This window comes from Hyperoodon ampullatus (assembly GCF_949752795.1).
Source record: "Hyperoodon ampullatus genome assembly, chromosome: 14".
Lineage (NCBI taxonomy): Eukaryota > Metazoa > Chordata > Mammalia > Artiodactyla > Ziphiidae > Hyperoodon > Hyperoodon ampullatus.
The window spans coordinates 76899634-76962603 of record NC_136927.1 but is presented as its reverse complement, the minus strand read 5'-3'; the positions used below and the strand labels follow the sequence as shown (position 1 = coordinate 76962603).

Genomic DNA, 62970 nt, shown 5'->3' with positions numbered 1-62970 from the left:
TAGGGAGATCCAGTTTGAACTTCGGAACTCTGGCACTGTAAGATAATAAGTTTGTATTGTTTTAAGCAACCAACTTGTGATTTGTTACAGCTGCAAGAGGAAACGAATACATGATAAAGAAATGAAACATATAATATGTTAGGTGGTGATAAGTGCTGTGGGGAAAAATAAAGCCAGATGGAGGATAAGGAATGTAGGGATGGCTTGCAATTTTTTTTTTTTTTTTTTGCGGTACGCGGGCCTCTCACTGTTGTGGCCTCTCCCGTTGCGGAGCACAGGCTCCGGACGCACAGGCTCAGCGGCCATGGCTCACGGGCCCAGCCGCTCCACGGCATGTGGGACCTTCCCGGACTGGGGCACAAACCCGTGTCCCCTGCATTGGCAGGCGGGCTCTCAACCACTGCGCCACCAGGGAAGCCCGACTTGCAATTTTAAGCACGGTGAACAGGCAGGTTCACCCTGCTTAAAATGTGATCTTCCCTGAGAAGGTCACGTTTAACAGAGGCCTGAAAGAGGTGAGGACATGAACCATATGGATAATGGGGGAACGTGTACCAGGTGGAGGGACCCACAAGTGCCAAGGCCCTGAGGTGAGAGCATGCCTGGTACATTGCAGGCACAGCAGGGCAGCCACTGTGATGGGAGGATGGAGGGAGGGGGGCTCAGGGAGATCGTGGGGTGTCAGGTGAGTTCTGGTGAGATGGGCCTGGCACATGTTGTTGGCCTCTCAACAAGACCTCTAAGGGCAGTGCTAGGCTGAAGGTCCCAGCCTCAGCAGTGGAACATGCTCCTCCAGACAGGAGTTGAACCAAGATCTGCCCCTTGCCCGGCTCTGCCCAGGCCTGCTGAAATGGTTTCCAAGTCACTGAAGTGAGGAAGGAATATACTCCCCTCCAGCCCCATCCCACCCCAGGTCTTGCTTCCTAGGCCAGCCTGTTGCTTGGAATTATTCTCTGGATCTCACAGCCTGGTACAGCCTGGTCTAGGCAGGTTGGGCAGAGATACTGTGACCTCTCTCTCACCCCAGAACCGCCAGGCCTGGGAGGTGAAGGTTGCGTTGCCTCCCTTGGGATTGTGGTGAGCGGGCCCGCCTATACCCTAGGCTTGGGCAGCTGGGCTGCAGCTGGAGGATAAAGGTCGCCATTTCCCCTCTACTTCCTGTGCTCTGTGACCTGGGGCTGGTGGCTCACCCTCTCTGGGCCTCAATCTCCACATCTGAGGCACATTGGATTAATCAGCGGTCTCAAATTGACAGCCTGCAGTCACATCCTTCCCGCAGAAGTGTTTAAATGTTTTAGATTAGCTGCCAGCACTTAAGAGTTGGGAAACTTCTCGTAAACTCTATTTCTGGCTTCTCTCGAGAAATGAGAAGATCTGGCAGCTGGTGACTGGAGCTGACTAGGGGCTATCACCGTCTGCGGCCAGCCCACTCCATCATTTCTCACTTGTGTCTTGGGATGCTGGAATGTCTGAGTTCACAACCCTGGACCCTATGGACCTTCCAGCTCATTGCTTGAGCATTTAGTATTTGTAGGACCTAAGAGATAAGCTTTACACTGCCCATTTTACAGATGAGGGAAGGGAGGCTCGTGGGGGTGCAGTGGGGGAATGTAGTTTACTAGGCTCACAGAGTCAGCACTGGGGCTGCCTCTGAGCCGCAAGTGACTGATCAACTGACAACTGATCCCAAAGGTCTTTGCCCAAAATGTATTGAATCCTGACATGGGCCTGGGCCATGGCCCTGAACTGGACAGACCAGGTCCTGCCTTCATGGGCTGATGTAGTTCCTGGAGTCACAGTGAGCAACAAGGAAAACCTGGGCTTTCGGGAGAGACGTAGATGAACAGGGTGGTGACAGGCCAGGGACATGGGAGGGAGGACGTGAAGTTGTAGCTGTTTCCCACAGAGCGAGGGTTTGAAGCCAGAGCCCCAAAGTCCCCCTTCCTCCTCTCGTGTCCATCGTGGACACTTTGCTGAGACCTGTCCTACTCTATGAGCTGACTTTCCACTAAGATGATGGTGACATGTGGCTCTGGAGTCCCAGCACTGCTGCTTACCTGCTGTGTGACCTTGGACAAGGGACTTGCCTCAGTTTCCAAGTCTGTAAAATGGAGACAACATGGGTGTCTACCACCCAAGGGCATTGGTGGTGACATGAAATGAATGATGAATTATAGTCACCTGGGGCATAGCTGGGGCTCAGTCACCAGGGAAGCCCTGCTTTTCTCTCTTAATAATACATCTTGGAGATTTTTCAGGTCGGCATATGCAAACCTCCCCAACCTTTTAAACAGCAGGACACATGTACATTGTTTCCAGTTTGGGATTATGACAAACATTGCTTCAAGAAATGTTTTTGGGGCGTCAAGCCGGGGAGCCTATTGGAAAAAGCAGAATCTCACGCCCCGCCCCAGACCTACTGAGTCAGATCCGCTTTTTTTTTTTTTAACGTCTTCACTGGAGTATAATTGCTTTACAATGTTGTGTTAGTTTCTGCTGTACAACAAAGTGAATCAGCTGTATGTATACATATATCCCCATATCCCCTCCCTCTTGAGCCTCCCTCCCACCCTCCCCATGACACCCCCCTAGGTCATCACAAAGCATGGAGCTGATCTCTCTGTGCTATGCAGCAGCTTCCCACTAGCCGTCCATTTTACACTTGGTGGTGTATATATGTCAGTGCTACTCTCTCACTTCATCCCACCTTCCCCTTCCCCCACTGTGTCCTCAAGTCCGTTCTCTATGTCTGCGTCTTTATGCCTGCCCTGCCCCTAGGTTCATCAGTACCGTTTTTTTAGATTCCATGCATGTGCGTTAGCATATGGTATTTGTTTTTCTCTTTCTGATTTATTTAAACTGACAGCGTGAGGGCCCTTATCGGTCTCCACCGCCTGGAAGAAGAACCCATTGGTGGGGCCTGTCATCTCCGATGGAGAGCAGAGCCCACTGTGGCTTAAACTGTCAGGACCTTGACTATGACTACTCAGCTCACCCAGAGGCCCCTGCAACATAAATCCACCTTCTTCAAGTGCTCACAGTCAGGCCTTTGACAGCAACCATCTGTATAAACAAAGTATTTTGGGGTCTAGAAAAGTGGTTCTTCTCTGGGCATAATTTTTTGACTTAATTGTCCCCTCATCTCCAACTCCCATGCTTAAAAAGACCAAGACTGGGCAAAGGAAACATATCATTTTCTTCTACATCTCTTAAGAAAACAAAAACACGTTTGAATCCCACGCCTCCCTGAGGGAGAAGACTGTTGGCACCGGGTCCCGCTCTGGAAGGCTTTGGATGTCAAGCTGAGGAACGGACGTTTATTTCTGGTCTCCAATCTCCTGGCCTCTAGCCTCGACTCTTTCCCTTTCCCTGGATTCTGTCTCCCCATATCTCCTGGACCCATCTCTAAGGGTCTATCTGCCCATGCAGGAAGGAAAAGAGAGCTCACAGTATAAATATTTAGCCTGAAGCTCTGAGACAGAGTTTTGGGAGGCTCCTGGCAGCAAGGTTCCAGGCCCCAGTGACCTCACAGCTTCTCCCAACGGCATCATCTTGGTCCTTTCTGCCCTTTCAACGCCCATCTCCCTCAGCCCCCCCCCGCCCCACGCCGTCCAGGGCAGTCAGTGGTGACACCTAGAGGGTGCCCGGTGGTGATGGGTGAATCTGGCTCCCCCATAATCTCCGTCACCACTCCCAAAGCCACCCCCAATAAACATACAATCTAAGTTAATGCAACTCACATCCCTAGCAGGCTGCCCCTTTGGACCAGACCGCCACACCCCAGCCCCTCCCACATATACAACCTGGGTGTGCCACTGCAAAGGGTTGACCTCCTTCACAGCAGAGGTCAACCCCCAGGGCTCTGAGGCAGAATTCGAATCCTGCTGCTTCTTAGCTGAGTGACTGTGGGCAAGATGCTTTGGCTCTGAGCCTTTGTCTCCTCCTTATACAACGAGGATAACGCCCTGGGACTTAACTGGGGGTGATTCTGCCGCCTGGGAAACATTTGGCAAAGTCTGGAGACATTTTTGGTCGTCACCACTGGCCAAGGGTGCTATGGGCATCTAGTGGGTAGAAGCCAGGGATGTTGCTAGAACATCCCACAGTGCAAACCTGGTGCCACCCAACAGAGCTCCCCAGTACGAATGTCAGCAGTGCGGAGGTTGAGAAAGCCCTGGATAAAGCGATCCTCACGTCATAGGGCTGTTGTGAAGATGAGGTACCCGAAGCAGCTCACACAGGGTCTGGCACATGCTAAGCACTGAGTGTGTGGCTTCGAATGTAGTTATTATTACTCTCCTCTGTTTACTCTCCCCTCTTCTCTCCAGCCCCAGACCATCTCCTAGCAGGATGCTGGGCGGCACCATTCACAGTGCAGTGTAGCTGAAGGCACCCCCTGGTGCTATGCAAAGAGGACCCTGTCCGAGCTGTTTCCACATCCCAACCACAGGCACATCCTGCAGCCACCCTCTCACTGGTCTCCCTGCCTCCACGCTTGCTCCCTTCTGTTCCCTCCTCCACATGGCCACCACGGTGAATCCTTAGTCACCACATCACTTAGTGTTTTTGAGCACTAAGAAGGTTCTAGACCTGTGTTGAGCACTTTTTTGTACATTATCTTACTTGGTCCTTAGAAGAACCCTGAGAGGCAAAGACTAAGATTGTCTCCATTTCAGAGAAGGGGAAACTGAGGCTCAGAAAGGTGCAGTAACTGGCCTAAAGTCACACAGCAAGTGAGTGGCAGAGCTGGGATTTGAAACCAGGTCTGGCAGAGTCCAGATCTTGAAACTGGAATGTTACCCAGCATCTTTGGACTCATAAGAACAGTGGATGTGCTTCAGAATCACCTCGGAGAAGGGTCTGTTAAAATGAACAGCCCATTATGGGGGACCCCAGGAGTCTGTGTTTTGACAGCCTCCTCCTTGTCCCCACTGGAGGTGATTCTGATGCTGATGGTCTGTGGACCACACTTGGAAAAAGACTCTCAGGGCTTCCCTGGTGGCACAGTGGTTAAGAATCCGCCTGCCAGTGCAGGGGACATGGGTTCGATCCCTGGGCTGGGAAGATCCCACATGCCGGGGAGCAACTAAGCCCGTGTGCCACAACTACAGAGCCTGCGCTCTAGAGCCCACGAGCCACAACTACTGAGTCCACGTGCTGCAACTACTGAAGCCCGCATGCCTAGAGCCCGTGCTCCGCAACAAGAGAAGCCACCGCAGTGAGAAGCCCGCGCACCGCAATGAAGAGTAGCCCCCGCTCGCCGCAACTAGAGAAAGCCCACATGCAGCAACGAAGACCCAATGCAGCCCAAAATAAATAAATAAATAAATAAATTTATTTAAAAAAAAAAAGACTCTCAGATCTAGTTGCTCCTCTTCCTAAAACCATCAGTGGTTCCCCTTTCTCCTCAGAATTGAGTCCAAAGTCCTGGGCATGTAATGTAGCCCCCTCTCTCTCCTCTACCCTAGTTTCTGACTCTTAAGTCCTGTCTCTCACCCCTGGTCATTTGCACATGCCTGCAGTTCTCCCCCTCCCTTTGCCTGGTTGGTTCCTGCAGGTGCTGCCTGGATCCTGCATCTTAGCCTCATGGGGCAGCATCACTTTGGACAAGGTCTTCACTCTTTTTGGTCTCAGTTTCTCCACTTGAGCCACAAGGATTTGAGTAGATGCTGGCTCTGTGAACAGAGACGGCCAGAGCAGACTCTAAAGCCAGGCATCTGGGCCGTCCCTCTTGGTTGTGGGTCAGCGGCCTGTTTTTCTGGCAGGTGCTAAGCTCCAAGTCACGCTGCTGAAAAGTTTCAGGGAAGTCCGGACCGAGCACCTTGGCTACAGCTTTGGCCAAATCAGTGTTTCCCCACCTTATCTACAACCGGCTTGCTCATAATATTTAGACAGTCGGCTTCAAGTTGAGAAATCTGGTGACTCAGAGAGAAAGCAGCTGCAGCCGTCCCCTGACCCCCAAACCCTCTACCCCCGACAAGGACACACCCTTCCAGACAGAGAAATGTACTTTCCCCAACAGCAGCGCTCATGGAGGCATGAGGAAACCAAGGCCCAGAGAGGAAAAACAACTTCCTTAAAGCCATGCTGCCAGCCAGTTGCACGTGTGCATTAAGTATTTACTGAGCGCCTACAGTGTGTAAGTCCCTGTGGCAGGTGCTGCGAAGACAGTGGTGAACAGGACAAAGGTGGGAACTGTCCTTATGGGGATTTTAATCATGGTGGAAGCATCTTGATCTTCAGGAAGGTTAAGACACTTGCCCAAGCTCACACAGCTGGTGCAGTGGGCCTCCAAGATATCAGGTCATAATCCCTGGAACCTGTGAATGTTGTGGTAAAGTCTTTGCATTTGTGATTAAATTAAGGATTTTGAGATGAGGAGATTATTCTGGATTATCCAGGAGGGCTGTAAGTGCCACTACATGTGTCATTATAAGAGCAAGGTGGAGGAAGAGTAGATGAACATGCAGAGGAGAGGGTGACATGAAGACAGGCAGAGGTTGCAGTGATGTGGCAACAAGCAAAGGCATGCCAGCAGCCACCAGAGGGAGCTCTGCCCAGCCAACTCCTTGCAATGGGGTTTTGACCCCGTGAAACCGACGTTGACCTTCTGGTATCCAGAACTGTGAGAGAATGAGTTTCTGTTGTTGTAAGTCACCAAGCCACAGGAAACTAATACAGCTAGTAAATGGCCAAGGCAGGAGTTAAACCTTGGCAACCTTTCAATTTTCATCTTTACAAACACACTTGACCTCTGTTCCGTTGGCTTCTGTCAGTCCCAGTCCTGCCAGAATATATATAAGATTACTCGGAAGCAAACTCTTGCTTTTTCCCATTTTCTGTTTGTTGGAAAGCAGGCTTAAAGGCAGGAACTAGAGCAGCCGCCTTGAACGCAGAGATTGAAGCTGCATGGGACGAATGGCTGCGCCAACTCACCAGCCCTGGATCAGTGATCTCTAAATTGTCACACCAGAGACAGAAATAAACTTCTATGTCGTTAGAAATAAAGAAAGAGAGAAAGAAAGAAAGGAAGGAAGAAAGGAAGGAGGGAGGAGAGAGGAAAGCAAGAAAAAGAGAGAAAGGGAAAGGACCTCATTAACTGAGTTCCTTCCAGAAATGCCTGTGAACTCACAGACTGCCTTTAACTTTTATGGGGAATAAAATGAGCAGCACCTAGGGCTTCCCTGGTGGCGCCGTGGTTGAGAGTCCGCCTGCCGATGCAGGGGACACGGGTTCGTGCCCCGGTCCGGGAAGATCCCACGTGCCGTGGAGTGGCTGGGCCAGTGAGCCTGCGCGTCCGGAGCCTGTGCTCCGCAATGGGAGAGGCCACAACAGTGAGAGGCCCGCATACCACAAAAAAAAAAAAAAAAAAAAAAAAGAGCAGCATCTACCTTAAGAACCATTTTTTTTCTATTAGATTCCTTATGTAAGGAGCCCTCACTGCCATCTTGGAGTCAAGGCTAGAAAAACATTTGTCTTTAGACAACCTTGTATATAGGTGCTTTTTCTCTTTCTTTCCTTCTCCTCCCCACTTCCTCCTTCATTAAATATCAGGTGAACAGACTGAAGCAACTCAATACATTTCCCTTTTCACCTTGGCTGCCAGGAAACTCAACTAAAATCAGTATTCAGCTGCCACGACTGATTCATCTCAGGTGCAGGGTCACATTTGTGTCCATGCTCCACTGAATCTGGGTTCATCACTTAATGTTTGTACTTATTCTGGGAGACTTGGTAGATTAGGCCAAGGCTCAAATTCATCTCTCTCTCACTTACCAGTTGAGGAGACTCTCTGAGCTTCAGTTTCCTTACTTGCAAAATGGGGATGATAGTTGAAGAGCAATAAATAATAGATTCCCCAAGATTCATCCTGCCTTTCTGATAATAGAACCCATGTCTCATTTTAAAAAGCAGTCCTCCTCCACTCAATCCACATGGTTCTGGTGGACCAACTCCTGTATCTGTCAGTTTTGGGTACATAAATTGTCCGAAAACTCAGTGTCTTAAAATAATGAGTATTTATTGTTGCCCACAAGTGAATAGATCCACAGGGCAGTTTGGGTCTCAGCTGGTCTCATGCATCTGGGGTCAGCTTCGGATTGGGTAGGCAGCTCTGCTGACTTTGGCTGGGCCTGCTCACATTTTGGGAGGTCAGCTGGCTGTCTGCTGTTCTAGGACAGCCTCTGTGGGGACTGGGCTCTCTTTCATGTGGTTTCTCATCCTCCAGCATAGTCCGGCTTGTTCTCACGGTGGTTCCAAGAGAGAGTAGAAACTGCAAGTCCTCTCGAGGCCAAGGCTGGGAACAGGTACAGCAGCGCTTCCCTGCATTCCATCGGTCAGAGCAAGTCTCAAAGCCAGAACATGTGGCTCATGTTGCACACTTGAGTCCAGGGAGGCCGTTAATTACTCAACATTGTAGTGAAACTTTTCCAGTCTCCAGCTCCACCTCCAGAAGTTGGCAGGAGATCCGGGCCTGGCCCATGTGAGCATCCCATACGGCTTCAGGGATTAGTAAAGGGATTTGCATCTGACTTAAATAAGGCCAACCTGAATCAGTCTCAGACTTTCACTAAGACTACTTGACAAAGAGACTCTCCTCCCACTGGGATTGCTGAGCTGGCAGGATATAAGGGCTGCTAAAAGCCATCATGATACAACACAGGGACAGGCTGTCTATGGGTGAAGCCAACACAGAGGAAAGAGAACTGAAAGATGGAGCGAAACAAGTCTGAACATCCTTGGAGTTCCTGGATCCTGCTGTACCTGAAGCTGTCCATCCCACCCCACCCCATCCCCAACTCCCTGAAGCCAGGATTCCAACCCTGGACTTTCCCTGTTTAAGCCAATAAATTACCTTTTTTTTTTTTTTTTGCCTCAAGCCAATTTGAGTTGAGTTCCTATTGTTTGCAAAGAAAAATGTAGACAAATGAACACACTTTGTGGGTAAGGTAGAGAAAGTTTTTCCTTTAGAGATCAAGTGATTGGGTCACTTGGAGCATACAAGCTTCTGAATCTTGTCCCATGCCTGGGAATGGGAACAGTGTTGATAGGAGCAGAGAAAAGCCAGGCTTCAGAGTCGGACATCGTGGAGTCTCATGTGCTTCCATTGCTTGCAAGCTCCCCAGCACTGGTTCAGGGAGTCTCAATTCCTCCTGCCCAGGAGTGGTTATGAGGATTCCCAGAGCTCGGGCATCTGCATCTGCTAGTACAGAGGGGACACTCATTAAATGTCACTTCCGAACCTGACCTTTCTCCTTGGATAAGGTATGGGCGGATGCCATCTTGGAGAGGAGCAAGGAGGGAGGGGAACTGAACAGCCACACTGTCCCTGAAACACCCGAGTGAAGCTGGTCTTCCCTGAACAGTTTAAATGATTAGCCTGGTTTAAGGTTTTGTATCTTTTACCACGTGAAGCTCATGAAAAGATCAGACCGAGGACCGAGGACAGTAGCAGAGTTTTTTTGTGGTATTTACTATATACCAGACACTGATTACATGTGTCCCCCCAAGGGAAACTGTGGCCCAGAGAGGTTAAATGACTTGCCTGATGCCACACAGTAAGTGGCAGAGCTGGAATTTGAACCCAGGTCCTCTGGCTCCAGAATATCCCTCACTCCTAATCATGGCACTCGATTTTTCTTTGCATATCCGAATTCAAAGTGAGGAAGTTTGCAACCCTAGTGCAGCCCTAGTAGTATCTATTTAAACAGAGCTTTAATTTTTGTGTGCAGAAAGGGGCATTTCAGGACTTACAAACTAGCCATCCTTGGGCTGCCTCCAACCTGGACATATTTTATTTGGTCCATGTAGTGCTTTACATATTGGAAAAAACAGGCTTTTTTCTCTGGCTTCTCCTAAAAACCCTAGGGCTGGAGTTGAGGGGCAGGGCCGCATTTGAAGGGGGGGGTCTGTTCACCGTAGGAGGAGCCAGAAGAGGAGACCTCGACTCCTGAATGCAGCTCAGTCTGAGGTGGTTTCCTGAACCACGGAGGCCTCATCTGGGTCAGGGTGCATCCCCAGGAGCCAGCCATTCATCCCTGCCAGCAGCACAGTGTCCTCTTGTCCCCCTGCCAGCCTGGAACCCAGGAGGGGAAAGGCAGCTGGGGCCTCTGGTTGGATCCCAGAATCCACTATCCCTGGGCTCTGTGGCCTTGCTGATCCCTGTCCCTCTCTCGGCTTCCCTTTCCTCATCTGTAAAATGGGCATATGGCCATCCCTGTCCAACTTTTAACCTTCCCACCCCACTTTCTGGTCTCCCTTTGGGGACTACCACCCTGTTTGACTGTCCATCCAGATCAGTGGGTGGGCATATGACCCAAATTCAGTGAATCTGACTTTCTCTTGGGAGAACCAGAAACTCAAGGGGAACTAAGGCTAAGAAGAGAAATAGTTGGTGCCCTGAAGACCCCATCCTTTGGCTCCTACTCTCTGCGCTTCTCAAGTCCCTGGAGCTGATCTGTTATTATCCTTTCCAAATATTTTTAGAAAATACAACCTGCCACATTAACTTTATCACATCCTGAATTCCTGAATGGATTTGGATCTATGTCTGGGCTTTCAGTTTTGTTCATCAACCTCTTTTCTCATTTCTGTCATCCATATCCCTCACTGTATTTTCTGCAAGGTCTGTTCTCCTTCATGTTCTTTCCAAGTGTGTCTTCACTTGTGCAATTTCTCCTTTCTATTTCTTTCATGAGCTCTGCCAGCTCATGTTCATTACCTCCTTTTGCCTGCCACGTTCTTCCTGAGTTCTTTCATTATGTGTGCTTTTTTTCTTTTCCTTCATAGAGGTAATTGCTAGTTCAATTTCTTTATTCATGCCAAAATTATTTGGATATAAATTTCTTCCTCTCTGTGTTAACATTTTTCATCTGTTGGTAGATTTTTATGCTCTTTTCTGCATAGTTTATTATAATATCTTTTTTTTTTTTTTTTTTTTTTTTTTGCGGTATGCAGGCCTCTCACTGCTGTGGCCTCTCCCATTGCGGAGCACAGGTTCCAGACGTGCAGGCTCAGCGGCCATGGCTTACGGGCCTAGCCACTCCGCGGCATGTGGGATCTTCCCAGACCGGGGCACGAACCCTCATCCCCTGCATCGGCAGGCGTACTCTCAACCACTGCGCCACCAGGGAAGCCCTATAATATCTTTGTATCAAGGCTTTTACACTTTTTAAAAATATTTATTTATTTATTTATTTATTTGGTTGCGTGGGGTCTTAGTTGAGGCAGGCGGGCTCCTTAGTTGTGGCATGGGAACTCTTAGTTGCGGCAAGCATGTGGGATCTAGTTCCCTGACCAGGGATCAAACCCCGGGCCCCCTGCATGGGGAGTGCGGTGCCTTATCCACTGCGCCACCAGGGAAGTCCCTACACTTATTTTAAAAAACCTGTCATTGGAAGGGCTTGATTTTCCTGTGTCAGCTATTTGCTGATTCTTCTTGTGGGTTCTGGGAAGAAAGAGGGTATTTTCTTAGACTTCGTAACTAAAAGGTTCTCTCCTCTCTGCCAAAAAGACAGACTGTTCCCTGCAAATATGTCTTCTTTCTCATTCTTTGTTACACCATCTCTGTTTCTCAGAATCAAACCAGATCCAAGAGGGCTTCTGCTACTCACCCCAGATCCTACATTTATTTTTATAAATAAGGAATGCAGCTTTTCACCTCAGGGCAAGCACTCATCCCCACAAAGTACATTTTTGCTGATGTTTTCTGAGATTTGCTGCCACTGAACCCCCTCACCACCTCCTGTATGACTTCTGCCCTATTTCAAAGCTGCTTTTGGAAAATTTCACACATACTCTGAAGTCTATGGGTTATAACTCTCTCCTGGTTTTGCTAGAAATGCAGTTTGTGGGTTTTTTGTTTTTCATTCTCTTTGATGCCTTGGTATAATTTCTAGAAGGAGGAAGGGAAAATATTAACTTCTGCAGCCATTTTCCTACCCCCATTCTCTTATTGGGTCCTTTCAGTTCCTCTGAGACATAAGCAGAGCAGTTTTGAGTGTTGTCCCCATTTCTGCACGAGACAACAGAGGTTCTGAGGCTCTCGCGGTGCTGTAGGTAGCAGGAGGACCAGCACTTGAGGTCTGTCTGTGTATCGGATCAACGTGGGTCTTTTTTCTCCTTATCTTCTGGGTCAGGCTGGCGCTCAGGCGGGACAGCAGGGAGTTGAGGAGATTGAGGTCTGGCTGCCTCATTTTTTCCAATCCAAAGGGCCAAAGCAGCTGGCTGGAAGCCGTGGGGGCCACCTACACCCCTGTCCTGGGGATATCAAAGGAGGGGGGGGCTTGCCACAGCTGCTGTGCCCCAGCACCGTCCACTCAGACAGATAGCCTGGAACACGGGCAGGACCACTCCGGAACATTACCTCCAGCCTGAGATGAGGCCCACATGGAGTTAGCCTGGGAGAGTGGAACAGCAGCCTGCCCAGCTCAGCCCTGCTTGCATCTGGGTAGCTGCCCCACTCCCTCCCACCCCCCCAGCCTTTGGGCTTTCTGCCGACCACATGCCTTACATAATCCTGGCTCTCCCTGGGGAAGGATGCTGGAGGATGGCTTTATTACAGCTGAAATCCTTGTTTCTGAGAGACCCTCAAGTCTCCTAACCCACAGATATGCCCCCATCATTTAGACAATTCAGCCCCAAGTCCTGGAAGTCAGAAACGAGGTCATTTCCTCTATCCCTCTGCCTCTAATCCAGACGTGGTTTTTCTACTCTTGTTTGAAAATGACCAAAATGGGGGAGGTTTGCCTTCTTTGCTTCCTCCTCTAAAATTCTTGACAGAGAGGCTAGCACAATGCTGGGAAATAAGTGTTCAGCAAGCGTGTGCTGAAAGAATTTCACTTCTTTAATAAAATCCCTTTTATTAAGTGCCTACGGTACGCACTAGACCCATGATCTTCTCGAGTCCTTCCAACCGCCATGGGAGGGAGGCCCTGTCATTTTCCCCTTGTACAGATGCAAAAACCAAGTCCCAAAGCATGGGAAGTAGCCTATTCTGTATCTAACTGGTACAAAGAACATCTAACCAAGTTGACTCCAAATGTTGAGAGATAAAGCCTAGATCAGTCAGCTTTTGCTGCGTAACAAAAGCCTCAAAACCTCCATGACTTTTAATAGCAAATTCTCATTTTTTCTCACTCACGGGTCTGCAGGTCCGCTGGGGAGTCTTGCTTCAGGCTGCGGGCTGAGCTCAGCCTTGCTCCATGTGTCGTGGCCAATGGCAGAAACCAGGAAGGTCACATGGAGATACAGGATTCCTCTCGTATCCTTACTCAGAATGAGTATTCTCTGGCCATAGTGGGAGGCTCTGCAGACGTACAGCAAAGGGTATGATTGTCTAATTCCAACACAGGGCAAGTGTCAGAATTATAAACCATGTTCTTTTTTTTTTTTAACATCTTTATTGGAGTATAATTGTTTTACAATGTTGTGTTAGTTTCTGCTGTATAACAAAGTGAATCAACTATATGTATACATATATCCCCATATCCCCTCCCTCTTGTGTCTCTTTCCCACCCTCCCTAGCCACCCCTCTACGTGATCACAAAGCACCGAGTTGATCTCCCTGTGTAGAGACCATGTTCTAATCTACCACAGCGTGGTCCTGGGGTAGTTAATTAATCGTGTGACTTGGTGATGACTCTCCTCAGGGCCCAAGATGGCTGCCACAGCACTGAACCCATCTCCAGCCCACTCACATGCTACAGAAGTGTGTTGGTAGTGTGACCAACCTTCGTGGTAGTCCAGGACTGAGGAATTTCCTGTGACATGGGACTTTCAGGACTAAAACCAGGAAAGTCTGGGCAAGTTAGAATGAGGTGTTCACCCTGTGTGTGTAGCAGACTGTTTCTGAATATGTGGGCACAACTGGGGGTGCCATGTGTGTGTGTATGTGTGTTGCTATTCCATAGCCGAACACAGGAAACAAATAAACACTCAGTATTACCCGGCTCCCACTGTAATGGTCATTTGGCCACTCCTAATTCCACAGGGAATTTCACTTGGCTGATTTTCTACACAGGCCCCCAAACTGCCCTCATGTCAGCCTGGCCTTCACTGCCTCTGGCTTCCCCCTGAAACTCCACTATACTTCCTTAATTCTACAGAGTGATTTAGATCAACCTCCCAACTCCAGATCTGTTTTGCACACCCCAAAATGGCTAAGCCACTGGCCTCTGGCACAACTAAACTCCAGGGCCAAAGTCAGGTGGCAGATGTGTGTTATTGGCCCATTCAGTGTTTTAAAATAATGTGAGCCATTATTTCTGGCTTCTCTTGAATCAGAAGACCTGGCCACACTGGGCTGTATTTCTGCATGGCCACAGTTGGCTGAACTGAGTAGAGGCAGCTTCCTTTTGGATGGGGTGGTGCTCTCCAGTTTTCCACTGTCGCCACTCCTCCCTATTGCCTCCCTGATATGACAAGCTCGCTTCATTCACTTACCTTACTTGCTTGGAGACTTGAGTTTGCCACCCTCTCTTTGGCAGCACGAAAACAATAGCAGCTTTGCACCTTTGGTCTCTCCTTCCCCTCCACTCTCAACCTGGCCCAGCTTCTGTAAGTGGAAGAATTTCTTCTTGCACGGATATGGTTCATGCTTATAGAAGCATATATAGTCAGCTTTTTTGTTGCTGTTTTTTTGGTTGTTGTTTTAGGTGGCAGATGTACTTCCTCACTTCAGCAGCTGTGAAAATGTGCCTCTCAAGTCTTCTGTGTGGAGCCTAGTTGACAGATGGACCATGGATTCATCCTCATAGTTGAGTGGAGGCCATGCTTCCCAGGGGCTTCTCCCAGTTAATCACAGAGGGAGGCAGGGATCCCAAGGCAGGCCCATTTCCTGGAGACATAGGGCTCCTCTAGAGGCTCAAGGACTTCCTGTCAGCCTTACTGAACATTTTTAGAACTGCCCTCCGGTCTACAACCAACCAATCTTCCTCCCTTCTTTCCCTCCCTCCCCTTTCTTCCAGCCTCCTCTGGCTTCCCCCTCACTTTCCTCCCTGGCCTTTTCCCCAGTAAATTTCTTGTATGTCTCATCTCATCTTGGCTGTCTCAGAGGACCTGAACTAACACACCTTCCCATAACAGATTTGGATAAACCAAAAGGAAGAGAAAGAGAAGGCTTCCAGGCAGGTAAACTGCATGAGTAAAGCTATGGGGGTGGGAAAGCCCCTGGTGTGTTCACACCACAGGAAAAATTGCCTGTCCTCAGGAGGCATCAAACTTCCAGGCTCTAGTCTATGAAAGGAAGTGTTGTGTGACTTTAGGTAACTTACCGAGTCTCTCTGGGCCTTGGTTTCACCATCTGCACATTGGGAATAATAATAGTACCCATTTTATAAGGCCTTTGTAGAGATTCAATGAGTAAATATGAGAATGTGTTTCGAATGGCCCAAATTACCAACTAAAGTTAGAGCTATAATTACAGAAGTATTTAAAACTGCCTGTCTCTGATGGGGCTGGTTTTCAGCTTTGAAGAAGGCAACACACATATTTTCCTTTCCTGACACATTTGGTCTGTGGCCTTTAGGATGCAGACATGAACCAGACCTGGTTCCTGGAAGAGAGGAAGCAGGGGCATGGGGTTGGAAGGGCTGTCCTTTCCCAGGCGAAGCCCCCCATTTTCTGAAGGAGTTGGGGTTGACGTTATCCTTATGACCTTACAGCAGCCAGATAAGAGAGTGGAGGTCAGGCGGGCCCAGAGACTTGCCCAGATGTCTTGGCTGTAGTGGACAGCGGACATCTGGACATACCGAGACTCCTACAGGGGAAAGTCCGATGCTTGTCACTGGGTGGCGGCCCCTGGTAGAGCTGGATGGAAGGAGGGGTTTCCTGAGGTCCACCTGACATGTGGGCTTCACTTCTCAGATGAAGGCTTAAATGCTGGGTTTGAAATCCCGCTGGGTGCCTCCCTGCCATCACCACTACCAGCAACACGTCCACTGCACAGATAAGGTAGTTGAGGCTCAGAGAGGTGAAGTGACTTGCTTAGGTTTCATACAGCAAGCGAGTGGGCAATGTTGGGATTTGAACCTGGCTCTCAAGCCCTTCACCATGGGCTGAGGGTCACTCTTGGGGTGTCTTCCCTCCTCTTCATTCTTGAGGACATACCAGCCCTATCCTCTGCAGGGCCCTGTTAGTCCTCACGGGTCAGGGGAATTTGGAATATCTGCTACTTTTCAGAGCCTGCCTGTTCCTGCAAGATGCCATAACCAGAAAGTTGAATGCCCTATTAGCCCAATAAGCACAGAAAGACTGAGCTGTAAAAAAAAAGAAAACAAAAAGCAAAACTAATGAGATGAAGTGACATTTTTGAATGCTCCTCATGGGCAAGGTGCTTTGGATGCATGATTACGTCACGTTGTCCTTAGCACAGCCATAATTGGAAGTCATCTTAGTTAGGAAAGTTTTTGGCGGCAAGTGAGAGAAAATCTGACCCACGGTGTCTTCAGCAACAAAGGCATTTGCTTATCTCATTAAACGATAAGTCTGGGGGTAAGTGGTTCCAGGGATGGTTCTTCTGCAGCTCTGGTTTGGGGTTCTGCCATTTTCCTGGCCTTCCCTCATAATATCCCCACCATCACATCCTTACACAATGGCCCCCAAAGAAAAGGAGGAGAATAGGGAGGGAAAAAATTCCCAGAAGCCCCCAACAAATGTCCAGATGGTGCTCACGTGGCCACCACTGGACCAATCCCTAGCAAAGAGGGATGTCCCTGGCTGGCTCAGACCAATGCTGGTTCATTTTGTGGGAAGGGGGTGGGGCCATCTTCCTAAACACCTGCTTGATTCATGAACAAAATCAGATTCTCATAGCAAGGGAGAAGCCAGGGGCCCCAAAACCTTCTTCCCTCTTTGGTGTGTGAGCAGCTGGCCTCCTTCCCTAGGGGGGATTTTGCCCCTGGGCTGAAGGGGAAAAAGGGACATTTTATTTGGGGGGGAGTTGGACTGAGGTGATGCTAGTTTGCACTCAAGCCAGGGGTGTGGGATTGGAGAGCTAACATTTATTGAGCACCTACTGTGTGCCAGGCCCCATACTGGGTGATTTCATTCTCTCATCATTTAATTCAGTCCTCACAACTGTCCTGTGAGGAAGGAACTGTTCTCCCCATTTCTCAGATAAGAAAACTGAGACCAAGCCTTGATCACACATATGGTGAGAGGCTGGATTGGAATTAAGTGCTAATGGCAGTTGACCCCCACTAAAGCTCACTGTGCGTCCAGCACTCTGACAAGTGTGTCACCTGGATTAGGTCATTTACTCTTCACTTCATCCTCATTTCACCAATGAGGCACCTAGGCTCAGGGAGGTGGAGCAGACTGCCTGAGGTCACACGGTTTAGTATTGGCCAAGCCGGACTGTGAACCCCACTACCAGAAGGCTGCCCCGTGGGGCTCCCCAAATGTGGAGAAAATCCTCCAGGCCTGTTCTGTAGCCTTTTTGGGATTGTCAGCTTTGCTGGTGGGTAAGCCGGATAAATAAACAAGAGGTTCAAGAAACTCCTTTTGCCTCTTGACTTTCTCAGTCTGCTGAGGCCACATGAGGGTCATCCAACTGCCCTGACAGCCGACATTAAACAGACAAATAAATGAAGCTCTAATATGATAGCAGGAAATGTTAAGTACTGTCAAGGAGAAAAAAAACAAACCCAAAACAGTTCAAGGCAACAGACAGGGCTGATGTGACTGCCTTAGAGCAGGCAGTCAGGGAGGGCTTCTTTGAGCAGCTGACAACTGAGCAGAGACAGAGGGATGAGGGATGTGATGATAAAAGCCAGCTGTGCAAGTATATGAGAGAAGAGTGTTCCAATCAGAGGGAATAGCAAGTGCAAAGGCCCTGAGGTGGGCGTGAGTTTGGAACACTTGGGGCAGGGTGAGAGGTGAGTGTGGCTGGAGCAGAGTGGGTGAGGCAGAGAGTGGGAGGACACGAGGGCAGGGAGGTAGAGGTGGGAGGGGGCAGATCATGTCCTCACAGGACCTTGTAAGGACTTGGGCTGTGCTCTGAGTGAGGTGGAGCCATGGAGGCTTCTGAGCAGGATTCAGTGGAGGACCTGACTTAGGTTCTAGCAGGATTCTTCAGACAACCGCGGGGAGAATGGACTGCAGAGAGATGAGGGCAGAAGCCAGGAGACCAGGGAGGAGTAACAGCTCAGCCTGGGGGCTATTGGTAAGATGAAATGAAACCTGTCGCAATTCACCCAGCAGTGAGCAACAGCCCCAGGATTAGAATCAGACATTCTGGGTCCCAGCTCCACACTCTGCACCCTGCCTCACAAAACTCACACGTGCCCAGCACTCCTAGTTTGCACTACCCTCTACTGACAAGCTCTCATCAATGCTTCACGGCAACCCCCCAAGGTAAAGTACAACTCTGACCTCTCTGTCCCCAGATAAGGAAGCGGCTTAAGAGAGGGTAAGTTCCCTGGCCAAGGTTTCCCAGGTGTAAGTGGGGTGGGGTGTGTGTAGGGAGTGGAGAGGGTGGAGTGAGGTCCAGACGCTTCCAGCTGGGAGCCCAGGTTCTCGCCAGTGCCCAGGGGTGGTCTCTTGCAGAGCCACGGGCACCAGAGGCCAACACCCTAAGCATCAGGTAATGTGACAATGTCCACCATATTCTGAGCCCCTGCTGTGCTCCGGGTACACGTGGATGATGTACACTTATTGTCCCTTACAGCAGTTGCAGATGAGGGACTCAGAGCGCGGTGCTCTGAGCTCTTGTGCCCTCTCCACTGTAGTTATTGAAGGTAAAATAGGGGGCGGTACAACGCCACTCCGCCCAGACCAACAGAGTAGAAAACTAATGGTCTCTAGCCCATCCGGGGTGGGGTGGGGATGGGATGCGTGAGGGGCGGGGGGCGGCTAGAGTGGTGGAGACAGTTTGGGTGGAAAGTGGAGGAAAGGCCCTTCCAGTCCCCTCCCACCCCCAACCCCTGCTCTGCCACCGCTTGACCTCTCATCCTCACACTTTCTCTATCCCCATCACCCCTCCGCCCCCCCATATTCCCTTCTTTCCTCTTCCCCAAATCCCCCATTCCTCCCCCACACCCCCGCGTAACCCCCGCTCCCTGCACATCCTCTCCCTTTCCCCTGCACCATCCCTCCCGTCCCCCGCACCCACATTTTCCACGCACACCCCTCCCACCCTTTCCTGGGCCAGGGGGTCGGAGCCCGTCCCGCAGAAGCTGAGCCGAAAGGAGTCTCCAAGAGCGACCCCACCCACCCCTCTGGACCTGGCAGGGATCGCAGGCCCTGCCCCCGCCCGTAAGCGGGTGGGCGGGGGAGGGGGGAGAGGGAGGGGCGTGGGGGCGGGGTCGGCTCCGGGACTGGGCCCCCGTGGCCCCCGTGGCCCCCAAGCCAGCCGGCCGCCTCCGGCGCTCCGCAGCCGTAGCCTGGTCGCCGGGCCTGCCATGTCCTGGGCCGTGGTCTTCGGGCTTCTGGCCGCGCTGCTGCTGCTGCTACTGCTGACCCGCCGGCGCACGCGGTGAGTGCCCCCCGCCCGACCGGCCCCCGGCTCCCCCCACCCCGACCCGCCAGCGCCGCCCCCGGCCAGACAAAGGGTCGTCTCCGCTCAGGCCCGCGCCCCGGCTGCAGCGAGGGGGTCGCCGAGCCAGCGGCAGGCCCACGTCGGAGCCCCCGCTCCAGTCCTCCGGGCAGGAGAGGGTCCTCTTCCCACCGTCCCCTACACCCACCGGGCGAGCCTGGAGGTGGGAGTCTAGGTGTCCGGCCGAAGGGGCTTCCGCGCCCCTCCCCCGCCCCGGCGAGGGGGCCAGGCCCAGAGGGCTCAGAGTTGGGGAGACGCGCGCGGGAAGGTGCAGGGACAGGAGTCCCAGAGCGCTGCGCACCCACCGCACACACTCGCTCGGCCGGGGCGCGAGAAGCCCGGGCCTGGCCCAGAGAGCGGTGCCCGGGACCTGCGAGGGGGTTTCAGGTGAGAACCGAGAGTCACGGGTGCAGAGTGGGTGCGTGGACATGCTCGGTGTGACTCCCGGTGGAAGAAGCCCCCTCCCGCTCTTCAGCCTCTGCCTGGATCGTGCACCAACTCGGTGTCAACCCCCAGGCTTGCTCTCACCCCCATTACACAGACGGCAGAGTTGAGGCTGGGGAAGGCAGAGGCCCTGAACGATGCCCTCTTACCGGCCCTGGAACCACCTTCCACAGGATTCCCCGATCCGGATGCAGGGGCTGAGTAGGCTCGGTATTTCCCTCTGCCAGAGAAACTCAGGCCCACAAAGGGGTCTCCCTTCTGCTGAGGTCTACTCGGGCAGAGTAGAACCAGAACCAAATGCCTCAGCTTCCTAGTCCCCAAGGTTCTCCTGCTCCATTGAGAATCTGCGATTTAGGAGAAAAGTAAAACTCATCCATCTCAAATCAAGGAGATGGAAGTATAGATCTTTTTCTTTTTATAAAATATTTTTAAAATTAATTTGAATTGCACAAGGAATACATTCGACTTAAGCATTTATCCCATTATAAATAAGACTGAAGCCCTTCTAACCACTCTTCCGACAATTCAGGACCTCTACTGTTGATTAATTTGAGAGGAACCTCCCAGATCTTTTAAAAAGATTTTTTATTTTAGACTTTTTATTTTAGACTGGTTTTATATTTACAGAAAAGTTGTACAAAGAGTTCCCAAATACCCCGCACAGTTTCTGCTATTGTTAACCTCTTACATTATCATGGTACAGTCATTAAAACTAAAAAAACCAACACTGGTCTGTTATGATTAACCAAACTCCTTGAATTTCATCAGTTTTTCCATTAACGTCTTCTTTCTGTGCTAGGATCTCATCCAGGGTACTGCCTTTGGTTGTCATATCTCCTCAGCCTCTCAGCTGTTTTAAAAATTATTCTTATACGCATAGACATTAGCTCATAGATAACACAGGGCGGTGGAAGTGTGTGTGTGTGTGTGTGTGTGTTTAAATCAGAGTGTCTGAAAATTCCAGAAATTTTCTGGAAACCTTTTATTTTTAAACAATGTGTTAGTTGAATTTCCACACAGTGAGTTCACGATATTTTTGTTCATCCTCTGGACACCTTTCCAGATGAAACGTAACACCATACATTCAATCATTTGCCTGGAAAAATGAAAACGAAAAAGGCTACAGATAAGTTTCCTTATAGAGAAATAAATTTTTTTTCCTAAGTTGTCAGGCTTTTTGGAAACTCTGTACAGAGTTGTTTTCAGACTGTACCTTTGCTGTTTTCACTCCAGATTTTCGTTTTGACATCCGTCCATGTTGCTATGTGGAGATCTAATTCATTCTTTCGATTTTTTTATGTAGTATTCCATAGTATGAATAGGTGCAGGTTTCTCTTTTCCCTTTTATTCCTGTCCCTATTGAGGGACTCAAGTTGTTTCCAGTGTTTTTGCTATTTCAGACAATGTGCTGGGCTCATCCTGTGGGGCCTCCTGGTGTGTGCTTTTCTCTGGGGCAGATGAGGGCAGCCACAGAATACATGGATTCTGGGAGGCTGGGTACCTGGGTGCTTAGCATATGGAAACTCCCAGCCTCCAGGAATAAGAACAAGCTGCGTAACTGCTCTCTGCCTCAGTTTCCCAATCTTTATGCTTTTTTTTTTTTTGGCCACACCATATGGCATGCAGGATCTTAGTTCCCCAACCAGGGATCAAACCTGCGCCCCCTGCAGTGGAAGCGCAGTCTTAACCACTGGACCGCCAGAAAAGTCCAGTTTCCCAGTCTTTAAAATGGGAATGATGATGGAATTACCTGGCAGCCTAGTGTTTAGGATTCTGTGCTTCCACTGCAGGGGGCACAGGTTTGATCCCTGGTGAGGGAACTAAGATCCTACAGGCCGCACGGCACTGCCAAAAAAAACCCAAGAAAACAAAACAAAACAGGGAATGGTGACGATAATAGTAGGTGAGAGTGGAATTGCTGGATTAGAAGGAATGCCAAACATTATTTTAGCTAATTCTTGCTATCAATCCAGAGAGCTAATTTGTCTTTGAGGGTGAGTTGTTGATTTTTATACCTGTGGACAGCTTAGAAGTTTCACCAGGTGGGTACTGGGGAGAAGTGTGGGTATGGGGGCTACTGACAGTTGTGTGGGTGGTAGTGTGGACCCTGGGGGGGAAGAGTTGCGTGGACCCTTGGGAGACCCCACAGGGGCCGGAATTTAGGCCCCCAATCTCATTTTCTCCTAACTTGGAGATGGAGGCACTCTTGTTATCCCCATTTTACAGAGGAGAAAACTGAGGCCCAGAGAGGCCAAGCAACTTGCCCAGGGTCATGTGGACTAAAAATTTGGGCTTCAGGAATTTTTAATTTTCAGAAAAAATGAATTTTCATTCTTCCCACACATTTTATTTGTGATCTGAATGCTCAAAAGTCTTAAACCACATGATATTAAGATAGTAAGAGATGCAGCTATGACCAGAAGATTCTTCAGGAACCACAAATAATCAAGTGTTGGAAAAAGAGGTAGACGAGACTGATGCCGTGTTGATGGAGATCCAAAGTTTGGGTCAAAACACGCGAGGGGGGCTTCCCTGGTGGCGCAGTGGTTGAGAGTCTGCCTGCCAATGCAGGGGACATGGGTTCGTGCCCCGGTCCGGGAGGATCCCACATGCCGCGGAGCGGCTGGGCCCGTGAGCCATGGCCGCTGAGCCTGCGCGTCCGGAGTCTGTGCTCAGCAACGGGAGAGGCCACAACAGTGAGAGGCCCGCATACTACAAAAAAAAAAAAGAAAAAAACCCAAAAAACATGCAAGGCCCTGCACCTCCCACGGCTCATTCCCTTCTCCTGATCAGCCCCCGAGGTGATGTCCATCACCCCACCTGACAGCTGAGGCTTAGAAAGGCTAAGTGACCTCCTTAAGGCCACACAGAAGTTATACTCTACATCTAGCTGGTTCCAAAATTCATGCTTTTCTCAATTAAAGGGTAAAAAAAGCACGACTTCAGTCAGTCAGTTACTCTTGTCTTTACGTCTGGCCTTTTTAAAAAATTAAAACATTTTTAACTATGAAAAGTTTCAACTATACAGAAGAAATTAAAAGAACAGTATAAGAACCCCTTGTACCCATCACCTTGATTTGACAGCTGTTAACTTATTTTTTTAAATTACAGATATCATGATATCTCAACATTAAGTATTTCAGGGTGCCTGTTAAAAAACAATTGTGATGCTACTATTCTGCCTGAGAATATAAAAGATAATTCTTTTTTTAAAAATAAATTTCTGCTATCTTTTTTTTGGGGGGGGTGGGCACACTGCATGGCTTGTGGAATTTTAGTTCCCCAACCAGGGATGGAACCAGGCCCGTGGCAGTGAGAGCGCGGAGTCCTAACCACTGCACCACCGGGGAACTCCCTAAAAGATAATTCTTAATATCATCTAGTTCCCAGTCCAAATTCAAATTTCTACCAGTATGGCAAAGAATTTTAAAACCCGGCTCAGTAACCGTGAGTATTTTCTCCTGGGAAAGGTGGTGAGCAGGGAGTTAGGAGGCCTTGGGTTGGGACTTAGGAGTCTGACTGCTGTGCCCACTGGGGCTAATTATCTGCCGTGTGAGTATCAGAAACATCCTTCCTGCTTTCCGGGCCTTAGTTTCTCCATCTGGGCTCTGAGCTAGCTCATGTGGCTGGTCTCATGCTCCAGCCACTACACCAGGCTGAATGTGTCTGTCTTCCTCTTTGGGCTTGTGTGGCTGCTCCAGGGAGCATTGGAAGAAGTCTCCTGGGTGGGAGACCCTTTTTTGGGTGGCACAGTGGCATCAGATGAGGGTTCCTAGAGGCACAAGGGTCATTCTGGACTCTTGCAGGATACAGAATTACTAGGCAAAAATAAATCTGTCTCATTCTAACATGCGCTAACCGGAGGTCAACAAATGGTAGTCCATGACTGGATTCAGCCCCAGGTGGGTCTGATGTGGACCACACAGTACAAGGCGGGGAAACTGGGGGAGTACACACACAAACCTCCAGATTTCCAGCTTCTCCTGAAAAATTGGAAGATCTAGCAACACTTGGCCTGGGACTCAGTTGTAGAACCTGCTCTAAACCTTGCCACAGTCTCCACCACTCCCTATTGCCTCTCCAACATGCAGCTGTTCTACTTATCACTATACCTGCTCTACTGTTTCTTTTATGATGCTGAGGAACAATTCTATGAATCTGTGTCTATTACAAAAACAGGAAAACAGAACCTAGAGCAAGGCGGCCACGTGCTTTTTCTACACCATGGGAGGCAATGGGAGGGAAGAGCAGAAGAGGGTTAGGGAGACCCTTGATTAGTGGCCGACAGTCTGCGGATGAGCCCTGGGGAGAGAAAGGGTTCAACAGTTTAAACAGGCTCAGGTTGTTCCAACCCAGCTGGGCAACAGCCAGCCCCTCTGTTCCTCCATTAAATCCTCCTTGAGGCCCTGAATTGAGTTGAAACTACTGGACAGAGAAGTTGGGCAATCTACCAACACTGCACAGCTAAATGAGCAGTGTCTGCTCTGAGCAAGCCAGAATGCAGACTGTGTGTCAGGCTCTTGACCTGCATTAGCTCCCTTAACCTTCTTATGAGTCTGGGAGGGAGGTGCTGCTCATTGAACACCAACTGTGTGCATGATTCGTTCATCTGAGACATATTTATTAAGCGTCTACTATGTCCCAGGCACTGTTCTAAGTTCTGGGTCTATAAGAAGTGTCTGCCTTCATGGAACTTCTGTCCAGAGAGGGTGTGATACTTCAAGGGACACAAAGGTGGTTGATATCCATGCATGACTTTCTCCCTGATTTTCTCAAAGGTTTGAGTAGGAGAGAGAGACAGGACAGATGATGGGATTGGCGGTGGGCTCTGTGAGCAAAGAATGGGCAGGTTTTTGAGGAACCCACATGATGGGAATCAGAGCTCCAGGGGAGAATCAGAAAAGATGCTTTGGTCTCTGAACCAGGAAGGGAAGGCAGCGATCAGCCGTGCGGGCAGCAGCTGGGGATGAGAGGGCCACGCCCTGCATCCCTGCCCCCCAGGGCCTGGCAGTGCTTCAGAACAGTGAGAGTGTCCATGAAGGAGGCTAGAGACCGCAGACCCCAAAATAGAGCCTCCTTCACCCCCGCTGGCCTCTGGCTGAGTCACCCTGGAATGTGACCTGGGCCTGAGTTGGATTCAGGGCCCGGGGGCTGAAGGAGCCTCTGGCACATCAGGAATCAGACGCTTGGGCTCCCAGCTTCCTGCCTTTGTCCGCACCTCCTTGGAACTTTGCAGGGGAAAGATGAATGCTGCCAGAAATAACACCAGGCTTGCTGGGGAGCTCCGGTGGCAGCCAGAGTCAAAGGCGGGGAAAGGAAGCCCCATCCACACCCCAAAAGATGTCTTAGGGGAAAGTCTCAGGCCCTGCATTTGGGAAGGTCGCTGAAACCTCTCTGTGTCTCAGTTTCCTCACCTGCAAAGTGGCTGTGCAGATGTCCACTTGGGGTGACTTGGGGCCAGGGTAGCATCAAGAGTGTGGGCTCTGCAGCCAGGCCTGCCTGGATTAGAAACCCAGACGCTCCATGGTGGGCCCTCGGGCAAGTGGCTCAGCCCCTTCTGTGCCTCAGTTTCATCTGCTGTAAAATGGGCTTGATAGAAATACAATGCTTCCTTCCTCAAAGGATAACACAGTGAGGGCTCATCAAGTATCAGCCATTATTACCAAGCAAGGAAACCTTTGCACCTGGCATATAGCCGTTGCTCGAGAAATGGCACCCGGGAGTCATATTGGTCCTGCTTCTCAGACCCACCCCAGCTGCTCCCCAGTTGCCAGGTGCCAGGCACTGCTCTATAGCCCCCTTCAACTTCATCACAGCCCAGTGTAGTCTGTAGTGTCGTCACTCCTCTTTTACAGGTGAGGAAACAGGCGTAGGGAAGCAAAGTCACACGGTCGGCAAGAAGCGTGGCTGGGATTTGAAGCCAGGAAGTGTGGTGCTAAAGTCAGGCTCATAACAACCATCCTGCCCTCCTGCCTCTTGTGCAAAAATCGCCGCTCCTGTGTCTTGTCTCTGGGCTCAGACCTGGACTGGAAGAGGGCTGGTGCACACTGGGCTCCTCCAGCCCTGTGCTGTGCCAGCCTTTAAATGGAGCCTTCAGGAGAAGGTGGCTCACAGAGAGGCGAGGGGAGAGGAAGGGTCTTGGCACGTCCCCAGCACCCCCTTAGAATCCCCGAGCTGCACCTTTGCGAGTCTCCTCAATGATGGGCTCAGAGGCAGGGTGGGAGTGGGGCGAGAGGAGGAAGGGGGTGGGGGGAGGCGCTTCCTAATGCCCTCAACCCTCACCTCTGGTTCTGCTTCCATATTTCCCAAACTCTGGCCCTCAAATCTAGCCAGTCTCTCTGTCCACCACCTGTTCCCCGCTTTGGGTTATGTTGGGGGACAGTCAGACTGAGGAGGCAGGAGGCCGTGGTGGAAGAAGGTAGACAGGGAGGGGAAGGATGAAGGGAAGGTGGTCCCCCCTGGGGATGGCACAAAACCCCCGCCCTGGAAGTGGACGAGTCGGATGCTAGCCCTGGCTCCTGGCGGCTCACAGCCTCCACTCCCACCGTTACTGCTTTAGTCTCCTGACACATCTCCCTCCCGCCTCTCGCTCTTGCAACCTTTATTTATTTTTTTGGCCGCACCGCACAGCCTGCGGCATCTTAGTTGCCCGACCAGGGATTGAACCTGTGCCTCCTGCAGTGGAAGTGCAGAGTCCTAACCACTGGACCGCCAATGAATTCCCTCTTGCAACCTTTTAAAAGCACAATCACATCACTTCCTAAATCCTACTTCAAACCCTCCAGAGGGTCCCCACCACACTTGTAATAAAAGCCAGACTCTGTCCTCAGCCACTGGCCCTCTTGGTCCCCAGGTCATTTCCAGTCTTTCACCCCCACATCCTCCACTCCCACCACAGCGGCTCCTGCTGTCTTGAGAGCATCACCAAGTGCACTCTTATCCCAGGGCCTTTGCACTTGCTGTTCCCGCTGCGTGTAAGGTTCTTCTTCCCGCTCTTCCTTCCCGTCTCTGCTCACATGGTACCTCCTTGGAGAGGCCCTCCCTGACCACCTTCTCTAAACTAGTGCCTCCCCACTATCTCGTATCACCCTTCTTTCTTTTTTCTTTAATGAGATGTATTCCCCATACTATAAAGCTCACCCTTTTAAAATATACAATTTAGTGATTTTTAGTATAGCCACAGGGCTGTGCACCCATCACCACTATCTAACTCTGGAATATATTCATCACTCCAAAAAGAAACCTGGTACCCGTGAGCGGTCACTCTCCATTCCACCTTCCCCTCAGACCCTGGAAACCACGAATCTACTTTCTGTCCCCATTGATTTGCCTTTTCTGGACATTCATAGAAATAGAATCATACCCAGTGTGGCCTTTGGTGTCTGGCTTATTTACTCAGCATGACGGTTTTGAGGTGCTTCCAAGTTGTAGCATGAATCAGTACTTCACTCCTTTTCATGACTGAATAACGTTCCACAGTATGAATACACCCCATTGTGTTTATACATTCATCTGTCGGTGGACATTTGGGTTGGTTCCACTTTGGGGCTATTATGATTAACGATACTATGAACAATAGTGTATACGTTTATGTATGAACTTATGTTTTCAATTCTTTGGGGGTATATTGCTGGGTCATATAGTCACTCTTTTAATCTTTCAAGAAACTGCGAGACTCGTTTCCAAAGCAGCTGCACCATTATACATTCGCACCAGAAATACATGAGGATTCCCATTTCTCCACAGTCTTCCCAGCACTTTATTTCCTTTTTTTTTTTTTTTTTTTTAACATTATGGCTGTCTTAGTGGATTTGAAGTGGTCCTGCTTGTCGTTTTGATTTTCATTTCCCCAATGATGTTGAGAATCTTTTCATGTGCTTCCTGGCCATTTGTATATCTTCCTTGGAGAACTGTCCATTCAGATTCTTCTGTGCATTGTTAAATTGGGTTATTTGTCTCTTCACTGTCACGTTTTATCTCCTTTATCTTCTTCATCACACTTCTCGCTCTCTGAAATGATATTGCTTCTTTGTTTTGGTCTGTCTCCCCTTATTAATTAGTATGGAAGCCCCGTGAGGTCAGGGCCCTCCACCTTATCTTCCCTGTTCACTCCTGTATCTCCAGCACCCAGGACGATGCCTGCTTCATAGTTAATATTTGGTGAAGGTGTGAATGTAATATCGTGAGGCCCATTTTGTGATCGTAACATAGCTCTCTTTAGCTAACAGCCCCTCCCTCAGAGGGAGGATGAGATGAGACATTCATATATCAAATGCTTGGCCAAGGGCAGGGCCCAGTGCAAGTGCAATGTCAGTTTGAGTGTATTAGTTATCTCTTGCTGTGTAACAAATTACCATATAGTTGGGAGCTTAAAACAACACCCATTTATTACCTCACACTTCAGTAGATCACAGGTCCAGTACAGTGTGTCTGTGTTCTCTGTCCAGAGTCTTACAAGGCAGAAATTAAGGTGTTGGCCAGGCTGCCTTCCTATCAGGAACCTCCAGGGGAGAATCTGGCTGAATTCAGCTCCTTGCGGTTGTGGGACTGAGGTCCCCATTTCCTTGCTTGCTGTCCGCCAAGGTCCACTCATAGCCCCTAGAGGCCCCATGCATTCCTTGCCATGTGGCCCCTTCCATCTTCAAAGCCAGCAGCCAAGAATCTCCCTTTTGCCAAATCTCAGTCTCTTTTGCCAGGAAGATCCCTGCCCCTTGTAAGCCCTGTCCTCACCTGATTAGGTCAGGTCCACTAAGAAGAATCATCCTTTCTCAAAGTCAACTGTACCATCTACCTCACTCAGTTGTAGGTCATTGTAGTCATCTTAGAATTCCATCCACCGTAGTGAGCTGTAGATATGTTATTATATCCTCAGAGGAGTCCCTCTGCTCTCACAGATGAGATGTTGACCTTGAATATCACACACAACCTTCCTACCCCCTGGCTGAGCTACCTGTACCCCTGGGGCATCCCCACAGGCCGTGGGCATGGCCTCTGGCCTCCAGAGATACCTCAGATTCTGAGCTGGAGAGGGGCAGTCAGGGGTCAGCGAGAGGGCAGTTCTTCTACCACCTTCTGCCATCCAGCCATGCTCTCCAGCCTTACCCTTTCTCGGTGGGCATGAGAGGAAGTGTGAGATGACCAGGACCCTGGTCCATGCTGGCTCAAACAGAGAACTCTGTATCCTAATACTACTGGGTTCTGGAAGGTTCTCCTACCTGCAGAGAGATGACCACCTTAACTGGACCCCCCAGTATGTACCAACATCAACTGGTACCCCAGCTTCTGCTCTCAGCCCCCTGTGGTCTATTCCCTGCTCAGCAGCCAAAAGCCTCTTGTAAAAACCAAAGCCAAATCCTGTCCCTCCTCTGCTTCAAACTCCGATGGCTCCCACCTCACTCAGAGCAAAAGCTGAAGTCCTCAGAGCTGCCTACAAGGCCCTGCGTGGTCTGGCCCCTGGTACTGTTCCGGCCTCACCTTCTACTGTACACGTCTTGTTCCCACATCCAGCCACCCTGGCCTCCTCACTGTTCTTTGAACACACCAGGCATGATCCAACTTAGGGGCCTCTGCACGTGTTCCTTCTGCTTGGAAGCTCTTCTTTTAGATATCCATGTGGCTCCCTCCCTCACCGCCTTCAGGTCTTTGGTCAAATGTCTCCTCTGGGAAGCCTTCCTCTCCACTGAAAATCTCACACCATGCCCCACACTCTCTTCCCTGCTTTATCAAATGGTGATAAGTGCTGTGGCTTCTGCAGGCGACCTGGTGAGCCTCCCCTGGACCTGGGCAGTATCCCCTGGTTGGGCTATGCTTTGGAGTTTGGAAAAGATGCTGCCAGCTTCCTCACTAGGATGAAGGAGAAGCATGGTGATATCTTTACTGTAAGTGCCTCTTTTGCCTCTTGGGAGGGAAGGGGATGAGCAGCAGGGCCTCTTAACCCTGGTGTTTACTGATTTCTTCAATACCCGTCCATACACTAACCATCCAGTGGCCCAGCCAACTTTCTATATGCCTATCCAACTGTACATCCAACATTTATCTAACATTCATCCCTTCATTATCCCTCTAGCATCTTCCCAACATGCAGCTATGCAGTCACTTAATATTATCCAATACTTGGTGTGTTCATCTAACCGACCTCTATCCGTTCATTCAACTTCCATCTGTCCGACATCCACCCATCCATCTAACATCTGTCCTTCTGCCTATCTGCCCAATATCTAAGCAGCCTTCTTCCGTCTTAATATCCATCCAATATTCATTCATATATTCCATTTCCATCAACCTCCATCTATCCACTCATTCGTCCATCTTTCTAAATATCTATCCAAAATCTGCCTATCCATCCACTTGCCCATCATCTATTCCTCTACCTGTCTACCCAATTTATCCAGCATTCTTCCACTCATGGACGTAGCATCCATCCAACTTTCAACCATATATTCAATTTCCACCAACTTCCATTCTTCTGCTTATCTGCCCATGTTTCCATCCATCTGCCACCACCACCCAGCATTTGATTATCTATCCTTTCAATATCCAATGTCTGTCCACTCTATATACACCTATTTATATCTCTCTCCAACCACCACTTCAACATCCAAACACCCGTCACTCATCCATCCACCTTCCACGTCTCCTTCTTACTTGGAAGTTAGAAGTGAATCCAACATTCACCCTTCAGTCTGTTTACCCAGCATCCACTTAGCATCCTGCCATCCATTTACCCAACATTCATTCATACATTTAGTTTGCAAGCAACCTCTAGCTGCCCATCCATCCATCTTTCCATCCCACATACATTCAATGATCTATCCTTCCATTTATCCACCCATCTAACCATCCATCCAGTAGCATTTTCCTTGGATAGTGGCTTGTATTTTATAAGAGAGTTTGATTAACATGAGTCACAGACCACATTTTGAAAAGAGGGCTAAGGCAGTGGGTAGTTAGAGTTGTGTGACCCCCTCCGCAGACATCTTAGGGAAAATGCCTTTACCTTTGTTGACTGCAGGATTACAGCTCTCCAGTGCTGTTTCCTTCCCTTGTTGAGCAGCATATTACATACAGAGCTCAGCCTCCCAAAGAAGGTTTTGCTTTCACATCCACTAGCACTTATCCAACAACATCCATCCATCCTTCCTTCCTTTCTTCCATCCATTTATCCACTCATCCATCCGTCCACCCACCCACACCTGTAATATATCCATTTATCCACCAACATCCTCCCATCCATCCATCCGTACATTCATCCATCCATCCCATCCATCCATCCATCCATCCACCTATGATGCACACACATCCATCTGCTGCTTCTGTGGGCAGACTCTCTCCTGGCTGCTGGAGATATATGACATTAACCAAGATAACCATGGAAGATGCTCCAAAGTGAGGTGGTTAAGAGCATAACCTTTGGTTCAGAATAAGTGCCGAATTCCATTCCCAGCTCTGCCACTTCTCAGCTGTGTGATCTCGGGCACGTTATATGCCTTATCACATTTCAGCTATAAATGGGTGAATGATGGTCCCTGCCTCACAGGGTGGTTGTGAGAGGTAGATGAGGGGACATTCTCTGTTAAGTACCTGGTGGGGCCACTGCCTGTCACGGGGTAAGTCGACCTCTGAGAACTGCTGTTGTTCATAGTCGTACTCCTCACTCCATCCCTGCCAACTTCCCAGGTGCTGGTGGGGGGCAGGTATGTCACTGTCCTCCTGGACCCACACTCCTATGACATGGTGGTGTGGGAGCCTCGCACCAGGCTGGACTTCCACGCCTACGCCGTCTTCCTCATGGAGAGGATTTTCGACGTGCAGCTTCCTCATTACAGCCCCAGTGATGAAAAGTCCAAGATGAAACCGTGAGTGGCTGCAGATGGTACCCATGGGTGGGCCAGGGTGGGCGATCGGCTTCTACCTGCGTAGTTCAAGTCCTGTGTGAGCTGAGCTTGTTTCCACAACAGGTATCCAGTAAAGACATTTCGTTTTGTGAAAACAAACAAAAAAAAAAACTAGAGACAACCCTAGAGAATTGGGCTGAAGAAGAACTCTTTACTTCCCAAGAGGCAGCTCTGATTTTTAGTAGAAAAAGACCAGTGTTGGGGTCAGCTAGACCTAGATTCAAATCCTAGCTTTGTGACTTTGGGCAAACCACACCCCCGCACCGAGCCTCTGTTTCCACATCTGTCAAATAAAGGGAGGTGGTGGGGTGATTAATGTTTTTGAGTCCATACTCTATGCCAGGCATCATGCATGATCTCATGAGTCTTCACAGCAATGCTGGAGGGTAACTTACAGCCCCATTTTATAGATGAGGACACGGGGCTCAGAGAAGAGAAGTGACTTGCCCGAGGTCACACAGCTAGGAAGTGGTGCAGGTCCTGAAACATAAGTAATACTTACATCAACAAAAGGACCTGTGAGGGCATTTACCCTGTATTCATTCATACACTGGTCATCATCCTAGATGCAGGAGTGCAGAATGACACCAACCTCCCTCTGAAGACACCTGCCAAATGCCAGGTGTTTGATAGGCACGTGTTCATGTCTGTGCAACAGCTTCAGAGGTAGGTATTTTTATCCATATTTTACAGATGAGGAAACAGAGGCTCAGAGAAGTGAAGTGACTTACCCAAGGTCTACTGCTAGTAAGTGTCAGAGCTGGGATTTGAACCCAGGTCTGAAGACTCCACAGCCCATTCTCCTCCCACCGAGATATTGAGGAAGTAAGACTGCATCCTCCCCTAAAGAGTGCACACGGTCTGATGGTCATCTTTAGTGATCTCTCTCCAGGAAGACTCACCTCCTGGAGTCAGGAAAAGCTTCTAGAAGGCTGGGTTTTGCGGGACTCCTAAAGCTGAGGAAAGGCCAGCATCATGAGGTGAACATGGATGAGAGGCAATGCTCAGTCTGACCTTGGCTTTGTGGGACAGCTGCTAGGAGTATTCCTGAGCCTGAGTGTCCTGGGTCCTGCTATTCTAGGGGCCCCATTAGCAACAAGAGTCCACAGTTCACTGCATCCTACCCGCCTACCCAGGGAGGATCCCAGTTTCCTCCAGTGTCTACCCCGAGAGTTTCTGGGCATTTCTCAAAAGCTGGCATGAGGTCTTCTGGGCATGGCTGCCACATCTGTTGGGGGCTACTGTCTCTGTCAAGGACTAGTGCTTGGAGTGGAGTCAAGGGAACAGCTGGAGCACGGCTGATCACTGTGTCAGCTCCCATGTATTAAGCACTTACAATGTGCCAAGCGCTATGTTAAGCCCTTCACACACATTATCTCACATGGGTCGTATCTATTGTTTTTCCAACAGTGAAACATCCCAAAGCTTTTATTACCTGGAAGTTCACGGAACCCCTCTGGAAGCTTTCCCGTCTTGAATTATCCAAGAACCCAGGGGCTTATTCAGTCTAAAGGGGTCCATCCTATGTCCGAACAGCAGGTGGCGACAGAGAGCCAGAGCACCTGATGGGCACACTAGCACTGGTCTTGTTGCTGCCACAAGGTGTCGCTGTTGCACGTCGGCTCTGCACCACCCCATGGACGCTTCGCTCGATGCAGTGGGGTCCTTTATGGTTTAGATCCTTGTGCAGTGTAGAAGGGCCTTAAACTTAGATAGAAGATCCCATCTTTCCTGGCTTCTAATCATACATTCAGTCGTGGCTCAATATTGACTGTATTGTGGAGGCTCAGTACAGAGAGGCTTCTGGCTTCAGCCACATGCTCTCCCAGAGCTGGTCCTCTCCTCAGACTCCTAGGTACTCACGATGAGACCAGATCACCAGCCAGATTCCCTTGTTCCTCATGGACCATTCACTTGGAGTCATGTTTATTAGCAATCCTTGGTCCAGGACACTTTATCCAAACAGGTCTCCCTAACTTTGGATCTCAAGGCGAAAGGGCCGGTTTCTTAGTTCTCTCTCTTCTGCAAGCCTGTGGGTTCCTTATCCAAGCTCGTGTGCCCCGAGAGCGGATGACTATCATGTTTAAGAGTTCAGACTCTGGAGTTGGGCAGATCAGGGTTTCAGTCCCAGCTGTATCATTTACTGGCTGGGTGACCTTGGCAAGTCACTTTCCTCTCTGTCCCTGAGTCTCTCCATCTGTAAAATGGGTATCATAATAGTAACTGTTATCCTTGGGGCTGTCAAAAGATGAAATGAGATCATTGTGCTTGGCAAAATAAATAGTAACTATCGTCATTGTGGATGATGATAGAAATAATAATATTTTGTTTAAGCCAATCTTCCAAAAGCCCTCATTGCCACTGAGGCACCAGAGCCCTGGGACTCTGAGGTTTGGCCAAGGAGGTGCCTGTGTGCATATATATATTTTTTTGGAAGCTACACTCTCACACCTTGGTTCCTTGCCTCAGGACTCTCCTCCACAAAGAGCTCCAGGCGCTCACGGAAGCCATGTATACCAACCTCCGCACTGTCCTGCTGGGTGACACCACGGAAGCAGGCAGTGGCTGGCATGAGATGGGACTCCTCGAATTCTCCTACAGCTTCCTGCTCAGGTGAGCCCAGCACTCTGGACCAGCCATTAATAGTGGCCAAGGGAACCAGGAGGGCTTTGTGGATGGGGAAGCAGTTTGGGATGCTCCAAAGCAAAGGCTGCAAGGCGACATTTTGTATCTGGGACTCCGAGTGGTCGCCTGACTCAGCCTATGAGCTGTAAAGGAGACACAGGCCAGAAAAGGGGCCTTGCTGGTCACCTAGATGCTTGGCGAGAGGGCCAGTGTGGCTGGAGCCTAATGAGCCAAGGAAGTGGGGCGGGGGGATGAGGTCAGAGAAACTGGCAGAAACTTGGTCTCACAGAGCCTCAAGGCCATGGAAGGCTTTGGAATTTATTCTGAGTGAGATGAGTGACATTGGGGGTTTAAGCAGGGCCATAACACCATTGGACTTAGAGTTTTTTTTTTTTTTAAGGGAATTCCTTTATTTTTATTATTTATTTATTTATTTATTAATTTTTGGCTGTGTTGGGTCTTCGTTTCTGTGCGAGGGCTTTCTCTAGTTGTGGCGAGCGGGGGCCACTCTTCATCGCGGTGCGCGGGCCTCTCACTATCACGGCCTCTCTTGTTGCGGAGCACAGGCTCCAGACACGCAGGCTCAGTAGTTGTGGCTCATGGGCCTAGTTGCTCCGCAGCATGTGGGATCTTCCCAGACCAGGGCTCGAACCCGTGTCCCCTGCATTGGCAGGCAGATTCTCAACCAATGCACCACCAGGGAAGCCCGGACTTAGAGTTTTAAAAGCTCTCTTTGGCTGCCAGATAGAGACTAGACTGGGTGGGTGGCAATGAAAGGGAGGCAGGGGGACCTGTTAGGAGGCTGTTGTAGTTGCCCAGGCGAGACAGAATGGTGGCCTGGACCAGGCGATGGCGAGAACTCGGGTAGCTTTGGGGGATGGGGTCGGTGGGACCTGCTGGTGGATTTGACTGTGTGGTGGCAGGGATGGAGGAGCATGGCCCCAGGCAGTGAGGGAAGGAGAGCCAGTAGTTTTTGGTGACACCCCTAATGACAAGCATCTCATACAAGCGAGACATTTCAACCGCTCCAAAAAATTACAGCAACACAGTTTGAAGATAAAGGACAGGCATTTGCTGACACATATGGGCACACAGGGATATTTATGACGTGTGTGTGTTCTTGTAGGCTCAGTGAGCGCTAATACATTTAATCCTCACAACAACTCTGTGAAGCGGGTACTTTACAAACCCCATTTGACAGATGAGATAACTAAGACCTGGAGAGTCTAAGTCATTTGCCCACAGTCCCATGGTTGGGGTCCTGGCAGGGCTGGCTGCAGAGCCTACACTCTCAAGCACGACCCTTGGTGTGTCCCCTTTTTCTCATTTCACCCTGGAGTGGTGCAGATAACATCAAGGGCTGTGATTGGTCTGGGTGATGCAGGTCTGGTCTACCCTGTCACCATATGGTGTGGAGACTGAGGTCCAGAGAGGGGCCGCTAAAACCACCCAGCAAGTTCACAGCAGGGCACTCCCAGGTCTCCTAGCTCCTGCCATCCCGTATCCTTATGTGGGCAAAGAAGTCAGGGAAGAAGCTGAGGCACTGGGGGAGGTGGGGGCCACGTGGTGGCAGCTGGGTCCCTTTAGGCTCATGGTAACAGCAGGCACAGTGCAGGAGGGCAGATGTAAATGGATCCCTGTGTCTTCAAGGCCTGAGCCCTGGGCTGCAGCTCCTGCCTCCTTGGGCCTTTTCCTCGCCATCTGCAGCCCCTGAAATAGAAAGGCAGTGGGCAAGTGGGATGACAGTCACGCTGGTACAGAGGTGTGTGTTCACGTAGCCCGAGACCGTGAGATTCCAACCTGTCCTGCCCCTGCCTCACTCAATCACATCCAGAGTTCTAACTCTGATTCCACTGGTATCGTCTCACCAGCCTCCTTGAACAGGCCAGGCATGCTCCCAACTCAAGGCCTTTGCAGTTTCTGTTCCCTTGCCCAAGAATGCTCTTCCCTATATGTTGGCGTGGCTCCCGCCTCACTTCATTCAAGTCTCATCTCAAGGGTCACCTGCTCAGGGAGGTCTTTCCTGCCACCCTATTTAATACGATGGCCCTCTCATTACCCCACCCATTCCAGCTTTTTCTTTATGGCTCCTAGCGCCCCCTGTAGGTCATGTGTGTATTTATAGGTCGTGTAATTATTTACTGCCTGCCTTCGGCTGTGTTAGGTGTTATTTTGGTGTGGAGGTGCCATAGGAAGGGCCTTCATGTCCACAGTGTAAAACCTCGTGGTCTTCCTGGTTTTCTTTTCTTTTGGGGAGGGGTTATTTTTCATTGCCTATTTTTGGTAGAGATTTTATCTAAGGAACTAGTTTTCTGCTTTAAGAAAAAAATGGTGACAGGTGTTTAACTGCAGTGTCACAGAGACCACAGGGCCTGGGGAGGACTGTCTGACCCTGCCAGCTTGTTCCCGTTTAAGAGGGGTGGCCGTGACTCTACTCCTGCCCAGGGCTGCCAGGCAGGACTGCAGGCTGCCAGTGTTTGGGCTCTCTCCTTTTTCAAAATGAGATGGAGGGGGAAATCCAGATTTTGTATGAATTTCCCCAAATGTTTAAATATGCATTCGGGGGCTTCCCTGGTGGCGCAGTGGTTGGGAGTCTGCCTGCCGATGCAGGGGACACGGGTTCATGCCCCGGTCCGGGAAGATCCCACATGCCACAGAGTAGCTGGGCCCGTGAGCCATGGCCGCTGGACCTGCACGTCCGGAGCCTGTGCTCCGCAGAGGGAGAGGCCACAACAGTGAGAGGCCCGGGTACCGAAAAAAAAAAATGCATTCAGTTTGTTTTTAGGAAAACTCTATTAACCAAACAAAACACGTTTCTGGACTGAATCTAGATTGTGGGCTGCACCTTTACAACTTCTGCCATAAGGAGACTGAGGACAGAGGGATCCAGGGGCTTAACACGTTTGAAGGAAAAGGAGGAGGGAATTCCTTCTGGGCTGATGCAGGGGCATCAGTAGGGCCGACGGGTTAGACTCTATAGGTAGCTCGTTTTAGCTGTTCAGAAGGAAGGATTGCTTCCTTTTAGTCCAGTGGGATAGGCAGGTCTTGAACTCGCCATCTCTTGGGGGCATGGAGGCCAAAACTGGATGAGGGGAAGGTGAGTGGGATGCAGGGAAAAGGTGGAACAGTAGCTTGGATAACTGAGCTCAGAATCATGGTGACCCCATAGTTTCTTCCAAGATCAGTGTCCTTAGGATTAAGTCCTAACCATCCATCCACCCACCCACCCACTCTCCTTCCCTCCTTCTCATCCATCCATGCATTGACCATTTATTGAAGACCTACTACGTGTCTACGCTGTGTGAATGAGGGACAAGGTGGGGACCAGACAGGCCTTTCTCAGCCCCACCCTCCCTCATTCCTGCTTCTTTCCGCTCCTTCTCCGGAAAATCCCTGTCCTGGGAGATCCAGGGACTAGGAGGGCCTGAGGGGGCTGCACCAGGGCTTCACGGTGTCTCTCTCAGAAGTCCTGGCCCCTCTCACCATGTGGAAAAAGTGAAAACCTGTGGTTTTCCTCCCAGGACTGAGGCCAGTGGGGCTGGGCTCCTGGAGCATTAAAAAGTGGCTGGTGGGGCTTCCCTGGTGGCGCAGTGGTTGAGGGTCCGCCTGCCGATGCAGGGGACACGGGTTCGTGCCTCGGTCTGGGAAGATCCCACATGCCACGGAGCGGCTGGACCCGTGAGCCATGGCCGCTGAGCCTGCACGTCCGGAGCCTGTGCTCCGCAACGGGAGAGGCCACAACAGTGAGAGGCGCGCGTACCGCAAAAAAAAAAAAAAGTGGCTGGTGGTGAAAACATTTCCTCTGAGAGCATTCCTGTGGGCGGTGTGTGTGTGTGTGTGTGTGTGTTTTGTGTGTGTGTTGTGTGTGTGCGTGCACATGAGGGCTTGCACTTGCTCCTGTGTCTCATCCTCTCTCCATGCCCCCACCAGGCCCTGTCCCTCTTCTGCTCAGACCCCTCAGGGCTCTTTGGGTCAAGGCCAACCTTCTCACCCTTGACACCCAGCCCCCTGCCTGCCCTGTGTAACTGGCCCTGCAAACTCCCAGGGTGCTCCGCCCCGGCCCCTCACTCTCCAGTCCAGCACCTGGGCCAGCAGTACCTGGCAGCGCCCTGACCTGCCTGTGGTTGCTCCCTTGGCTCTGGGCCTTTGCAGGGACCGTGCCCTCTGCCCGAACCCCTTTCCCCTGCTTATCCTGTAGGTCTCAGCTCAGACCTGCCTCCTCCAGGGAGCCCACCCTGACTCCATCTCCAGGGGCAGGAGCCTCCTTTCCTGATCGGTGCCCCCATCTCGCCCCACTGGCCACCCCTCACTCTGCTCTGCTCACCAGCCTCCGGGCAGCTCCTCCGCACTCCGCCTCCTTCCCGCCGCAGGAGGTTGGCTCTTCCCTGCACCTCAGGCCCCTCCCTCTGCTCTGCCCACGCTGGCTCCTTCTCATCCGTCACCAAGAGCCCCTCCCCACCCCCTCCCTCTTTGTCCCTCCCTCTGAGCCCCCGCTGACCTATGACTCGTCCACTCATTTGTCTGTCGGTCTGTCTCCCTCATTAGAGTGTTGGCTCCATGAGGGTGTGAGGCTTTTGTCTGTTTTCTTCTCTGCTGACTCTGTGGCCCAGAGAGGTCCCTGACACATGGCAGGAAAATTAGGTGCTCCTCAGGTGTACAAATGAAGAAAACATGTAGGCAGCCCTGGGAGGGTTCGGCCGGGAGTATCCAAAGACAACCCCCTGACCAGCTGTTTGCCGCCCCCAGAGCCGGCTACCTGACTCTGTACGGTGTCGAGGCACCGCCACACACCCAGGAGAGCCAGGCCCAGGACCGCATCCACTCAGCCGACGTCTTCCACACCTTCCGCCAGCTTGACCTGCTGCTCCCCAAACTGGCACGTGGCTCCCTGTCAGTGGGTAAGCACCATGGGGGCCCTGGTGGATGGTGGGGCTAATGGAGGGACCCAGAGAGGGAGGATCATAGACAACATAGGAGGAAAGACATTCTAATGCCCTTGAAGGTAGTGAGATCCCCATCACTAGGGTATGCAAGAGCAGAGTGGTGGGGAGGCAGGGCTTGGACTAGAGCTGGGGTTCCTGGTGGAAATTCTGATACAGCACATCTAGAGTGGGGCCTGGGGACCTTGAGTGTGTGTGTGTGTGTGTGTATGCTCCTTTTCTAGTTTTAAGATTTAATTTGCTCTAGAATTTTTTACAAGTAGTTTATGCTGATTATAAGAAATTCAAGCCATATAGAATAATTTAGAGGGAACAATAAAAGAATTCTCCAACTTCTCCCCATCCCAGCCCACCACTCCCCCTCCCCTCCACAGAGGTGACCATTATTTCTAGCTTGGAGTATATCCTGCAGAATTCTCTCTAAACACACACACACACACACGCACACGCACACGCACACAGAGTTGTGTGTCATTTTTTTCTATTTTTAATGTCTTTAATTTCTCTTTTTTACTGAGGTATAATTTATATACAGGAAAGCACACATGTCCTAAATGCACAGCTTAGAGGTAAATCTAAACTTTTTATGCCCTTTCCCAGTCAGTATCCACCCCCCAGAGTTAGCCACTCTATGGATTTCTTTCACCTCAGCTTAGTTTTACCTGTTCTTACATTTCCTTTAAAACGAGCCATACAACATGTGTCCTTTCATGTCTGATTTCTTTCACTCAGCTTCATGTGTATAAGATTCATGCAGGTTGAATGTATCTATAGTTTGTTCTTTTTCGTAGCTATGAAGTATTTCATTAGCGTAATAACCACAATTTGTTATCCATTCCTGGTTGATAGACATCTTGGTGGTTTCTGGTTTCTGGTTTGGTTAGCTTGTTACGAACATCCTTGAGCATGTCTTTCTGAGCACACATGCCTTCGTTTCTCTTAGTTTTCAGCCCTGTGCTTTTATAACATCGACATAGCACACTGGGGAGGCATTGTTCTGCTACTTAGCATTTTCACTGAACTCCACATCTAGAACTTTCCACATCAGTTTGTAAAAACCCACGTCATTCATTTCTGTGGACTCAATATTGGTAAAGAGCTTCCTGCTGGATTCAGAGTGCCAGGGCCATAGGAACCACTGGACTGCATTCTTCCCTGGCCACTGTGTCTCAGACTTCCCCAGTGAGAAGAATCCTCTGGGGTCCTTGTTAATAAGACAAGTCACCCAGCCCCATCATGGTCCATTTGAATCTGAATCTCCAGTGAGGCTGGGACACTGCATGTATGACAGGTGCTGTAGGAAGGTTGAGAAATACTGTGTGTCCTGGTCTCAGGTACTTGCAACAAGACCTGAATTCAGATCCCTACTGTGCTACTTCCTTGCTGGTGATTTGGGGCAAGTTACTTAACTTCTTTTTTTTAAAAAAATAATTAATTAATTAATTAATTTGAAATTGTTTGGCTGCGTTGGGTCTTTGTTGCTGCGCACAGGCTTTCTCTAGTTGCAGCAAGCGGGGGCTACTCTTCGTTGGGGTGCACGGGCTTCTCACTGCGGTGGCTTCTCTTGTTGCAGAGCACAGGCTCTAGGTGTACGGGCTTCAGTAGTTGTGGCATGTGGGCTTAGTAGTTGTGGCTTGTGGGCTGCAGAGCGCAGGCTCAGTAGTTGTGGAGCATGGGCTTAGTTGCTCCACGGCATGTGGGGTCTTCCCGGACCAGGGCTTGAACCCGTGTCCCCTGCATTGGCAGGCGGATTCTTAACTACTGTGCCACAGTAGTTAAGAATAGGGAAGTTAAAAGTAGGGAAGTCCCTACTCAACTTCTTTTTGCCCTAGGTCTTTTCTCCGGAGGAGCAGTTGAAGGCAGTGGTTGAGACAGACTCTGGGCTCAGGTGGCTTGAGGTGGTTTACTGGCTCTTATGTAATCTCTATGTGCCTCAGTGATCCCATCTGTAAAATGGGAAGAACAGTAGGATCTTCCTAGAAGGTGGCTGTTAGGATTGGCTGAGGTAATAAAGAAAAAACACTACTTGTTGAGCATTTTCTTTGTGCCAGATACCAGGTTAAACATTGTCTCATTCAGTGCTCACAACAGCTCATGACCCCATTTCATTTATTTATATATTTTTAAAAATCAAACTTTAACACGTTAGATTGTTTAAATTAAAAAAGAAACATAGGGGCCTCCCTAGTGACGCAGTGGTTGAGAATCTGCCTGCTAATGCAGGGGACACGGGTTCGAGCCTTGGTCTGGGAAGATCCCACATGCCACGGAGCAACTAGGCCCGTGAGCCACAACTACTGAGCCTGCGCGTCTGGAGCCTGTGGTCTGCAACAAGAGGCCACCATAGTGAGAGGCCCGCGCACCGTGATGAAGAGTGGCCCCCGCTTGCCACAACTAGAGAAAGCCCTCGCACAGAAACGAAGATGCAACACAGCAAAAATAAATAAATTAAATTAATAAACTCCTACCCCCAACATCTTAAAAAAAAAAAAAACAGAAACATATTCTTGCGGTAGATGTAGACAGTAAAAAGTAATAATACTCAGTCTTCCAAGCTCAGCTTCCTATGGAAACCAACGTTAACATGCTGATGTATCCCTTCACAGTGCTTTGTAGAGATACTCTATTTTGAAAATGGAGACAAATATATGTATCTAAAGTGTCACTGTGTGTATTTATAGAAAGGGATTATATCTATTAACTGCAACTTATTTTTTTAACCTAATGATATACAGTCTCCCGTGTCAATACAAACATCTTCTAGAGGCATTAACCAATGCACTTAGATAAGAGAAATCAATTACCAATATAAGAATGAGTAAAGAAGAAATAAAAGTATCCCTATTTGCAGATAATCTGATGCTATACCCAGAAAACCCCAGAAAATCTGTGATAAGACTAACTCAAGCAAAAAGAATACAGCAGGCTTCCCTGGTGGCACAGTGGTTGGGAGTCCACCTGCTGATGCAGGGGATGCAGGTTCGTGCCCTGGTCCGGGAGGTTCCCACATGCCGCAGAGCGACTGGGCCCATGAGCCATGGCCCCTGAGCCTGCGCATCCGGAGCCTGTGCTCCGCAACGGGAGAGGCCACAACAGTGAGAGGCCCGCGTACCGCAAAAAAAAAAAAAAAAAAAAAAAATGAATATAGCAAAGTAGAGGGATGTATAACTCAACATAAAAAATCCAGACATCTTTCTGGCTCTTGCAGGTCAATATTTAGGCAGCCCTCTCCCTCCAATGGATATATTTTTATAATTGTTTCCTTGTTTGTGTGTGTTAACTGTTATAGTATTTCCTTGTACTTGTATCTCTTCTACCATCTGGTGATTTTATTTCTCTCTTAACAGTTTCCTGGAAGTGGGTTTGCTGGGTCAAAGGGCATGCACATTAAATTTTTTTTTTTTTTTTTGCGGTACGCGGGCCTCTCACTGTTGTGGCCTCTCCCGTTGCGGAGCACAGGCTCTGGACGCGCAGGCTCAGCGGCCGTGGCTCATGGGCCCAGCCGCTCCGCGGCATGTGGGATCTTCCCGGACCGGGGCACGAACCCGCGTCCCCTGCATCAGCAGGTGGACTCTCAACCACTGCGCCACCAGGGAAGCCCTAAAATTTTTATTACCTGTTGCCACATCATTTCCAAAACCATGGAGCAATTCATACGCCTACCCAAAGGAAAGGAGTCTGCTCATTCCCCACCAGATTTTTTCAGTCTTTCCATTTGTTTGCCAATCTAATGGACAGAGGTGGGTAACTTGTTGTTTTAATTTGCATTTTCCCACCACCTTGTCAACATGCAGTTATCGGTGTTTAAACCCTTGCCAATCTGATGGGCAAAAAAGGGCATCTGGGTTTATGGGCATTTCCCTGACTACTGTGATGAAACATCTTTTAGTGTTACCAGCCATTTGCTTTTTCCTCTTTGTGAGTTGCCTGTTCATGACTCGTAATGTCTTTTTAGAGACAACTCCTTATCTTATTGAATCCTGCCATCAGTGCTGGAAAGTTGGTATTATTAAATTCATTTTGCAGGTAAAGACACTGAGGCTCAGAAAGGTGAAGTCACTTGTCATAGACACACAGCTGGTAGGTGGCAGAGCCAGCAAAATGGAAACTTGGTCTGTCTGACTGCAAAATCTAGTGCATAAAGCACTGACATGTGCCGGCACGGATTGCTTCTCCAGGAAAGAGTAGTTTCTTTGTTGCCGTTTCCTCCATACAGATGCTCCAGGGGAGTCTGTGTAGATGCAGAGGGAAACTCTCCTTGTTTTTCTGGGAGCAGCTCTGGGATGGGTATGGGAAGGCGGCATTTCCCAGTGTGGGCAGCAGGTGGCGATGTTGGGGAAGGTTTCTCAGCTAGGGACTGGAGGCTGAGATGCAGAACGGCCCTCAGACCTGGTTGTGGGCATGTGAGGCTATGCAGCTTCTTTCGAAGAGTGATTTGGTAGAACCTATCAACATATAAAGTACACATTCCTTTGATCCTGTACTTCCACTTCTTGGAATTACCCCACAGAAATGCTTGCATGTGTCTATGGATCCACAGATATTCATTAGCATGTCACTTGTTTTAGCAAACCCTACAAACAACCTAAATGTCCCCCATAGTAGCTGATGAACTAAACTATGCTTTCACACAAAGGAAAACTATGCAACTGTAGAAAGTAATGGGATATACTGCTATAGGATGAAATCTACTGTTATGAAAAAGGTGCAGAACAGAGGGTATGGTGGGGGTGTGTGTTTGTGTTTAAATGTGGGAACATTTATAGATTTTTGCCTCTGGGAAAGCTGAGATGGGATGGAGAGAATCTTACACCCGTTTGAACTCTTAGAGTTTCTTTCTTTCTTTTTCTTTTGTTATTATTGTTGGTGTTGTTGTTATTTACCATTTGCATGCATTATTCCTCCTCTGCTTTTAGAAATATAAACATTTTAAAAGAAAATTGACCCTTTTGGAGACCCTTAGACCACTGAGTCTGGTGCTTCTCATACAGGAGGGAGTTGGGGGGCATTGGGGAGTTAAATAGAGCCCCAAGCTAAGCATACTGATTCTTTCTGGAATAATCATTTCACTGGCTTATTATTATTTATTTAAATATTGTTTGGGGGAGAAAAAGCATTCTTATATTAAAGAATCACAGGGTCTAATGCAAAAGTCAAATGCATTTTAAAGGTAAAACACAAGACTTTAAAAAAAAAAATGTCTCCGCTGGGGGCCTCTCTGAACTGTACCCTCAGGTCTCCAGTGGTCAGAGGTGTTTCCATGCCTAGGCCTCTTGCTTTACAAATGGAGAGACTGAGGCCCAGAGATGGACAGGGCCTCAGCCAAGCCCACACAGCATGGGAGGTCTGACATCAAACCTGTTTCTCCTGCCTCTGACCAAGTTACCAGTCACATGAGCCGGCCAGTTCTGATTCACAGCGTTGAGTCGTTACACTGGGGCTGATGGATAATACCTTATAAAAATGGCAGCAATGTAGCAAGTACAACTTACCAAACCCCTGCCAGTACAGAGTGTGTTCTGTGTGTGATCTTTTGAGTCCTCCTAATGATCCTGTGAGCCAGGTTGCCTCCATTTTACGGATGGGGAACTGAGACTCAGAGATACAAAGTGCTTTGCCCAAGATCATCCTTCTAGGAAGGGGCTGAGCTGGGATTTCAACCTGGGTCTCTATGGCTGCAAACTGGGTGTTCGTTATCTCACAATTTATTATTATTTCTTACTTATAGAAATAATACATGAATATATTCTCCTTGGACTAATAATTTACTAACATTCATTAAGCTTTGTTTAATAATATAGCTAATGTTTATTAGGCCTGTGCTTTTGCCCACAAATGCATAGTAAGCACACTGATGTAGACACTTTGCCTTTTTCTAACAATGTAGAGTAGCAATAGCTGACTCTTGTGTAAGATTTCGTGTATCCTGCACTGTTCTAAGAGCTCTCCAAATGTTAAGCAGATTTGATCAAATTGCTGCTATATTTTTTTTTACTTGTTTTGTTGCCAATCCAATGTTTTATTATACACCACCATCTTTGGTTCATTTGCCAAGTGACATTCACATATCTTCCTGTTTTCTTAGTGGTGGTAAAATATATATAACATAAAATTTACCATTTAAACCATTTTAAGTATAAAATTCAGTGGCAATAAATAACCTTCACAATGTTGTGAAGCCATACCATTATGTATTTCCAGAAGTTCTTCATCATACCAGAAGATCTGTATCCATTAAATAATAACTCCCCATCTCTCCCTCCCTCCACCCCTATTAACCTGTATTCTACTCTCTGTCTCTATGAATTTGCCTATTCTGGGTACCTCGTGTAAGTGGAATCATGCAATATTTCTCTTTTTGTGTCTGCCTTATTTCACTTAGTATAACGTTCTCAGGATTCATCCACTGCTGTAGCATGTGTCAGAATGTCCTTCTTTTTAAGGCTGGGTAATATTCCATTGTATGGATATGCCACCTCTTGTCTACCTATTCATCTATATTGATGGACACGGGTTATTTCGACCTTTTGACTATTGTGAATAATGCGGCTATGAACATGGATGTATACAAGTATCTGTATGATGTGCAAATATTTTCTCCCATTCTGTCGGTTGTCTTTGCATACTGCATTGCTTTTGAAAGTCATCCTTAAAAGCCGTATTTACAGTGACATTCAAGACCTGCACTTGTGCTGTCAGACCTTAAAAAAATGCCAGTCATTTCTAAATCTGTGTTAAATTTCCCCTCCTTTTTTAAAAATTTTAATTTAATTTTATTTTGATTCTTTTCCCTCTTTTTTAAATTATTTATTTATTTTTGGCTGAGTTGGGTCTTCGTTGCTGCACGTGGGCTTTCTCTAGTTGCGGCGAGCAGGGGCTACTCTTCGTTGCGGTGCGCGGGCTTCTCATTGCGGTGGCTTCCCTTGTTGCAGAGCACAGGCTCTAGGCACGCGGGCTTCAGTAGTTGTGGCACACGGGCTCAGTAGCTGTGGCTCACAGGTTCTAGAGCGCAGGCTCAGTAGTTGTGGCGCACGGGCTTAGTTGCTCCGCGGCATGTGGGATCTTCCCAGACCGGGGCTCGAACTCGTGTCGCTTGCATTAGCAGGCGGATTCTTAACCACTGCACCACCAGGGAAGCCCTTTACCTCCTTTTGTTAGCAATCTCATCAGATCGGTCCTGTAAGTAAGCATCTAGAACCAGCATCAACTGAGGTGGCTTCAGCACCTCCTGCACCCTGCACCCTGCACCCACCTGTTTAAAATCTCTGTGTGCCTGGGCCGCACCCCCAGAGATTCTGATGAGATTGGTGGGGGTGGGGTGGGGACCTGAGCAGCCAGAGACTTAAACCTGCCTGGTGATGCTCCAGTACCTGAAAATTTGGGAAAGAGGAAAATCATGTATTTCAGATGAACAATTGGCCTCATTGCTTTAAATTGAGAAGTATGTCACCTGAAAAAGTGTCTAGAGGTTGAAGAAAAGCATATGGAGCATATTATTTGAAAACGTAACTAATGTACTTAAATAAGTTTTGCCTACATTTTACATCCTGTAATGTGCAGCCTGGTTTAGAGCCACTGGGTGGATGGACCTTCCTGAAACACTGCTTTGTGGCTCAAAAAAGTCAATGAGAGAGTTTCTAGTACTTTGGAATTTTGTAGCAATCCAAGCGACTCCCCCTTTTCCAAGGAGTGATTTTGGAACAACCAAATCTTATATTTGCACATATATATATGTCAATACAGCATCATCTTGTAGCATTAATACGATAAATAAATAAACATCTGACTTTATTCCTTCAATGGTCTGCCTGTGTGGGCCCAGTGAGGGCTGGACATAAAGAACTTCCTCATTGGTTTTCACTGCTTCACAGTTTTCCAGAATGTAAACACACCATTGTTTATTTAATGGTGTTTTCGAACTGGTGATCCGTGAGCCAGTTTAACTTGAGATGCTTTTGTGGCCTGCGCGGTGATTAAAAATTTCTTACTGAGATGCTAACTTTAAAACACATGAGAAGATTCCCCCTGAACATCTGGATTTCAGTTTCTTCTAGAAACCCAGGCTCCCTGGCTGTGCCGGGCTGGTCGGTGGAGCTGAGTGGAGCCACCCGACCCTCCCGCTGGGCCCCTTCCTGTCTCTCCTCCCTCATTCCCTTTACCTGCCTTTCCTGCAGGTAGTTGAGTTTGAGACCCCAGACCAACCTGTCCCCTCTTGGTGGTCAGTTTGGTTGTTACCCCTGAGTGACGCTGTGCTGAGTGTGCTCTCAGGGTCTCCCCGCCCACGTGGGCTGGTGTTCCTCTGGGATCAGACCCCAGGAAGGGAGAATGTGGCTCCCTGTTCCCCCTGCTGTGCTGAGACGCCCATTCATTTAGCAAATGTTGATGGAGTACCTCCTCTAGGCCAGGCCAGCATTTAAGGGCTGGGTGCCTGTCGCCTGTTTCCCACAGGAACTCCCCATCCCCTGGGGTGACACCTGGAAGACCCTTGGCCTAATGGGAGGTCAGGGCTGTGGGACCCTGGGCTGGAGGTGGATCTGTAACCCTCATCCTCTGTGCTCCGTCCCTGCAGGGGATAAGGACCAGGTGTGCAGGGTCAAAGGTCGCCTGTGGAAGCTGTTGTCCCCCGCCAGGCTGGCCACTCGGGCCCACCGGAGCAAATGGCTGGAGAGTTACCTGCTGCACCTGGAGGAGATGGGCGTGTCAGAGGAGATGCAGGCGCGGGCTCTGGTGCTGCAGCTCTGGGCCACACAGGTGGGTGTGTGCAGGTGTGGACGTGAGGTTGTGCATATGAGTGCTTGTGTGTCGTGTGTGCACTCATGTGCGTGTGTGCCATCAGGCACATGCCTGCTAGTACATATGCATGTGCCTGCATGGGCGCTCACATCTGGGTGCATGTAGGTGTACATGTGTGAGAGTGTGCCACTGTGAGTATGGCTGTGGGTAGGTGCACACACACCCAGCTGTCTGCCCCAGTTCCCTGACACTCTTACCTGTCAGACAGTCTCATGAACAGGATCATTCATTCGATATATATTTTTTTAATTTGGAAAAACATCAAACTTACAGAGAAGCTGTATGAATAGTTTAATGAACTCATATATACTTCACCTTGATTCCCCAGTTTTAAACATTTGACCACATTTGCTTTCTCTCTGTCTCCTTCTGTGCGTATCTTATTGAACCATTTGCAAATTAGTGGCAGACATCATGATTCTTTGCCCCTAATTACTTCAGCGTGCATCTCCTAGGAGCAAGAATATTCCCTTACATCATCATTTGATCAGCACAGTGATCAAATTCAGGACAATTAACCCAGATACAGGATCATTATCTAATATACAGTCCACATTCCAATTTTGCCAGTTGTCTTGATACTATTCTTTATGGCTCATCTTGGTCCAGCATCCAACTCAAGATCACACACTGCATTTAGTCATTCTGCCTTTTTAGTTTTCTTTGATATGGAACAGTTTTGGTGCCTTTTGTTGTTTTTCACGACCTTGAGATTATTGAAGTATGCAGACCAGTTATCTTGAAGACTCATTTAAAAGTTCCACTGAGTACTTACCATGGACCTCAAAGACCCTGCTTTGTGTTGCTTTTGTTTCAGCCAGGGGCAGGGGTGGGGCAGACATCAGGGAAAGAGATATAGGGTGATTTTAGATGCTGATATGCAGGATATAAAACAGGGTCATGACTAGATAGGTCCTGGGGGTCTACTCTGGCCAGGGTGGCCTCTCTGAGGAGGAGATGACTGAGCTGAACCCTGGATGATAAGAAAGATCTAGATTTGGGGACTTGGGGGAAGATGTGGAGATAGAGTATTCTAGGAAGGGGAAACAGCATGTGCAAAGGCCCTAGGGTTGGATCATGCCAAGTGTTTGGGCAACAGCAAGGAGTTGAGTGTGGCCGAAGCAGAGTGAGGAGGGGTGGTGGGAACGAGGGCAGAGATCATGGAGGGCCCTGTGAGGCCTAGTAACTAAGGACTTGGGATTTTGTTGTGGGGGAGGTGGGAGCCCTGGCAGGGTTCTGAGCAGAGGAGGGAGAGGATCTGAGAGGCAGGGACACCAGTGAGGAGACAGTGGTGGCAGGACCAGGTGGTGGCCATGGAGATGAGGAAGAAGTGGATAGATTCTGGAAACCAAGGGAAGACAGGGCCAGTGAAGCTGGTAAAGGACTAGATATTGGAGTGAGAGAAAGCAGGGCTGAGGATGCTGCATCTCCAGGCCTGGCTGCTGGCCTCGCCCCAACGCTGAGCCCCCTCCTTCTTTGGGCCCCACCTCGGCAGTGACAGTTACACAGGCTGACATTTCTGGGTAATTCCTCTCCCATTGACTTACGACTTACATTTAGTTTTTACCCAGAGCCATTAACTGTCCTTGCAGGCAGAGGCTGGGAAGGGTTGGGGGCTGGGTTTAATCAGCAGTTGGGGCCCCATTAGTGTCTAATAACATATTTATGGGCAGTGACTTGGGACTCCAAACTGTCCCCAGAATCCCCTATGGAAATGACCTCTGTCAGCAGAACTGGATGCTGGCCTGGGGGCTTGAGTGGCAGCAAGCCCGGCAAACAGCCTTTGGCGGGGCCAGGAGAACTGGGCAAGGGTAGGGGTCAGGGTGTCCTCTGAGATTGAGTTGTTGGCAGCGTCCAGAATTCAGGCAGCTGGAAGACCCTTCAAGATCTCGAGTCTTTTGAGAGTAGGGCCAAGAGGCTGGGTTTCCCAGTGGTTTGGGGCACAGGCTCTGTGAACAACCTGCCTGAACTTGGATCCCGACTTTACCACTTCTTGGCAAGTCAGTCCCTTCTTAGTGCCTCGCTTTACTCCTCTGTAAAACAGAGACGGCAAGACCTTCCTCAAGGCATTGTGGGGAGGACGAAAGGAAGCAGTCCATGTAAAATCCTGTAACTCTGCTTGGCAGGTAACTAGTGCTCAATAAACATATTCAAGAAATACTTAGTGAGGGCCCACTGTGCGCCAGGCACCATTCTAGAAGCTGGGAAGAGAGCAGTGAGCAGAACAAAGACCCCTGCCCTTAAGGAGCTGACATTCTGGCGGGAGAAGACAGACAATTACTAAACACGTAAGTATGTAAAATGTATTACAGATAATAAGTTCTGTGGAGAGTGGATAAAGCAGGGAAAGGGAATGGCGGCAGGAGCAAGGAGGGGCTGCTTTTTTGAGTGGTCAAGGAAGACCTCACCAAGACGGTGACAACTGAGCAGAGCCTCAGGGCAAGTGAGAGAGTGAGCCATGTAGCTGTGTAGGATGGGGGAGGGGGTGGGCAGCAAGTGCAAAGGCCCTGAGGTGGGGATGAGGGTGATGCGGCAGGGAGGTAGCAGGTGCCAGACCATGCAGGACCCTGTAGGCCATGGGGAGCACTTTTTTTTTTTTTTTTTTTTTGTGGTACGCGGGCCTCTCACTGTTGTGGCCTCTCCCGTTGCAGAGCACAGGCTCCGGATGCGCAGGCTCAGCGGCCATGGCTCACGGGCCCAGCCGCTCCGCGGCATGTGGGATCTTCCCGGACCAGGGCACGAACCCATGTCCCCTGCATCGGCAGGCGGACTCTCAACCACTGCGCCACCAGGGAAACCCAATGGGGAGCACTTTTGGCTTTTCCTCTGAAATGGAAACCCTTTAAAGGCTCTGAGCAGAGAAGTGACATGGCCTGCCTTCTGCTTTAGAGGGGTCATTCTGGCTACATTGCTGAGAATAGACTGTAGTGGAGGCAAGGAGACCAGGGAGGAGGCCACAGCAATATCCAGGCAAGAGAGGATGTTGCTGGACCAGAGGGCAGAAGGGAGAGTGACTGGCTTCTGGACATATTTCCAGGTAGAGTCAACAGGCTTTGCTCTTGGATGGGACATTAGGAGAAGATGTCAACCAGGATGACTCCAGGCTTGGGCGTGAGCAGCAGGAAGGCTTAAGTTGAGGAAGATGGTGGAAGGAGTGACTTTTGGGGGAGAAAGTCGGGGGTTTGTTTGGGGCATGCTGAGTTCTAGGTGGAGAGCGGGCAGGTAGGAGCGCCTGGAGAAGAGAAGAGTCTGGAGTCCAGGGTTAAGGTCCAGGCTGGACATGTTGGGGGGTTGACAGTGCAGAGATGGTTGTTCAAGGGTGGATGGAGAAGCGGGCCGAGCCCTGGGCCTCTCCAGCGTGGGGGTCGGAAAGATGAGGAGAGCCAGCAAGGGAGCTGAGGAGCCGCCAGGGAGGGGAGCTCGGAGGGAGCGCCACCCAGAGGCCAGCTGCGGAAAGTGTTCCAAGGGGTTGAGAAATGGTAGCTGGGATTGCTATTGTCAGATCCGAGTGAGGAATAATCATTTCAAAAGATATTATTGAGCGCTTACCCTGTGCCAGTCACCCGACCGAGCACTTTACAAACATCGTCTCACAGGATCCTCGAAAAGGCTCCGTGAGTCCAGAACCCCAGACCTGGGGTCTAGGCTGATGGAGGGGTCAGGGGGGCTCCAGCATCCAGGGGCTAGAGGAGGGCCTGGTGGGCTGAGATCCAAGGTCCAGGCAGGGGAAGAGGCTGGCTCTTAGGGGACGTGGGTTGGGTTGGGGTGGGCTGAGTGGGCGGAGGGAGGAGAGCTCCCAAAGGCCTGCCCCTGGGGGCCCGTCATGGTCCGGGCTGCTCTGCCAGCTCTGAGCTGTCAGGCAATGGGCGGCTCTGCTGACCACGGTAATGCTGGGACTGACGCCGCTAACTGTCGCGGCCCCATCAGTCAAGTTTCATTCTTCTCTCCCTTCTCCACATCTGCCTTGGCCTCAGCAGCCACGGCTGCAGGAACTCCTGGGTGGTCATGACCGGGGGGAGGCGGACTGTGGGAGCTGCACGGGCACGGGGTTTACAGATGCTCAGCTGCTCAGTGGAGATGATCGCGATCGTGATCGTGGAGGCACTGCAACGTGAGGATGAAAAGCAAAAGCAGTGTTTCGAGTGAGACAGACTCGGGTGGAATCCCAGCTCTGCCACTGACTAGTTGTGTGACCTTGAATAGATCACTTCTCTTTTCTGGGCTTCAGTTTCACCATCCAAAAGGAGGAGGTAGTAATAATAGCTGTGCACAGAATTGGGTTTTTCCCCTTCAGTAGTTTCATTCTGAGATAATTTTAGGTTATAGAAGAGTTGCAGAGATAGTACAGAGAGTTCCCAGATACCCTTCACCAGCTCCCCGCAGTGTTAACCTCTTACAGAACCACCGTGCATGTGGGAAAACTAAGAAATCAGCATTGGTACATTACTATTAATTGAAAGTCCATACTTTATCCAGACTTCCCCAGTTTTTCCACTACTGTCCCTTTTCTCTTCCAGGATCCAATCCAGGATCTACTTTGCACTTAGAGTATTCTTTTATTCCCTTAGAAAAAATTTTTAATCACAAAAAAATGAAAATAAATGTAATCTGTGATCTCCCACCCCTCACTTCTGTGTTCTCTCACGCCTCAGATGGGCTTTCCCAGGTGGTGGCAGCAAAGGCCACCAGCAGCTCTTGGCAACTTGGCAGTTACCATGGAGGAGGGATTCTTTCTCCCGTGAATTCCAGCACAAACCCCAAGTCTGATATCCACTGGCCCAGCCCAGGTCACCTGTCCCCTCTGAGTCCGTCACTGACTGAGTGGCCCAGGCTGGGGTCACATGGTCACACCTGAGGTCTGGAGGGGGTAGTTTCACCCCAGACAATCCACTGGACTTCACATGAAGTGGAGGTAGTTCTCCGAAGGAAAATGGTCTGCTGTTACCCAAAGGCAGGGGAGTGGTGCGGGGCAGGCAGGGCTGCACGTGTCCCCACTCCAGTTGACTAACAGTGCGGAGAGGAGGCCACAAGGTGGCGCACGTGAGCCGCTGAGCACCGGGTCTGGCTCACAGTGCACGCCCCCTGGAGGTCAGGTACCGTCGTTCACAGAAAAGGTATAACAGAGCACAGGCGCTGCTGGGTGGTGGACTTTGGCTGCAGTGGGAGGGAGGGAGATTAGACAGAAGTGTCCTCTTGGGTAAACTGAGGCCATGTCCTGCGGGAGAACACTCAGCTTCCAGAGTAGTGGACTAAAGATCTCATGGCTGTGTGATCATACACACACGCACGCTCACACATTGGTGCAGCTGGGCGGAAAGCAGTCTCCGTCACCTCCCTAACTTGCCACAGCTTCTTCCTGAAAGCAGAGTTAACCGAGCAGCCTTGTTTCCCACTCCTGCTTTGTAATTAATGAGTGGTGGCCCGCATCTGACCATCTGGGCAGGTAAAATGGCCTTGGCACTGAGTTAACCCAAAACTGAATTATTTATCGCCTGCATTCCCCTGGCTGTTTAAGTGTTGGACAGCAAGTGACCTTGCTTGTTTCAGCCGGACCTGAGGCTCTGGAGGAAATCTCAGAGAGAGTCCAAGGCCTCCATCGGTTCTCGAACCCGAGGGAGGGGCTGGTGAGAGAGGGAGACCACTTATGAACACCTACCGTGTGCTCAGCCTGTGGGGGTCACTCGTATTCCTTGTGGCCGCCCCAGGAGTGGCCATGTATTTATTCCCATTTTACCAAGAGGGAGGTTCTGAAACCCAGAGAGGGGAGTGGCTTGTCCAGAGTCACAGGAAGTGGGCAGCTGGGATTTGAACCCAACTCTGCCTGGTCCTGGTCCTGCTCCTGGGCTGTGCCAGCCCACCTCCAAGGCTGCCTTGGAGGTCCCCAGCCCAAAGGAACATAAGATGTTTATTTGACAAATACCATTGAGACCCCCACAATATGCTGGGCAGTGGGGAGGGACGAGGGTGTGCTTAGTTTTCCTTTTCAGTAAGAAGGTGTGATAACGGTGCCTGCTTGATAGGCAGATTGAGTGAGGGCACCTGGCACCTCTAAATTCATGGTAGCTAAAGAGAAAGAAAATCTGTTTCACCATCACTGATGCTTTGTGCATTTATTTTCTGCCTCTCCCCCCTCCCAGCTTCTGTCCCAGAGGAAACCTCAGTTGCCAGGTTCTTGAATCTCCTTCTAGAGATGGTCTGTGCTTCTTCATATATATCCCTCTTTAAACGTACACACAAATGGTAGCACGATGAGGCCCCGTCCCGCATCTTGCTTCAGTGCGTCTTGGCTACTGTCCCATATCAGCACGCACAAAGTCAGCTCCTTTTTAGCAACTTCCGGTGTCATTATCCTATGGATGGATCATCGTTTATCACACTGATCTCCTATTGAGGTCGCTTCCAATCTTCTCCTGTTACATCAGCACCGTGAGAAATATCCTTGTGCAAATGTCCTTGCGTCCATGTGCAATAGTGTCCGTAATAGAAGTTCTGGGTAAACATGATACTTGATGACTCCTTAATATTCCATTATTAAGATTGGATAGGATAGTCATTTATGGTAGACAAAAATCTTCCTCCGAATCGAGGTTAATTGGTATTCCAACCATATCTAGAGTTCATTTAAGGATAGCCCATCGTATCTTAGCCACATGCTGAATACCGGAGTATTAAAATATTGAGCCAAGGCTGAAGTCTTGGAGCAAGAAATTTTATCCTTTTTCCTAATTATTTAACTATTGGGAAGTTTTACATAATTTTTGCTCAAGAAACTAATAGCTTTCACAGTCATCATTGATTATTGCTGCTTTGCTATATATGCACACAATACTCAAATATTTGAAAGCAAACATTCAGATTTTGTACCAGTTTCTTATTGTTGCATACCAACCAACCACAAAAACTCAGTGGCATACCTTGATGAGCGTTTATTTAACTCACCTGTCTGTGGGTCTTCTGGGAGTCAGCTGGTCTAGACCAGGCTCGGCTGGACAGCTCAGCTCTGCTCATCTTCCTCTTGGGACCAGCCAGCTAGCCGGGCAAGTAGAAACCCACAAGGTCTCTTAAGGCCTAGACTTAGCACTGCTGTTCTGTCAATTCTGCCTCGTTCTATTGGCCTGAGCAGGTCACATGGCTGAGCCCAAATCCAAGGGGCTGAGGAAATACACTCTGCCCCTTTAATGTGAGGAAGTGCAGAGTCACATGGTAAGAAGCATGCATGCAGGGAAGGTTGGGGAATTGGGGCTAAGGATGCATCCATCCTCAGATGTTAACAATAATTTTAACTGATATACTTTGTTCTTTTTACTGACATTTTTGCTGATTAGCTTTGGAGGCTTCCTGTGTGACCTCAGATCAATGATTTTGCTCAAGGTCAGGGATGCCAAGGGTGGCCTTGAAGCAGGCATTGGGCTAGGCCAAAGCCACAGAGCATATTTGGGCCATGTCCTGAGGCTGAAGATAGACATGGGTCATCAGGAGTGGGAACCCAGGCCTCCCGACCCCAGTGCCTTGGCCCAGGCTGTGTCTATGGCACAGACTGGTCAGCTCTCAGCCCAGCTCTGCGCTCTTGATGGTGTAACGGGGGCTCCTTCTCATTTCAGGGGAACATGGGTCCTGCTGCCTTCTGGCTTCTGCTCTTCCTCCTCAAGAATCCCGAGGCCCTGGCTGCTGTCCGTGGAGAGCTTGAGCCTATTCTCTTGCGAGTAGAGCAGCCCATTTCGCAGATGACCACCCTCCCACAGAAGGTTTTGGACAGCATGCCTGTGCTTGGTGAGACAGTCAGACCCTCCAAGACAGCCCCAAAGACCAGGGCATCATGGGCCCCCAAGCCCTCCCTCCCCGTCATGAGTTCCCAGCGTCCAGGGTCCATCAGTGTCCTCGGACCTAGGGTCCCCCTGGGCCTCCTGTCTTCATAGACCTGGCATCTCCATGCCCTGGTCTCCACTACCCATGTTTCATGGTCTCAGTGGGAGATTTTTTGTTGCAAGTGGCAAAAAAACTAACTTAAATGGGCTGAAGCAGAAAAGGGACTTCATTTGGGGCAGGTAACTAAAAAGTCTAGAGGGACTGCTTCAGGCACAGGTAGATCCAGGTGCTTTAACAATGCCATCAGGTCTTTGTCTCTCTCCATCCTCAGCTTCATTTTCCACTGGGTTGACTCCAGTCTCAGGCTGGCAAGATGGCTGCCAGTGGCTCCAGGCTGATGTGTTCCCGGCTCTGGGAGGGTGTGCTTCTCTGCAACCTTCCTACCCAGAGCCCCAGGAATGTGTCTCTTTGGCTCTCTTTGAGTCGTGTGCCCATCTGGAGCCAATCATGGATGCTCTGATTAGCCAATCACAGCCCAATCCCAGGTGTTGGGAGTGAAATCAACAGCCCAACCCCTGAGAGTGGGGGAGGGGATGGTCCCCAGAAGAAAGCAGGGAACTGTTTCCAGAAGGGGAATGTATGCTGGGCAGGCAGGCACAACCAATATGGATAGCCCTGCTCTTTCCCTAGCCTCCTCTGGTATCTCCCTGGAAGATACCTTCCCTCACAGCTTCTTTTAGGGTCAGACCCAAACCTTCATGTCCAAAGTCTCTGAAGACTGCAGCAATCACATCTCATCACTTGGCCATTTTGGGTCTTGCTTTGTGATGGTGGGCAAGTCATGCACCCTCTCTGAGCCTTCCCACCTTCCTCTGTAAAATGAGAGCTGGGGGTGGCATTCGAGTGGGGAAGAGGACAGTGCTGACCCCCCCCTTTTACGTGCCCTGTGCAGACAGCGTGCTGAGTGAGAGCCTCAGGCTCACCGCTGCACCCTTCATCACCCGCGAGGTCGTGGTGGACATGGCCTTGCCCATGGCAGATGGGCGGGAATTCACCCTGCGATGTGGCGACCGCCTCCTCCTCTTCCCCTTCCTGAGTCCCCAGAAGGACCCAGAGATCTACACAGACCCAGAGGTAAAAGGCGTACCAGGGACTGTGGGGGAAGATGAGTGGCTTCAGGATCTGTCCTGTCTGAGTGGCAGCCAACTCTTCTCTTTGTTTGCTGTGGAACCTTGCCCAGATCACTTCATCTCTCTGTATCTCTGTTTCCTCACCTGTGAAATGGACCTCAAAATAGCACCTGCCTCACAGCGTTGTCAGGAAGATTAAATGTGATCATGTAACAAAGATCTTCATAGCACCTGGCACACACTAAGTGCCTTGCAGGGAAAAGCTGAGCAATTTTCCAGGCTGATGTGTTCCCGAAAAACACATCAGCAATTCCTGTTTTCAGAATGTTATAATGTCAGCTTCTCAGCACTTTTACCTCTCCCTGGAATTTGAGATGGGGCAAACTTTTACAATTTCTAACAGATTTGGATGTTTACTGTGTGCCAGGTTTTGTGCTGTGCATCCATGCATCCATCCAACCATCTATCCAACTATCCATCCATGCATCCATCCATCCATCAACTCACTCTTCCACCTGTCTATCCACTGGTCCATTCACCTATCCTTCCACCCATCCTTCATTTAGCACCTACTCTGTACAACAAAGCCTTATGCTCAGATACAGTCTTCACATTACCACTCTACAATGTAACCAAAGGAAATTGGCATTCTCTTTTTTTAAAATAATTTTAATTTCTTTTATTTTAAATTGCAAAAGTAATATATACTTATAAGATAGAAATATAGACATATATATTTAAAAGTAAAAATTTGTCTTCATTCCCCTTCCTCTCCAGTTCCACAGGGTTCTCTAACAGTGGTTGGGAGTGTATCCTTTAGATAATATTTATGCCTTTACAGACATACACACAACACACTCACACACATGTGAATAGGCAGGTGTGTGGTATAGGATCACACAATACATACTATTCCAACACTTTCTTTTTTCACTCAACAACAAGTCCTTTTATTATTTTTTTAAATTAATTAATTTATTTTTTATTTTTGGCTGTATTGCGTCTTCGTTGTGGTGCGTGGGCTTCTCATTGTCGTGGCTTCTCTTGTTGTAGAGCACGGGCTCGAGGCGTGAGGGCTTCAGTAGTTGTGGCTCGTGGGCTCTAGAGCGCAGGCTCAGTAGCTGTGGCGCACGGGCTTAGTTGCTCCATGGCATGTGGGATCTTCCTGGAGCAGGGCTTGAACCCGTGTCCCTTGCATTGGCAGGCAGATTCTTAACCACTGCGCCACTAGGGAAGCCCTCAACAACCAGTCTTAAAAGTTCTTTCCATGTCAGCACACACAGACCAAGCTCAACATTATAAATAGCTGCCATAATTTTTAACCAATTCCCTATCAGTTGAGCTTTACATTATTTCCAGTTTTTCTCTCTTATAAACAAGACTGTGATGAACATCCTCATACATTTTTCTTTGTGCATGCCTGTTTTGGGGGGTGGCATCAGAAGGGGACCTTCTTCCTATTTCAGGTATTTAAATACAACCGATTCCTGAACCCTGATGGATCAGAGAAGAAAGACTTTTACAAGGATGGGAAGCGACTGAAGAATTACATCATGCCGTGGGGAGCGGGGCACAACCAGTGCCTGGGGAGGGGTTACGCCATCAGCAGCATCAAACAGTGAGTACCGGGCACGGGGAGCCGCGTGCCTCATAAATTCTCTTCCCTGGGCCCCAAGAGCCTTGGCCCTCAGATCACAAACAGATTGGACCAGGAGTTATGACATCCGCCTGTCCTTCTGTCCAGCTGGGTAACCTTCTGAGCCTCTGTTTCCTCAACTGTAAAATAGGAGTACTGATCATATTACATCCCAGGAGTGTCGGGACAGATGAATTGGACCTTTCTAGGTACTTTAGCCACTGCCTGGCTCATTGTAGGTATTTAATAAAAGTTATTTTTTGTGATTACTAATATTACTGTTATTAATGTTTAGGCATTATGCTAGTGAATGGGCACATTACATTAAGCTTTTGGCCTCAGCTTTCTCCACAGTAAAATGGAGATAATAATACAGTTAGTTCTGCTCTAACGCTTCATGTGCATTCCTAAAAATCCCTGCACCATGGGAAATCACAAAGTAAAAACCACAGGATTGTGGGGGATATAGGGCTGGGGCCCAACCCTCAAAAACTTCATCAGTGACACACACACAAAAAGATATGCACCTAGGAAAATACAGTAGTATAGGTTTACACATTTTGTTTTGTTTTGTTTTGTTTTTTGCGGTACGCGGGCCTCTCACTGTTGTGGCCTCTCCCGTTGCGGAGCACAGGCTCCGGACGCACAGGCTCAGCAGCCATGGCTCACGGGCCTAGCCACTCCGTGGCATGTGGGATCTTCCTGGACCAGGGCACGAACCCATGTGCCCTGCATCGGCAGGTGGACTCTCAACCACTGCGCCACCAGGGAAGCCCAGGTTTACACATGTTAAATGGAATAAACAGAAATACCTAAGTGCCACAATAAATATGGTGCTTTACTCTGAAAATGACCTGACGTTTGCCATGCAAGTGGGCATTGGATGGAGCTGTGAGTTACGATGAAGCCTGGGAGGAGGGTTATCTGAGGTCGGACGCCTGATGGGAATGGTGTGGGTCACCACCCACTGGTGTGTGCGTGTGTGCGTTCTGTGAATTCCTGCTGAGCTTGGTTCAGCTGGGTGCAGTTTTTCATTCTCCCAGTGTTCTTTTTTTTTTTTTGTATTTCTTTTTTTTTTTTTTTTTGCGGTATGTGGGCCTCTCACTGTTGTGGCCTCTCCCGTTGCGGAGCACAGGCTCCGGACGCGCAGGCTCAACGGCCATGGCTCACGGGCCCAGCCGCTCCGCGGCATGTGGGATCTTCCCGGACTGGGGCACGAACCCGTGTCCCCTGCATCGGCAGGCGGACTCTCAACCACTGCGCCATCAGGGAAGCCCTCTCCCGGTGTTTCTTACAGATGAAATGACCACAAGCAAATGTGAAATTTGTGTTACGCTTCATTCGTGCCCTAATAGATCGATCCCACTGGAACAAATTCACATGTTCAAAACAAGTGTTGCAGCAGAACCGACTGAAGTTCCCACTCCATAAAGTTTTTGGACAGATAAAAAGAGATAATGGATATGAAATGCTTAGCACAGTGTCTGGAACTTAGTGTTCAATAATTGAGCTAATTTGTTATTATTTTTATCTCACTTAATTGTCATGATACCTGCCAGGTGGTCACTCTGTCACTGACTCCAGAGGTCAAATCATTCCTCACGGTCAGGCACCTGGTGAGTGGAGGTGCCAGGATCCAAATCCAGGTGTGGGTACAGATACCTTCCATCCCCCCACCCCACCCATATAAACTCACCCTCTACCATCCTGCAGCTTCAGAGCTGGAATGGATACATCCCGCCTTGTTGACCTTCTTTGACCAGATGGGGACACTGAGGCCCCGAGTGGGAAGAATCACATGCCCTTAAGAGGCAGAGCCCGGGGACTTCCCTGGTGGTCCAGTGGTTAAGACTCTGTGCTTCCACTGCAGGGGGCATGGGTTCAATCCCTGGTAGGGGAACTAAGATCCCATGGCCAAAAAACAAAAGGCGGAGCCCAGGTGTGCTCCCAGCGCCCCTGCCCAGAACGTTGACATTGCCCTGTCCTCATCTTCCCTCTTTTTCACTCGTTCAGTAAGATTAAAGAATCCCTGCCATGCATTCTGTCTGGCATTGGGCACCTGGGTCACAGTGGGAGCGGGTGGTAGGGTCCAGGGTGGTAGAGGATCCAGCCTGACCTTTATTAACACAGGTGGTGGTAAGATAAGGCAGGTGGAACCAGTTCACATCAGGTGGAGCTGCCACCACATTTAGGGGCCCACTGATTACATCATCATGTGGTTTGTGTACTTATTAGGACAGCTTTCCAGAAGATGGCAGTAAAGAGTGCCTGCCTGCTCTGGCAAAGTTGGTATATTCTAACAGTTTTCCCCAGACAGCGGTAAGAGATCTGGAGGGAGGGGTGCCTGCTTCTGATCTCACGAAGGCAGCTGTGGCTCAGCAGCAGCCCTGACGAGGCAGACAGTTCCAGGAGTTTGGTGGGGGTCTGGGATGAGTATGGTGGGAAGAATCAGGAAGGGTCACTGTCCGTGTTCATCAGAAGCTAGGCTGTGCTCTGCTGTGTCAAACGACCTCCAAGTCTCAGTGGCTCGTATAACAAAGGTTTAGTTCCCACTCACACAGCGTCGGCTGTGGGGGGGGGCTCTTCCCCTCCGTGCAAGGACTCAGGGGCCAGGATCTTCCCATCTTCCCACTCCATCATCTCAGCATGGAACCCACACAGCTGCCAGGCAGTAGAGAAAGCTGGAGAGTCAGGCACTGGCTCGGAAAGGCCTTGGTGTGGAACTGACCCACATCACCCCTGCCCACAGGCCGTCAGCCAGGACTCGGGAGCTCCCGGACTGGTGAGCAGGAAACGCCTGTGTTCTGCTCTCTCGCCCTCCTTTCCCACTTTAACCAAAGTGAGAGCTGGGGTGAGACCCGGGAGGACGCCATTGCTTTCCCGCCTGACTCCAAACAGGCCTCCCACTCCCCGTTCACGCCTTCAACACTGTCTCTCTGCAGATTCGTGTTCCTTGTGCTGGCGCGCTTTGACCTGGAGCTGATCAGCCCGGACGTGGAGATGCCCTTGTTTGACCTCAGCAGGTACGGCTTCGGGCTGATGCAGCCGGAACATGACGTGCCTGTCCGTTACCGCATCCGGCCTTGAGCTCCGGGGCAGATGGGTCTCCACGCACCCAGCCTGACCCTAGTGGCCCAATATTCTGTGCCTGCGTTCGGCCTGGGTACAGAGCTTTGAACACCCAGCGGTGCCAAGCGTGATCCCTTGCCTACTGTTTTTCCTAGAAGGCTGTGTCTGGGGGAGGGAAAGAAGGGGCGTGAAGAAAAGACACGAAAAGCTCTGTGGATTATCTGCTGCAAAGGTTAAGTTCCAAAATGAGGCTCTTTCCGCTCCCAGCCCCTCTTGCGCCTCTCACCTTTACGATACCCACTAAAGCTCGGGCAGACGGGGCACAACTAGGAGACCCCACTGCTCTGCCCCCAGCCCCCACGGGCTGCCGTCCAAGGTCCTGACAGTGGTGCGGGCCAGACCCTAACCAGTCAGAGCAGATGCTGGCCACTAAAAGGCCATTTGGGGCCTAGCAGTGCGTCTGTTGAAATAAACTCTGTCCCCAGATTTTTATTAAACTACCTAAAGCCAAAGAGTCTCTTACAATATCTGCTTTCGTAGGCGCCCCACTTGCTAGACGCTTCCCCCATCTCTCCGTTCACACCAATCCTTGAGAAAATGCTGGAGGGTTTCCCGATGCTGGTGCGTCCTCGGTGTGGAGTGGGGACAGCCTCCAGATGATGGGCTCTGAGGACCAGGCTTCTCTGCGTTACAGTTATGGGCTCCAGACGGGGTGGGTGTTCCCAGCGCTGGGACTCACGCAGGGAGTTAGCAAGACATGGCCCCGACTGGATGGCCCCAGTGAAAGGAAGCGGCCAGGGCTCCTGGGACTGGTCAAGGCAAAGAGGAGGTGTTGGTTTCCCACATTCTAGCTTAGAAGCTCCAGCTGTGGGGACTGTCCAGATTGCAGGCCTGTTTTGTTTGTCCTACATTTAAAAAAAAATACATTAGTGTTATCTTGTCATCTTTGGGAAAGTTGATTCAAAATGTCCAGCTTCTCTTGAAAACTTGAAAGATCTGTCCACACTGGGCCCATATTCCCAAGGGCAACCACTGGCCAGAGCTCAGTAGCAGCTGCCTCCCTTATCCGGGGCCTGTGGGCTCTGGTTCACCAGGATTT

General features: G+C 49.7%; 1 protein-coding gene across 2 annotated transcripts; it reads left to right on the top strand.

The window, feature by feature from the left end:
• Positions 1–17699: 17699 nt before the first annotated feature.
• PTGIS (prostaglandin I2 synthase) lies at positions 17700–61889 on the top strand (the record flags this gene model as incomplete). 2 transcript variants are annotated; one of them, XM_079719981.1, is made up of 10 exons in its annotated part: positions 17700–17838; positions 29733–29856; positions 31655–31833; positions 34342–34485; positions 39244–39395; positions 48007–48188; positions 55832–56000; positions 56989–57170; positions 58633–58784; positions 61745–61889. In XM_079719981.1, 9 exons carry the CDS (start codon positions 29827–29829, stop codon positions 61887–61889), a joined length of 1335 nt encoding a protein of 444 aa, XP_079576107.1. The 2 variants fall into 2 exon arrangements, with proteins under 2 accessions (XP_079576107.1, XP_079576106.1); XM_079719980.1 differs by lacking the exon at positions 17700–17838 and adding an exon at positions 19401–19474.
• Positions 61890–62970: the final 1081 nt, after the last annotated feature.